General features: G+C 30.2%; 2 protein-coding genes across 4 annotated transcripts; one reads left to right on the top strand and one right to left on the bottom strand.

The window, feature by feature from the left end:
* The first annotated feature begins 12,218 nt into the window (after positions 1–12,218).
* Positions 12,219–15,971, top strand: LOC118036343 (inositol diphosphatase DSP1). 3 transcript variants are annotated; one of them, XM_035042204.2, is made up of 6 exons: positions 12,219–12,670; positions 12,759–12,852; positions 14,861–14,918; positions 15,022–15,065; positions 15,151–15,266; positions 15,384–15,971. In XM_035042204.2, exons 1-6 carry the CDS (start codon positions 12,411–12,413, stop codon positions 15,397–15,399), a joined length of 588 nt encoding a protein of 195 aa, XP_034898095.1. In that variant the 5' UTR covers positions 12,219–12,410; the 3' UTR covers positions 15,400–15,971. The 3 variants fall into 3 exon arrangements, with proteins under 3 accessions (XP_034898095.1, XP_034897936.1, XP_034898017.1); XM_035042045.2 differs by having other exon boundaries at positions 15,151–15,332; positions 15,421–15,971; XM_035042126.2 differs by having other exon boundaries at positions 15,151–15,971.
* Positions 15,972–26,113: 10,142 nt separating this feature from the next.
* LOC118036545 (1-aminocyclopropane-1-carboxylate oxidase) lies at positions 26,114–27,905 on the bottom strand. The gene is made up of 4 exons (XM_035042292.2): positions 27,730–27,905; positions 27,399–27,625; positions 26,706–27,042; positions 26,114–26,608 (listed from the first exon to the last, which is right to left on the bottom strand). Exons 1-4 carry the CDS (start codon positions 27,829–27,831, stop codon positions 26,315–26,317), a joined length of 960 nt encoding a protein of 319 aa, XP_034898183.1. The 5' UTR covers positions 27,832–27,905; the 3' UTR covers positions 26,114–26,314.
* Positions 27,906–58,237: the final 30,332 nt, after the last annotated feature.

Genomic DNA, 58,237 nt, shown 5'->3' with positions numbered 1-58,237 from the left:
GTAGTTTGTTTCTTTCTCTAAATATATGTTTGATAATTGATAAAGAGGTACCCATTAAAGATCCAGGTACGGAAATTATAATTCTTTTAACGTAACTATATTTAATAAATAATTTAAAATACAGTTAAAACACATTAGTAACTTTAATAGGGATTTAAGAATCGTGAGCTTCAAATATTCAACACGGACAGGTGTAGGTTATGCCAATGAATGCACTGTTGTATGCACGTAAAAAGAAAGAAATATAAAGATTCGGTTAACAAATTTGATTGTTGTTGAATAGTTTTGAAATCTGATACGATTTGGTAAGTTGATCTAGAATAAATCCAATCAATCCAAATTAAAAAAAAACAGAAAATTTTATTTTTATGAGATTTGATAATTTGACAAGATCTAATTAAAAATCCAGTTATAACCCGTTGACTTTTATTTTACTAAAATAACATTATTTTGATCTTTTTTAAAAAAAATTAATCTAAAACCTAAACATTGAACTAGGTTATTTATCCAACCGGGTCTAAAAATTATGATGGGGGTGATAAAATTTAGAAGGCAAATTATAAGAAATTAAATTCTACAAGTTAATTCATAGATGAAACGTGTCAGTGCTAACCTTTTTTTTTTATTATTTTGATTTACGTGGGTGTCCGGGCCAGTTTGCGCGCATCACGACTAATCCCACAGTCCACTGAACATCCTGCAAACTCAGTGAGCATGTAAGGCACCGCGGGGATAACAAACATGCAACCCTGATGCAGAGAAAAAAAAAAAAGTCCATTTCATTGCTAGACCAAGATCTCAATTGCTAATAGTGCTAACTTTTTTTTTTTTGGTAATCCGGAGTGTCCGGACCAACTTGCGCGCACCACAACTAATCTCCGGGCTTACTGAACATCCTGCAAGTCCAGTAAACATGTAAGGCACCGTGGAGATGACAGACGTACATAAGTAGGACTTGAACCCTGGTGTGGAGGAAGGGAATAAATCTCTTCAATCACTATACCACAACCCCATGTGTACTAGTAGTGATAACTTGAAAAGGTAAATGGGTGCCGACCTTTAAATATTAGCCACCCAGATTGATAAGCATTTGATCTTGAAAAGAAAACCAAAAGAGGAGACAAACGATCTTTCATTTAAAGACTTTTGATATTTGTTTGGAGGTGACAGTTTCTTGATTTGGATTCAAAATTCGACGACCATGATTTGATGGAATAATGGTGTTCAAACATATTCTTTTTTAAAAAATAAAAAACAATTAGCAGAGTAACATAAGAATTTTATAGTTTTTTTAAAAAAATCTGGTGAAGTAAAATATTTTTATTTTAAAGTGCTTTATAGGAGCAAAAATTTATACATGTTTTATTTTAAAAGTGTGATAATTTAATATATTATGTTTTAGAAGCATGATATATCATGAAAGTTAAATTCTTTTATAGATTAAAAAATTCAAATAAATATCCTACTAAATTAAAAAAAACACAAGAAATTAGTTTGTAAATGATTTCTTTGATTTGATCCGATCCAATTACATGGAATTACAGAAATAAGAAAAGAAAACCCGTAAGAATGTATCCCAAATATTTTTCGTTGGTGAGGTCTGAAATCCAAATATTGGAAGGAATTTATAGGATTATAATATATAGTTGCGTATGGCAATGGGCAAGTAAAGGGCGGCCCGTAAAGTAGTTTCCGGTGGTTGTGTGTGTAAAAAAAGAATTAGAAACATGCTCTTACAACCTCTGGTAGTGGAAGCAATAATGATGCCCTGAGCTAGATGGAGCACAAGAGCTCTGGACCAATGGTTAATTTGAAGGGTTTCTCATGATCACGCCATTAAAGCGAAAGGGTGTTTTTATAACCTTTCTGGTTTCCAAAGTTTGCATGAATTAGAGGACGAGGAACAACCTCCGGTGAGATCCGACATCATCGAATGGAGGACTTGTACATGATGACTTTATCTATGAGTGAGATGGTAGAGCCGCAATCGTCCCTTCTTTTTAGTTTAACAAAAACTCAGTTTTTAGTCCATTAAGTATAATGTCAAAGCTAGCATTGGATCGTTATATTTCTTAAGTTATGAGTAAAATATTTGGTTAAGATTTTTATAAATATAAAATATTTTAACCAAATAAAATAGATTTAATAAACATATTATATCTAAAAAATCAGGGTTTGACAATCAATCAAGTCCAAAATAACATAAGTTTAGTAAACAAGCCATACCAAAAAATCATGTCTTTGATAGTCAGCTAGGTCCAAGTCAGTGTTAGTCTAACAAGCATGCTAGATTCAAATAACTTGAAATTGTTAGTCAGCCAAATTTAAGAAAACATGAATCTGATAAATATGTCAAACTTAAAATATTTGAATTTAAGCATTATCAAGTTCTAAAGCTATGTATTTGATCCCAGACAATCCTCTAAAATAAAAATATTAAAAACATGATAAATCATCATGCTTTTCCATTTAAAATAATCATTTATATTGATGTAATGATTTCTCTATACTCATAAGTAGGGCTGAGCATTTCCGGTTCGGTCCGGTTTTGAACCAAAATAAACAACCAAACCGAATTTTTTTTTTAATTTTTTTGAACCAAACCAAACCGAAAACCGGTTCAAACTGATTAATTTCGGTTCGGTTCGGTTCGGATTTTTCCCCTTCCAAACCGGTTCAAACCGATGGTCCTCTACCAACACTAGCAATATTCCTTCCTTTGTAGATCCATCAACACAACCAAATCCAATCCACATTGTAGACCAGGTTGTCTACCACAAATCCCATTTTGTTCCAATTTCCTTCACCCCACGATGCATCATTAATGTTAAGGAAACCCATCACCAACAGTCTAACAATGGCAGGACTGTTGGTGTTCTTATTCCACCAAACACAGAGCAAAAAAAATAAAACAATAATTATCAGCATACAAGATCACTATCCCAACATAAGAATCGAATTTCTCTCAAGGTTTGGCCTTATAAAATTAGAGGGGGAAAGAGGATACAAAACTAGAGAGACAGATCAAAAGGACCAAAGAAAGGAAAAACCCAAAAATCAGAGAGGGGAAGAACAAGAAACAACAAAGGGGAGAGAGGATCGGGGCTCCATCCATCAGGATCCAACAAAAACAAACAAACACTCATCTCTCACAAAAAATCCATTGTTGATTAATCTGTGCTTTACCAAGAACTAATGCTTTCTAGGAAGAAGCCACAACAAGACAAAAGTTTCATAAAAAGTAGAGGGATGGGAGAAAAAATCAACACGGAGAGCAAAGTGAGATAATGAGAGAATGAGATATGCAGAGAAGATTTTGAGGAGGGGGCGGCTAATGGGAGATGTTACTTTAGGGTTAGGAAATATTCTATTTATAGTTGGTTTTTTTTTTAAGTGCTGGGTAGTTGAACCGGTTTGGTTCAATCGGTTTCAGACTTTAGAAACCGAAATCGAAACCGAACCGAACCAGAATTTTTTTGTGAATTTTTAATCAGTTTTTTCGGTTTTTTTTTATTCGGTTTTTTCGATTTTTTTTTCCCCGCTTTTCTCAGTTTAATTGGTTTACCAGTTTTTTTGCTCACCCCTACTCATAAGTATATACAACATCTTTTAAAGGACCTACCATACTTATTGTCTCATTAATATATATAAGAGATATTTATTTTTCATTAATATCGCTGAAAGTAGAAGACTTTTTAATTCTTCCCTTCTCTCAAAATGACAAGATCCTTTTTTTTTTTTTTTTAACGTAGACAATTAAGTCCTCTTTTTTTAATTGAGCAAAAAAGATAGAGGTTAATATAAAAATTCAATAGTTTCATTACTAGAATTTTTAAATGTACTTGCAAAATATTTCATTGGTTGATTGACACTTAGTCCACCGGGAAGACTTTTATTGACGGGCTCATAAATGGATACTTGTCATTGGAAAAACTTCCTCATTGACTCTTGTTTTGTCTATAATTTTGTTGGTGAATAATCATTGATGAATTTATAAATGGAATAAGTACACCAAACAAAAAAAATTTACCCGTTTTAATCTATCGGTATATTCTTTAGTAAATATGATATATCATTGATAAAAAATCATATATATTTTTATCGATGATTTTTTAAATATCACTAACATAATTAAGTTGTTGGTGATTAAACAATAGCAATGATATTTGCGGTAATTTTTTTTCAACTCACTGGAATATACTGATGGACTTAATCTATCGGTAAGATCATTAGTAATGTTTAAAAATATATTTTTAAGAAAATCTATTAAAAATAGAAGAAAATAATTAACAGAAATTAAATAAAATTAAGAAGCAAATATTTATTATAGATTTTAAAATTTATTAGTTTAATTACAATTTGTCTAGAATAGAGGAGCTGGGGGGAAGAGGAGGCGAGTCTTTGGCAGGACTGTGGTGCCAATAAAAGGAAACACATGTACCACCTATATATGATTTTAACTCCAATTATAATTGGCGGAGTTCGACCTTCGATATGTACTAAGTCGTTTTGTCTTAACAACAATATGGGTTGTTCAAGCATCAACTCTTTGGTTTAAAATTGCCTCAAAATCTAGAGTTTGAGTACTCATAATTAATTGTGAGCATTCAATGGTTGAGGCATTTCGAGTTATCTGCAAGTTCTCGGTAGTAGTGTTTGAGATATCGTATAACCGATTTCTATTGAGTACGCTCGATTATTCTGTTTCCAACCATAAATTCGAATTGAGTTCTAGATAGGTTGAAGGATCGTTCTTGTATCTCTTTTACAATAAGGTGTTATATGTTTTCTAAAGAAAAAGTTATCATATTAAACAAAAGCAATAACTTAAGAAAAAGAAATTGTTGAAATCCAACAAATCACAAAGTATTGAGCTCGGCTATTCACGAGATGCTGCACCCCTTTCCTATAATCACCATTTCACACATGTGTTTATACAAAAAGCTCCATCAATCTTGGTTCGTGTCCAAGAATTGTAGCCTGTAAAAGAAAACTGTTGTTTGTTAAACATATTCATATAAAACAACACTTAAAAAAATGAATTTAATAAAAAATAATCTTACCATTCCTTCGAACGTGAAACAAACAGAATGGATTTGTTGGTATGCATGGTAATGTAATCGTAAATCTGACTATTTCGATTCACCAGTAACTAAACACTTGAATGTCATATGTTGAATATATTTTGCCCACACAATCTCTTAGACATGCGGAGGTTTGAAATCCTTTCAAACTGTCATGTCCTTTTAGGTTTTTTTTTTTTTTTTTTTTGTAATTTTTTACTTTAATATTTATTTTTTTATTTTATCTTTCAACATTGGATTGCTTAGGAATCAGCCTCTGTAATTTATTGTGACTTGCTTATATAAAGTTATTACGATATCATGACCCGAGTTACTAATTTGACAGGTTAAACCTAGTCGATTTAATATATCATTGTTTCAATATTTTTTAAAAATATTATTTAATATGCATCATATTTTACGTTCATGGTTAAAATTCTTTTATTAAAGAATGTATTGATAATGCTTAGATATTATTTTTTAACATTAAAAAAACTAATCTAACCTTGGGATCAATAATCTAGTAAGTTCTATGAAGAGTAGAAGAGACATTATATGACAGAGAAATATTAAGAGACATTTAGTTGTTGCCATTCGTCCCAGAGTTTTTTTTTTTTAAAAAAAAAAAAACAGGTGACAAAAATAATTTGCAAACTAGAAAATTTGAAAAAAAAATATTGGAGTAATAGAATGAATAACTTCTGTAGTTGCGCTCCTCTAGCTTTGCAATTTAATTAGTGGCGCTGTAAAGAGTAACCAAACCCTTAATATTTTTATCAATATATTTCCCTACTAGGAGTAGGGCAACATTCACAAATTTTAATATTTTTATTTGTATTTAGAAATATTGTTGCGGTTATTTTTTAAAGTATTTTTTATATTAAAATATATCAAAATAATTTTTTTTTATTTTTTAAAAATTATTTTTGAGATCAACGCATGATCTAAAACATAAAAAAATTAATTTAGTAAAAACAATTAATTTTTTTAAAAAATATATGTACAATCATGTTTTCAAATGCTCTCTAAAAAATTATTAAGGTTGCTTTATAACCATTGCACAGCTTTCGTAATTTTTTTTTTATTAATTTTGTTTGTTTTTTTTTTTAAATAATTAGGGTGAGCCACTGGAAATAGAGCAACCTATCAATTGTTGCGTTAGTTTTAGGAGCGAAATCACCCACAGTATGTTATTTCTTCAAAAAAAAATTGAACTATACTATTTTGCAATTTTTTTCCCAACTGTATTAATTTTTTTAAAAAACCCTCTTTAACCCAAAGCTCTGAAAAGCAGACAAATAAAACTAAGACTATTTCATAACGAATTATTTTAAATCTTATTTGGTTAGGAAACACAATTATATTCTAATTTTTTAAAAAACAAAATAGAGTGAAAACTCCAAATATGTATTAAGTTTGGAAAATATATTTTCAGAAGTTCTCCACATTTTTTCATTGTTTTTCAAATAAAAAAATTTAACAATATAATCACTTTTTAACAATTTAAAAAATTCAAATTATTTTTTCATATTTTCATATTCAGTTATTGTCATAAATTTAATTTTTATTATAAATCTAATATACATATTTGTTTTTATATAGTCTTTTACGATAATTTTTAATTTAAATGAAATAAAATTAATATTCTACAACACGGATATAAATTATTAAAATGAATATTTTAAATTATATTTTAATTTTTTTGTAAAAAATAGTTTTAATCTTGATGTATCTCTTATTTTCTTTTCAATGAAAAAATTCATTTTCATTTTAAATAAATGGACATGTTTTTCAATTTTTGATTAAAAATAGTAAAAAAGAAAAATATTTTTTTATTACAAAACACACCATTAATTTTTATAATAAAATTTGAAAGTAAAATAAAATAAGTTACAATTTTTTTCAAGTTTTAGATTGGGATGTTTTCTCATTAAATAAGAGATTGGAATATGAGTGGGATGAAATTCCTAGAATGTATTTGGTATTGTAGTAGTTTTTGTGGTTGTAGTTTGAAAAAAATTGTTTTATAAAAAGTATTTTTAGTTAAAGTTAGTTTAGTATTTATGTATGTTTGGTTAAAATTGTGGTTGGAATTGAGGTTGAACAAAAAATAGTTTAATGTGTCTGAGTAAGAATGCTTTTGAAATTGAGGTTATAAAATAATTTTAAAAAAATATATAACAATATTAATGATTTTTATTTAAATATTATAGATTTAACTATTGATATTACATTATAAAATAAATAATACTTTATATAAAATATTTTTTTATTGTTCCACTAAACTCTCTACAATTTGGGATTGCAATCAAATTCTACAAACGCTATGCGTTTAAGCGCTCTCTGTCTAATTTATATAGTATCATTGAATAATATTAAACATTAATTTTTTGAATAAAACATAATTAAACAATAAAAAATATTTTTTTATTTTACTGGATTGGACCCAGTTTAATGCATTTTGAATTTTAAACCGAACACAGTCCGGTCGAAACAATGGAGCATGGTTTAGTGTTTTTCCGTGCAAGAAGCATCTCCTAGCTACTCTTTTTTTTCTCGTGTTTAAAACCTAATATTATGTGGGACCTATGAACAATAACTGATAATTTTTTAATTATTAAACAAGTTATATTTATGTTTTAAATAAAATATATACGCAACCTTTTAAATAATCATTGCCTAAAAGGCATGAGGTTGATTTAACTATTTATATAAACAATAAACTATGATAATATATTGTTTTAATCATTTGTTAACAAATTTGTTTCGTGGCTCTCTTAGCTATCATGCAATGTTGTAGAACTGGTAGCTCTGACAACATTTTCTGTTATGTGGCAATTCATTTAACTCCTAATTTTTTTTTTTAAAAAAATTTAATTTAATTTAATGGATTTCATAACCTACATACGTGTTTTACGAGTGGACGAGATATATTTAATGGATTTTCTGTTACGTGCCGAATTTGTTATGTGGCAATTCATTGACGCCATGGCTTTATATATATATATATATATATATATATATATATGATTTGTTTTATTTAGACATACTTAATTAACAAGATATAATTTCTTTATAGCTTAATTTAAAACTTGGGATATGTAAAATGTTTGTTAACATTTCTTTTAATCTTTTGTTTTTTTTATCCATTCTATCTTGAATTGTTGTTTTTTTTATTGAATTATTATTTAGTATTGAATTGATTATGAATTTATATTAATATTTTTATCATATAAAAAAATTAAAAATTTTCCACCTAAGATTTCATAATCCAGATTATAAATTTGATAAGTTGACTAGGATAAACTTAATTTGTTTCTTTTTTACCTTTGATTTTTTTTATTGAATTTACTTGGTCGACAAGGTTATTCGGAGATATCTCTCTCATGATTTATTTTAAGATCTAGGCTAAGTAAAGAATTTGATTGAGATTTTTTTAAGTTTGAATTGTTATATCGAGTTTAATAATAATTTGATTTTTTTATAAATATTTAGATGTTTAAATTTTTTTTAATCTAAACCGCAACAAAAGGACAACCCATTTGTCCTTCTTTTTTAATTCCCAATCACTTGGCTAATTAAACTAATTTGTGATAGGGCTGGATTTTTTTTATTATTTCAGGATGTTAGGGATACCAAAACTTTAATGATAAAATTCTTAGTATCATAAAAAAAAAATATCAATAAAATAAATTTATAAATACTATAAAAAAATCAATTTTAAAGCTTGCAGTGAGTCATTCATGTTATTCTAGAAACAACAACATGCTTACCTTTTAGCCTCATGTGACCATCTTCAAAATTGACTTTCTATAATGTTTATAAATTTGTCTTATCGGTATTTTTCTTGTTATACTGAAAATTTCATCTCCAGAGAGCTTCTCCGACAAGAAGGTGGTCGATAAGCCAGCCAATTGTCCCTTTTTTTTTTTTTCAATTCCCAGTCACTTGACCAATTGAACCAATTTATGGCAGGGCTCCAAGAAAAATGACTCAGCACCTGACACATCCTGCTTCATCAGAACAATTGTGTCTCCTTAGCCATTTCATCGAAAGTGTCTTCTTCATCAATATCAAGTCACCCATCTTTTCGCACATTCAGCTATTCAAATGCCCAAACAAAACACAATCATTAATTATTTAAAGCTCTTTTTTCTTTTTTCTTTTTCTTTTTTCAATTAAACATTCATGGCGACAGCCTCCATCACCTCTAATTTTTCCCTAAGAGCATGCCCGCATTTTCCGTTATGCATCGACCCAATTTTTTTTTGATCGATTTGAGAAAACCTCATCTTCTAAAATTCATAATTTATAAATTTAGATAAATAAGTAAAATCCAGATTATTCTAGATTTTTATAAAAAACACATGCTCTGACTTGAACTCAAAATTTACTATAAAGATCTCAAATTCTTTACCATCACACTATATTTTTTAAAAATAATCAACCCAAAACCATAAAAGATGATCCACCTCGTTCACCATTTGCACTAGCATTGCAGGATCATAACCTTCTTGAAGAGAAAAAAGAAAATTTGACCAAAAAGGTCTAGGAAACCAAGGAGAATTTATAAAATTAGGAGTTGTTCGGATGTTGCAATTACTGTTTTATGATATCTTGGAAATTTTTATTTTTTTGTTTTAAAATAATTTTTTTGTTATTTTAAAATTATTTTAATGTGTTGATATTAAAAATAATGTTTTAAAAAATATATATTATTTAATTCATTTTCAAACAAAAAACAAAAATAAAAAACAAAATCTATTAATATTATAAACACCTTAACACTGAAAAAGAGAGAAGCAGAAATAACGAGGAAAGGTCAGAAAGAAAGAAAGAACGGAGAGATAAATGGGCCACGTTGTTTTGTTTTAGTACACTTTTTGTGCCTTTTCTGACGTGGGATTTTTGCACAGACAAATCACCAAGAGAAAAAGTACGTGGCGCAGGGCTTTCGCATCGCATCTCCAAAACCACTTCCCTCCAAATACTTTCCCATCAGTCGCTCATTCTCTCCCCGCATATTCTTTCGAATGTACTCTTTATTTCCCTCCTCTAAATTATTATCAATTTAAATATTATCAAACACTTACTCCTATATTATTATTATTTCCATGAACTCGGATGCTCTTTGGTGTTCCTCGTTCTATTGTGCATTACTTGGACCCACCAAGCTGGTAATTTCAAGAAGTGGGACGGTAGCTGGGCTCTTTTTTTTTTTTAAATATATTTTTAATTTTAATTTATTTCTTAGTGTTTTTATATTGTTATTTTATTTTAAATTATATTTTTAACACGTGTGATGGTGGCGGTTTCACAGTCGTCTAGCGTTGTGATTTCAGCTGTCAAAGAGGAGGATGAGTAGGCTAACATTACCCTTGTCATTTTGGGGGAGAGGTGCCGACTCGAAGAGGGAGGCACGCTCTTTTGAAGCATTTTGGAACCACGCTCCGCCTATAAATTAAACCTGGGTTTTATCCACTGTATTTCACGATTTTTTTTTTACCTTTCTGTCTGCTTTTATTATATATATAACTCCCATGATTTTAAAAAATATATTTTAAAAATTTTAAGATTTATTTTTTATTTAAATTATTTTTTAAATGTTATTAAATAGTTTTAATATGCTAATATATAAACTAAAATTTTAAAAAATATATTATTTTAATTTATTTTTAATAAAAAATAACTATGATATATCACATAGCTCTGAGCAGCTTATTATATATATATATATATATATATATATATTTGAATTTGTCAGCATTTAATTAATTTAAAGTTCCCGTTGGCTTATGGATAAAGTTTTCAAATTATTTCGTTGTTGTCAATGCGTGCAACTGTCTTAAATTAGACAAATCCAATTTGACTGTTGAATATATAGACGTAAGAGATGCATCTTCTTTCATGTGAAACCATCTTCTGACTTTTATTTTTCTTTGACATTTTCACTCTTGCATATAACCGAAAATACCTAATTTTCATAGCACGGTTTGTATGATAGATGGCATTTATAATAATAGGCATTTAATGGAGAATCTTACAAGTTAATTATAAATTATTTATTGACCAATCAATTCATGCGTTTACATAACAAAAGAAAGATTGGTTCGAAATTCTTGAATTTAAAAGACAATGAAGTGTGTAAACACTAATTATTAATATTTATTCAATACAAAAAATAAATATAAAGAGAAAAAAATAAAAAAAATAAATATTTATGCTTGTTAGAGAATAATATAAATCATATCTTAGAAACTCACCTAACAGGTTAAGCTATTGAGTTGAAATGATTTTTTAACATGGTATTAGAGTCTTTATAATCAAACGATCACGAGTTCGAATCTCATCATCTTTATTTATTTGATAAAAATTAAGCACAAATTAATGTGGATCTATGCAAGTTTCAAGTTTAAAGGGCTTTCATTTGAGAGGATATGTTAGAAAATAATATAAATCATATATTGAGACCTTACTTACCAGCTTAAACTATTGAGTTGAGATAATTCTTTAATAGTGTCGAGATATTCTCATTATCTTTTATAAATTTAAATATGAGTTTTTTTTTTCATGGTTATATTTAGTGTTATTAAACTTTACCTGGCTGGTACCATATTTCAAAAAAAAGTTGAAGGTGAAGTTTACTTGATGGTTTAACTCATAACTTGTTCACAACTTGGTTTAATTTAACTTTTTTTCCCTTCAAAACGATGTAGTACAGGCAGTAACTGCATGAATGTATCAAGCTATCATTATATAAAATGTTACATGGTTCAATTATTGGCAGCTCAAGCGTGAAAAGAGCCGGAACAAGATAAACGAGCTTCTATATTTTTCTTGTTTCCCTAAAAAGTAACCAACGAAGTTTCGTTACGACACGCATACAGCACGCGTGTGTGGTGAGTGGTGACTCGTTCTTATTACGTGCTTCCTGTTGTTTCCTTCTCTTCTCTCCTTTTAATTTTTTATTATCATTCCAATATTCTATATATATTTTTTCACTCATATTATTTTTTTTTGAACTTGCCGTCTGTTAATTTTTCTTCTTTTAAATATTTCCACTTTTCTCTCTCTTTTCTTTCCGAAAAAAAAGAGGGAAAAGTCTACGAGTCGAGCTCCAAGAAAAACTCTATAAATACCCATGGTCACCTTGCTACTTTTCTTATAACTACCAGCGCCACCCATTTTTAACTTTCCTTTCGGCAAAAGCAACCTCACTGTTCTCTCTCTCTCTTCTCTCTCTCCCCTTCTTTAACTGCCAAACAACAAAAAGTTCAAAAGCAGTAGCAGTAGCGGTACAGTACCTAACAGAACATCCCTCGTGATTCTCTCTAAAAATCTTCTCACATGAAAATTGACCACAACTCCACCACCTCTGCCACCAACGGAGGTGACACTACCATCTGCAGGACTATCGAAGTGGCAGTTTTTGACCGCGGCGATCTCAGTCCACCTCCGGTGGTCGCTTCTCCTCCGGTTGTCGGAGACGAACTCAATCTTATTCCACCTCTGAACTTTGCTATGGTAGATAATGGAATCTTTAGGTCTGGTTTTCCTGATTCTGCTAACTTCTCTTTTCTCCAAACTCTCGGCCTCCGCTCTATCATGTAAGCATTTTCTTCTTACTTTTCAGTTAGTTTTTTTCTTTTCTTTCCCGTATAATATGGATTAGTGAAGCTAGGGTTTTTTTTTCAGATGTCTATGTCCTGAGCCGTATTCAGAGGCGACCATGGAGTTTCTAAAGGATGGTGGAATCAGGCTCTATAAATTTGGGATCGAAGGTTACAAGGTATTTAAGCTAGATCAATCGTCGTTTTGAATCTGATTTTTTTCAAGTAGTGGCTTTGGAGTTCACGTAATGATCTCGATCTTTCATTAATTTTTTTACTTGATAATGAAATCTAATTAGAACTAAATAGAGAATTTTATTCAATGTGGCCATGTGGGGACATGGAATATTAGGAGATTTTAGAAGAGGTTTTTTTCATGAGGTCCTGGGTTACTGCATTATTCACAACTTATTAATATATATCAGAAGCCGTTCCTTTCTCTTTCTCGTAAGGTGATTGTTCAGAGAAAGCAAACTACGGTTGTCATCTCTAACTAGGAGTTTCTTACATGTGGGTAGTCCTATCCTTTCTATTTGTACATCTATACATTTCAGAAGTAGCAGCAATTCTGTATTTGACAAAAAGGAAATCATCAAAATAAGAAAATTGAAAACAAATGAGAATCATTGTAATACAGAATCCTTTCAGGTGGTAGACATGTGAATTTATTCTTCTTGTTTTTTTCCCCGAATGATTAATTGCCACCTGCAGTTTTTCATTGAATTGTGATGACTGTATTATCTGATTTTGACAATATGCAATGCACTTGTTAAATTCGGCGGAGACCAAGTTTCTTGTTTTAGCTATAAAGGTTTTTAATTATATCCAACATTACTGATGACCTTAATTGTTTCTTATGCAAAATTATGTTTTTGTACTATCTTGTTCCTTCTAGCACTTTTTCATAATAATTTTTATATTTTGGTATTTTAAATTTTATTTTTTCAAAGCCTGAAATCTATTTTGTTACTTACTATTATTATTTTTTCCGAAACTAGTTAAATTGTGGAAGAACTTTTGAAACCTTTTTTCTTTCTATATTTTTTCCTCCTGAGACGTTGCCAAAATTTTGATTCAGTTCGTAGCATGAATATTAAGCTCTTTCTCTAAATTCTTGCAATTGAAGCATCCTAAGATTGTTGGTATTTGTGGTTGAGATGGAAATAATTAAGTAACAAGAAATACTTAAGGATCATGAATATGTTATCGTCAAATGGAAACACAAATCATGGTTATTGTTATAGAACATATCCGAATCAGGTGAATCTAAATCTAATTCCTTTAGGGAATTGTGTGTACAAATCCACAGGTCCCTTCTGGCATCTTCTGGCATGACTACAATCCAATAGTTGTCTTAGGTTATTGGCTATCAGCAGTGCATGACTACAATCCAATTTTAGTACAGTTTACCTCATTTCATGTTTGTTTATGTGTGGTTTTTGGCCATCTGCTAAAGTGCAGTATATTAGATGTCATCTGTGGGTTCGCATTTTTTACGAGATTGCTTTGCTTAATTTGAATCAGAAGTTTGATTATCAAATACACTCTACCTTCCATCTATCACTATACACCCTAGTGGTATTCAAAATGCACTCCGATCCGAATTAGCACACGGAACTACCCCCTACACGTCTCACAAATGCACATGTGCGTATAACGTTCCCGGACCCTGTGTACCATGTTCCGAACACTAACAAACATGAAACTGAATGTCTACTGGCTATGCAGTCGTGCTTCCGATAAGGGCAATGCTCGAAGCACACTATAGTCATATTACGGTAGTGGCGAGCCAGTAATCCTTATATATGACCCGGTGCAAGAACAATTGGATAAGGGCATAGTGTGTATTTGGTCCCTGTGAGATGACTTTGCACAAAAAAGGTTCCAGTTCAAAACAAACACATACTGTAATTTTGATTTGACCGACACAACACAGAATCATGTTAGAAGGCGTCCCTTGTGGGTGTGTGGCTTGTACAAAAAGTCAGAGATTGTCAATTAGTACATGGAATCAGTAGAGAAATTAGGACATGTTTGATGAAATTTGTGCATCATTTGCATGTTTGTCTCAAAGAATAAAACTGGAGGTCACCTTTTTCATGGTTACTGTTTCTTTTTATTGATTATATTGGGGGTCTTGGAAGAGGTTTTCTATGCTGCCACGTGATGTTTCAACTATGCATCCAGGAGCCATTCGTAAACATCCCAGAGGATACAATTCGTGAAGCACTGAAAGTGCTCCTTGGTAATGCAAGCACACCCAAACTATCTTGTTTCATATCTGTCTTGATTAATTGCTATTATTTGAGGGATATAAAAATATCCTTTCATGTTTGTTTCCAATGCAGATACAAGGAATCATCCAGTTTTGATTCATTGCAAACGAGGAAAGGTATGTCCTCTAGTGGTGTCTCGGAGTTCATACTTGATTCTAGGGTCATCACCTTCTGAGTTATGCTTGCTTTTCTTATATCCAGCACCGAACTGGTTGTCTTGTGGGTTGCCTGAGAAAATTGCAAAAGTGGTGTCTCTCATCCATATTCGATGAGTACCAGCGGTTTGCAGCTGCGAAGGCTAGGGTTTCGGATCAAAGGTTTATGGAGTTGTTTGATGTTTCTACCTTAAAGCATATCCCAATGTCATTTTCATGCTCGAAGAGGTAAACCACTAGCTGGACTAAATTTGTTCTTGCTTATCGTTTCTTTGTTAGTGGAAGAGAATTCTAGGTCCTGCTTTGGAATGAACAGGAAAGGTGGTGAGTTTCTGGATCCATTTCTGCGGCAAAAGGAATAACTCTTGAGGGTAGTGGGCATGTCGTACACATCCAACAACTGTCGCTGTAGATCAATCTGCATTTCTTCTTCAAGCTCTTAGTTAGCCTGTCTCAAGGTTTTAGATGACGATGAATTCTGAATATGAATAAAACAATTCCTGCTCCCCTCACCCTTAGCTGCTCCAGCCAACGATTATTTCAGGCCAGGCAGAGTGTACAATGATTTCGAGCAGCTTAGTCAAAGATGGAAAGAAAAAGATTTTCTCCGTTTAATGTATTTAAACAAATAATAGAATCATTGAAGCAATAGATTCCATTAATGGATCGTACTGTCTCTGGTGTAGTATATATATACACGGCATGCTGATGACGGGATGGATGTTAGACCTTTGTACAAACTTCCAATAAAAAGAAAAAGAAAAAAAGAAACAGGGCTAGTGCAACTTTGGGAGGAATTACAACTTGAACATCCATTTGGTGTTTTTTTCAGAAATTTCAGCGCTGAGTTATGCCATTATTCCCATCTATTACATGACTTTAAATGACCCTCATATCTCTAAACCAATCCTTAATGCTTAGTCTTGCCAATGATCTTTTTCCATATTTGCAGAGTTAACTTAAGTAACATATCATCACCTTTGTTAAACTTCATGGGTCTTCTCTTCAAGTCTGCATAGTTTTGTATTTGCTTGTCATATTTACTCAAGTTATCTTAAGCCTATTTAAACAACTCTCGCCTCTTTTTTTTTTGCAAATTTATATGCAATTAGACTCTTTCCATCAAATTTTTACATTGGTAGCTTTTTAAAAGCTTAGAATTATGCGACCAGTACTAATTTGGATGGACTTGCCTCCATGCAAAAGACTTATGGAGGTTGTAATAAAAAAAAGCATCATCCAACAACTCTAACCAATTCTTTTGCATCGTAATCACATGATGCCTCAAATATTTCTCAAATAAGGTGTTATGTTTCTCTGTTTATATATTGATTTGAGGATGATTAATAATAGAGAACTTGAGCTTAGTCCCAATCAAGTTAAACAATATTGTCTATAATATGCTTGTGAGTCGTGCACCTTGATCACTAACAATGTTTGATGGAATCTCAATGTACTTCAACATTTTTAGGTCAAACAATCCAACAGTTACCTTAACTGTGCATACTGTTGAAGTAGTAATGGACACTATATATTTAGTAAAACCAAAAAGCATAAACAAAAACTTGTATGCACCATATATCGTTACACACATATTTTTTGTTGCTCTCCCTCAACAATCCTCACTTGCTAAGAACTTGAATGCAAATCTAGTTTTGTAAAAATGGACACTTCTCTCGTCCTATCCATTAAATCTTGAATTAAATGCACCTTAAATTTATTCTTGATGGTAACCTTATTCAGTGCTTGATAATTGATACTCATCCTAAGGCTTTTATTTATCTTCTTTTGAAACAAAACAAGGGAATCATAAGGAGTTTTGGAAGGATAAATGAATTCAATAGCAATCAACTCTTCCAAATTTTTCCTCAATTTAGCCAACTATATTAGTGATATCCAGTGTGAGGTATAAAATTGTGGTATCGCTCCTTGGCACTAACTTAATTCAATGATTATTATGGAAGTTCTTTCAACAACTCCAAATAAATCACATCTTTATACTACCTAAGCACTCGTGCAATAGCACTCAACACCTCACCACACTAGTTCAATTTCTTATATGTTATTATTACAAAAAACACCCCCCCACCATTTCTTAAAGTTTTATCAATATCAAAGGCTAAAACCATGATTTTCAATTTTTTATTACTATTAGCCTCCAAAAACTTGTAACAATGAACAAAACAAGGACATACCTCATTCATAATCATGATGCCGTCAAGGTATGGCATAAAGCAACCTTTGTTTTCAATCAAGGGTTTTTGTGAAGAGAGAAATTAAAATTTAGGGTTAATTTAACCATAAACACTTAAATTAAGGAACTAAGGACTTCATTGAAACATGCTGAAAAATATTAGGGTTGAATTAAATCAGGGAAAAAATTAATCTACATATAAAAGTCCAATTTAGTTAGAATTAAAAGTTTGTAAAACCAAGAGGTAAAACCAAAAATGCACTAAATTTCTAAGACCAAATAGGATTAAAAAATAGTGTTGTTTTGTTCCAATTAAAAATCCTAATTTAAGCAATGGTTAAAACAAATGTTGTGTTTTAAATGAAATAATAAGTTTTATATGAAATAATATCGTTCCTTTAACCAGGGGATAAAAAAAATAAAAAAAAATAAAAATAGGAAACATTGTCATTTCGAAGGCCATGAACAATGCCTTTTTCATAAATGATTAATGTCAAAATATTTTGTTGTTAAAAATAAACCAATGAAATCTCTTGTTTTCAGAGATTACTATCAATTTTTTTTGTTAAAGAGTCAAAATTGATGAAATCTTATACTTTTAGGAATTAACATTAGTTTTTTCCACTAAAAATCCAAAATAGATGAAATCTCTTATTTTTAGAGATTAATGTCAAGTTTTTTTTGGTTAAGAAATTGAAATCGATGAAATATCTTATTCATTAGGGATTAACATCATTTTTCTTGGTTAAAAGAACAAATCGATAAAATCTCATAATTTTAGGGAGTAACGTCAAGTTTTTTCGTTAAAAAATCAAAATAAATGAAATCTTGTATTTTTAGTGATTAACCTCACCTTTTCTTAATAAATTTAAATAAATTATGAAGAATCTTATAAACAAATTTAAACAACGAATAACATGTGTAGAATAAATTTAGAATAAAAAATATAATGAAGATAACCTTTTTGTTTCTAAGGATGCAGTATGAGTAATACTTATCTTCCCTTAAACACAATTAAGTCATTATTTGAATATTTGAGACCATGTTTATTTTAATATTCTTAATTTTCTTAAATTACTAGGTGACGATTCATTTTCTTTCAATTTTTCTATTAATTCAGGAGGTCCAAAGGTTATGTTAGGAGCGACAATACATTATATCTTTTATGCCTTGGCATTCATTATTGTAACACCTAGTAATTTCATATTTGTTTTTTTATTTAATTTCAATGATCGAGTATGTTGAAATTCAGGTAATTAAACACACACACACGTGTTCAAATCATTTTTCTTTTTTGTTAGACTTAATTGGTAGGGATAATTTAATATTTAATCATTAACTTGTCAATACTGTCAAACTCATATACATGTTGCTTATTTACATGTTACTGTTGTTGTCAATTGGTCACCAATTAACTTGTTAATCACTTTATATGTCAATTCCTGCCATTTGGATACAATTTTGCATAACTATCTTTTAAAAAATTTAATATACACTGTACTAAATTCTAGTGGAGTTTTTCTTATACTTGAACTATACCAAGTTATCAACATTTTTATCAGTATCTCTATTCAATACTATAATCATGGTTTAATACCCAACACAATGTGGCAAGTACCTAAAATTTTTTTTTAACACCAAATAAATTTAGATTTATACGCAATAATTATTTACTATCATCTATTCTATATATTTACCACATCAATTACTAAATAGTTAATTTCTTATTTTACTCTTAACCTTATAAATTAATACAATTAGAACAATTTAAGGAAATAACAATGTCCTTTCTAGTCCAAACTAGACATTTATTCCATTACCAAATTAACTGGTTTCTCTAATTTCTCATTAACCAGGGAACTTGTCCCATTAACTATGGTAACTAGTTTCTTCAATTACCTATTAACCAAGACATTGGTCCCATTAACTAGGGTAACTAGTTTCCATACAATATCTATTCACTTGTCGTTTATCTCACATGTAAGTTCTTTTAGAGTTCTAATCACACACACACACACACACACTCATCACACACACATATTTTTTACATTAATTTATGTGGGGGGAATCTAACATAAATTACAAGTGATTTTTATTGTTTCATTGGTAACAAATCATACTTTGAATCCAGTCAATACGGTGGATAATAATTCTTGCACAACAATTCCATCGTTGTGATCAAAAGTATACATATAAGGTTTTTTCTGTCATTATGGTAAATCAAATCCCATAATGTACTTCACACTATCACATGTGTGATTGACTACAAATTACATATTAATTTCTATCTCGAAGGCATATGGCTTTCATTAAGCATAGCAACAATAATATACTATTCAATTTAATTACCGTTATAATTCTAAAAATTATAAAAGCATGTATAAATAATTAAAAAGATAAGAGAAGGTCAAATCCCTTACCATGAAAATTATGTTATATATACTCCTTAGAAATCAAGTCTCACTTTGAATGCCTCTTTTACATTTCATTAGAACATCTTAAATCAATATTCAAACCTTTTTAGTCACATTCACTAGTTCACGTAATCAAATACATTCGGAAAACAATTCATGGATATACTATTTTTTTTTTGTTTATCATTTCAATTCATTTACATTAATATCTTTTTACACTAACATTAAATGTTCAAATGCCTCCATTTTTCAATAATGATTTTTAATATTCAACTAACTTAATTTTTCATTGATGATTTTTAATGTCCGAATGACTTGATTTTTCATCAATGAATTCCACACAACAATTCAAGTTGAGTTTGACATAGTCCTTGCTATCCTGTTTAAGCCAATTCTTCCCTTTACCATATCCATAATTTTGGCCAAGTTTGGTTTTTTTTTTTTTCATTTAAAATATTTTTCTCCATTAAACATCTCACTTTACATATTTACCATCAAAGCCTTCAAATACAATCAAGTCAACTAATTTCTTACATAAAAATGATACATACACTATCTCTATAAAAAATTATAATTATTCTATTCTCATCAAAATCAACATATGATCATTCTCATAGTTTATATAACACATGATGTGTAATTAATTTAAACCATCCCTTATATAAGAAACGTATGTACTCAATCTTTCTAACATAACCACAATAATCTCACACATCATAAATCAATTTACAATAAAAACTATATATTAAATTTATCATTATATCATATGGTTTACAGAAAATCCAGAACACAAATTCTAGCATTAATTTCTCATATATAATCTTCCAAAACACATACAAAATGGTTCCACATATCATAAATAAATTTACAATGATTCTAATCACCATTGCATACTTAATTCATCATTATCACATATAATTTACATAATTTCCAGCAGCAATTATACATATCAAATCTTCTAAAATATACCTACAATGGTCCGGCACATCACAATTCAATTTATAAACATTCAACTTCATCCTTTACCTAAGCAATATACAAACTCAATATTAAATCAATTTCAAATCCAAATAAAATTAATTAAATTTTAATAATCCACCATCCATAAATTTAATTACTTGTCAAAAAACATCTTAAAAATCATCTTTTACAACTAGGGACCAAATTGCAACTTTTCAAAAATTCAGGGTCAAATCGTAATTCTTGTAAAATTGAAGGACTAAACTGAAAATATTATAAATCAATGACTAAACTAAATCTTATCATGTTTAATTCAGGGGTCAAATCATAAATTTTCAAATTTTTAGGGACTAAACTATAATTCACACAAATTAAGGACCAAAATTAAATTTGATCATTGTCAACCTTAAACCTAGTTTTGCCTAGAATTTTCCAACAAAGGTTTATTTACAACTCATATAAGATTACTTACTAACAATACATTAATTAATCAAACTCAATCTCAAATTATTATTCTTAACAATCCACCTAAATCAATTAATATAACCATTACCTATAACAATCATTAATCAATTTTAACAAAAAAAAAAACTTAAAATCTTTAGAAACCCCAACAAAATCAACATCACATTTATCACACATATCAAAACTCATTCTTACATTAACACTTAATTCCTGCATCATCCATCTCTCAACTTTTATTTTCATTTCTTCCTCTCTTTTCTATTATTCATCTTCACCTTCTCTCTCTTTCTCTTCCACTCACTTAAGGTTTTCTCTTCAAAATCTGATCTCTTTTCTGTCCCTCTCCCTCTCTCTCTGACTTTATACTAAAAGACTACAATGCCCATTAAACATTAATACTCATAATAATACACATAATAACACTACCATCTTTTTACAAGGCCTTTATAAATCCTAATTGACTTGAAAATTTAACCAAAGTTAGAATAATATGTCAAAAGCTACTTTTAAGACTTTAAACTGATCCAACTGTCAAATTGAAATATATGATCGATACCATAAAATTAGATGTTGGATAATTTTACGTCAAAAATCTAATTTTATGTACCATTTTATTTACTTGCATCATCATTATTTTTAAACTAATTCATCAATGACTCCCATATAGTACCATCATAAAAATTTGCTCAAAAGTTTCACCACTTTTGATTAAAATAGCATGATTCTAGGTGGGACTTATATCATCACTCAACGTTTTTGCACGTAAAATCATACACTATTTTTTTTCTCTTAAAATACCACTATATTATTATTATTATTATTATTCATAATGTATATAAATATTCCTTTAGACAATTATTTCATCCATTTAGGGAATTTATAAGTTTTGTTATTGTGTTGAAATTCGACGTATTGATTTATTGATTTATTTCGTTCAAATTTTAACAAATTTGTAAAAGTTTATTATCTTTATATATAACAATTTCGCTTTATAATTATCATTTCTCAATAAAAAATTTACCATTTTTAACATTGATTTACTAGTTTTTGGTCATGAGTTTACAATTACCTTCATGGTAGTGTGACTGTTACTCAACCACAAGTCAAGCTCTCTTACTAATTCGTTAAGGCCATAAAAGAATGTGTTGCACCTAAGCCTACCATAACAATAACATCTTTGTTATTTATCTTGATCCTCACATGCATTAGAGTGTGAAAGCATCGATTTTCCTTGCTTAATGCATCGATCTATATCAAATCATACTCAACAAGGTTGGGCACCATAATTGAATCCCCTCACTTAACTAATAAGCAATTTAATACATGTATTTGTTTAATATGCATGAAGACTTCCTCTTGATCACCATCATTAAACCAAGATGGCATTGAGCTTCTCCTTCTTAGGATATTCCTTATGTAACGTGGTCCACCAAAAATAAAGTTTTTGTGTTTGACTTGGCATTGTTTCTGTTTAAACCTTTTCTTTGTTAGTAATAGGTTTGGAACCACCCCCACCAAACTTCCTTTTCTTTTACTCCTTTTATCTTGCCATGGACTTTAAGGAGGTTATAACATCTCTTTCTCTATTGGTTTTCTTAAAATCCACCAACCCATCAGCAGATACAATAGAAGAGGATAAATCCTTCACCTTCTATCCTTCAACTTCACTTGTGCCTCTACTTGGAGTCCTGGTAGAAAGTTCAACAACTTAACTTCTTAAGACATGTTCTCAATATCAAATAGAGAGCTAAACTCATTATTGATATATTCTTTCATGTATCTGTCTTGCTTCAACATCTTCAAGTCTTCGTGTACAAGTCAAGGAGTATTATTAGACAAGAACTGTGTCGAAATATTATTATTCATTTCTTATGTGGTGATTCTTGCCCTTTCTAGTACCAATATATATGGTATAATAGCTTAATTGTAGGATTATAGGCTTAATTATAGTAATGATGATAACTGGATTATATATATATATATATATATCTTGTCTTTCACCACAACTTCACATCTTCTATAACTGTAGCAATCTTCCATAAGTGCACACACTACCCGAGGTATTTGCTACTGCCCTCCTCAAGATAGCAACCGTCGACTTGTTTCTGTCGCAAGATCAACTACCTCTAAGCCTCTTCGGTGTTTTCCATGGCTATGATTAGCCTACCATTTATTAAGAAATCTTCGTCCTTTGTAATAGGCCCTATCGAGCCTTCAAGATGTGTCAGGAGTCTCTCTCAAACTGTTTCCATAGTCACGGGATTACATGGCATACGAACTTGTGCCACAAAGCTTTCAAGGCTTCAAGGCAGAATTGCACTTTAATACCACCTGTAATAGGGGTGAATTTTTTACTCGAATTTCAACGCACTGCGCGTCAAACTATCCCCAACTAGATTCAACCTTTTCTCATTAATTTATTCGCTAATATGCTTGCTTAGAACTAAGTGTTTCACATCTCGATGGAGGTTTTCTACACTCTCACTCGATATAAACAAGAAGAACACAAAAGCAAATAAACAATGCTTGGGCAGTTCACCGCATATTCCTATGAACTTGGTGGTTTTTAGGACACCTCCAGCGATGTCCCCCGTCAGTCAACAAGGCCACCATGATTTGGTCAATTTTCCTTCACAACTGATCATGCTGCTTGTAACTGTTCGATAACCACCCACTAATCTATGTTGTACCTTCCTCGGTTTGCCACCCATAAATCAACTAGCCAACTGTTAGTACCACTTGACTTGGATAATCCGTCGCCCAACTCCACATTCGTTTCAACATGAACTCTTTACTCACACAAGTCATTGCATGCTGACTGTCGACTTTGCCACTGTCCGCGCGGGCTACCAGTGCTCCATGCGTCTTCCAAGAATGTGTTCGTCGGTGCACTACTGCTGCACCCAAGCCCCTAACAGAAGTACAATAATAGTATGATAGACAGCAATTCCTGAAATTGGCTTCCAACTTCTAGCTACTGGGAGACAGTAAATGATGGGAGAATCTGACAAGACGCGATGGTGATTGGAGCTTTATCAAATTGCTGAAGGAATGTGCTTACTTTACCTGTATTTGGTCTCTTTCAAATTTATAAGAAAACTGAAAATAATAACTGTGGAAGTAAAAGTAATTGATACTATACAACTTTCCTTGGATTACTCATATTCAATCAAAGATCTAAACGCTGCACTTATCCATCCAAGTTTCTTATCTTTTGTTTTCATGGACCCCAAACTCGAGTACCGCAGAAAGTGTGGATGGACAGAGATGGTAGGTAGCATGTCAATGAGTTACAGCTCACTGTCCAATTAGTAGAAGTTACAACAGCACGATCTAAATATCGAAGCAAGAAGATAGAGAGTTAATAACAATATAACGTGGACTAAACTATGCCAAGTAAAGAAAACTCGAACGTAAAAAGATGTAGTATGGTGCGCCTTAATGTCGGAGAGGCCCTTTACATATCCTAAAGCCAAATATAATGCTGACACTAAAACACGCTGATATGTTTCTGAATTTATTTTGTCTTTGAGAGTGGACCTGAGAGGATTCCAGTTATGATTAAAAGCAAAAGAGAGGCTTTGTTTGGTGCAAAGTAGTCTTTATTCTCATGGATGCATGCTAGCTTTTCCACTGGATTTCAAGTTCCTTTAACATAAAGAAGCTTTTTTGTGGGACTTAAACCGTCATCTTGCTGGGTGGTGAGCATAAATAATTATCTTAAATAATCATATTATCTTTTGTCATTAACTTATTCTATATATTACGAATAGTAGCTATGGAAAACTTCAATCATTGGACATGAACCATTGTGGACTCTAGATTTTTCCATTTCTTTTTTGGCTTAACTATACAACGGTTTGTAGTGACGGCTGCTTTCTTGGGCAAGAGGCCATGGCTGTCCCATGAAATGGTCACAAGCAATTTAGTGATGCATGTGCTGCTACTCTGCAAGATGCAGACCACAACATCGCTTGGATAAGAATTTCTACCCAACTCATAAATTAAGCAAAGATTCCCTATAATTGATAATGATTTCCCCTTGATGCAATTTGGGTTGCAGCCATCTTAATCCATACAAACGATTGATCTTTTTATACGGAATTAGTTGCTAACTGAAACATTTTAACATTCATTTTTCTGATAGATTATAGGTTTAAATTGAATAAGATGGAAACATCATTAGATATATGTTCTTTAACTACCTGAGAGTTTTGTATGGTTCAAGATGAACTCTTACAGTAACTCTTTGCCTAGGAAATGAAATGTAACGAATGGAATGAAGTTTTTATGAAAGTGGCTGTCACATGTGTTTGTGCTTGCTTTCCCTTCACCCTTCATCTTGTGCATCTCATTCGTTTTGTTTGATGGTTTATTTATAGTAACTGAATGTACCGCTAGGTTGCCTTGTTCTTGTGTTTCCTCAGGGAAGTAAACGATCAAACAACTACTTAAAAAATTGATAGAGAAAACCACTCATTTTTCATTGTAATGTTGAGTGAAATATATACAGCAGAAGAGTCTGTTTTTGGTAATTGATACATATGAACATTTACTATTATTCTGGCAGAATATTTTCTACAGTAAATGAAAAAAATTGTAATAATTGGAATGCTAAACTTTGGTGGGATTCTGGTTCTTGATTTTGGCAGAGTTTATGCAGTTAAACGATCAAACAACTACTCACAGAATTGATAGAGAAAACAACTCATTTTTCGTTGTAATGTTGAGTGAAATATATACAAAAATAGAAAAGTTTTTTTGTGTAATTAATACATATGGATATTTGCTATAATTCTAGCAGAATATTTTCTGCAGTAAATGAAAAGATTTGTAATAGTTGGAATGCTAAATTTTGGTAGGAATTTGTTGCTTGACTTTGGCAGAGTTTATGCAGATTTCTTTAATAGGAAGAACTTGGAAGGAGCTTATGGCTTTACACACGAATAGAAGGATAGCTTGAAGGAAAAGGACAGTAAAATATAAATTATTTCTGTGAAATAATGTTTATTTATAATATAGTAATCAAACGGATGTAATTTTCTATATGGAACAAATTGACACTCGGTACTACAGGAAACTGATATCTTTATGGAAGCAACATAATCTACTAGAAAGACCTTGGACGACTCTTAAGAAATAAAAATAAGACGACTCCAAATCCTCCTCGAAGAAGATTAAGCAGTTGCAATTGGACCCAGATTGACAGTGGTTTCTACAGCTTTCATGGCTTCAAATCTTGGCTCCTTGGCCTGGAATTTGAGGCCAGCATACAGCTTCATGTAGTCATCAAATACAAATTTTGGGTACACTGTTTTCGTCTCTTCTGCTTCCTTCTCCACCAAAGCTGGTGCTGGATAGATAACTGCTTCACTTCCAGGGTTATAGAAAGAAGCTACTGACATCCTAGCGCCATCCGTTTGAGCAATCACTCTGTGCTCCACACTCTTATACTTGCCATTGGTGATCACCTACATACCAGAGAATTTAGTATGGCTAGAAAATGGAAGCCAGATTTGATTCTAGCTAGGTTACAGTAGTAGTTTAGGCAGATTATAGGGTGGATACCTCGAGTTGGTCACCAAGGTTGACAACAATGGAGTGGCGCATTGGGGGCACATCAATCCACTGGCCATCCTTGAGAAGCTGGAGGCCGCTGACTTTGTCATCCTGGAATAGCAAGATGATGCCACCAGCGTCGGTGTGGGCCCTGAGACCCTTCACCAGGTCTGGTTTGGGGCATGGTGGATAATTGCTGACCTTGGTGCCAAAGGTTGGACTACCGTTTGATCCATAGAAAACCCTTTTGAGGTACCCCTTTTCTAGTCCAAGATTCTCACATAACAAGTCCAGGAGCTCCTCTGCCAGTTTCTCCAACTTCAATGCAAATTCTTTCATCACCTTCCTGCATCAATCAGTTTTTTTTTTGCGGTAAATATCAAGGTGTGTTTGTGTTATACCTAATCATGCCCCTTCAGGCCACGCGATTACTTCTGTTTTTGAGTCACAAGGTGACACGTCAGCAACTAACAATTCTGATAGCAATAATTATACTAATGATTTAGATTAACATTTACTACCAGACAAACACCTCCATTAACTACTAATCATGTCTCTTTTAGCTTCTTTTTTGAGGGGAAAAGAAAAAAAAAACTTGAAGGGACACATTCTGACCCTTCTTTATACGGAAAAAACTGCAACACTGTCGATGAAAATATTCCTTAAGATACATGTATTAAATATTTATATATATATATATACCTGTATTCATCATCGAGATCGGGGATCTCAGCAATGTTTGACTTAGGGAGATGGCGTAACTGGAAGGTGCTCTCCCAATCCAAGTCTTTGATCTCTGTTTGGACACCCTCAAGGGCTTTGCTTGCCACCATTTCCTTGAACCTTTGCTCCATGCATTTCTTGTAGTGCTCCTTTGTCATCCTCTCTACGGTGTCCAAGAACTCATGGGGTATGCCATGGTTCAGTAGCTAAAAGAGTTCAAAAGAAAACAAAAAACACCCGTTTTTAGAAGAAGAGGAATGATGGAAGGCTGGGAGATAGCATTTTTTAAGAAAAGGAGGTTTAGACATACCTCAAAGAAGCCCCAGTTCTCACAGGCATCCTTGATCTTTTCCATGGTGGCTGCTCTCTCCTCGCCGTTTAGCTTCTCCATGCTAATCACTGGGAACTCCATCTCTCTTCTACTCACTCTGCAGCTTCTCTCCAAAGTAAAAGCTTAATTAGTTCTTTCTTGCTTCTTTCGGATACCAGGTGTGGTGGTATTTATAGGGGTGCAAGGAAGATGAGTGTAGTGGGGGTGGGGCCAAAGAGATAAAAATTTAAAAACATGAAAATTACTAACGAAGGCAAATGGAAGAGTAATGTAATACATGTTTTTTTTTTGTTTTGATAATGAATGTTTGGTTTCCTTGTTCATCCATCACTCCTCTATAGTGGAATTGGACCCACTTTGGTGCCTGATCTCTATCTTTCCGATTTTGACCCAAAAAATCAACGTGCCTTCACCACCTTCCATGCTTTACTCATTATTTATTTATTTATATAACTTTTCTTTTTGCTCCCATTAAGGAAAGACATTTTCAAACATGGATGCTTTATATGTCTTGGAAATTGCCTAGCTCTTTCCCTTTAAGCACTTCTCGTATACAAATTGAAAGCAAATCTTAGCCTCTCATTTTTGTGGATTATCCCATGAATTACGTAACTCAACAAACAATCCCAATATCGCTTGGAAGATACAATTATATTTTTTATTGAAAAAGAACGCAAAATAAGAGATTTTGTTATTAGTTTATATTTATGTCCTTGGACTAATTTATAAATAAATAACAAAGGTGTAATTGTAAATTGGAGTAGAAGATTTTTCAAGCCCCCCCCCCCCCCGCTCCATCACCTCTCCAATTTAGAGCGAGATATTTTAATAAAGAGGAAGGGAATGAAGGCGAAAAAGGCTCTCCATTATTCTCAAAATCCTTTCCTAAAAACTATCGACCATGCATCCATGATGTTAGCTTGGGGCATGGATAATTTGTCCACTTACGTGTATAAATAAATTGTGAATTTAGTGCTTAAAATTAACACATATTTCATGAAGACGAGCTATTTGTTAAGTATCCAATGCTATCACGCTAAATCACTAAGAATTTATCATTAAGAATTTAAGAATTACGTCTCAAATAGGATCATTAGAGAATTATATTTGACCTTGCACTCGCAACTTTACGATCCTTTCTCAGTTTCTTGTTGGTCAGTCTCGTTACAAATCACAGCGCATGTTTTAGCCGTTTTCCTAAAATTGGAAAGCCCAAGTTGTAGTAGAACACATTAAGAAACACAAATATCGAGGATTGAATCTGAAAATAAGTTAATAGTTTTGCTTAATTAGTAGGATTCCGAAATCTATTTGAATTTTGCTTCTTATGAAACAAGGATTTCCTTTATTTAAGGTAATTTTCATCGAACCTAAACATTTATATATAAACGTCATGCTCCTTTTCCTTGTTTCAACGTCAATCACAGCTTAGTCTCACGCATCTTGTCCAAGTTGTCTTGAAAGAAGTTGTGCTGATCATCTATGAATGCATTAGTTGATGATTTCCGACCACTTGTAACTCGTCAGTTGTGTCGCTGAGAATTAGCTAGTGACCAAAACTAAACAGAAATGGACTATAGAGACTGAATTGTAAGATTGCTGTGAAATGTCCAAAATATAGTTTTATTTATAATATGAGCTTAATATATATATTACAAAGATCATTTAATTTGTTTGGGAAACAACAGGGTTTTGCCTGCCATTTCGTTACTCAATGGATCCCATGTTGTTTTGGATTTTAGAGGTATTGTTAGATATTACTTATATAGTTAAATACATGAAAAGTTATCATAATAAATATTCTATTTCTATGCGAACGAAAAATTAATACTCGTAAATTACCTAATAATCTTTAATTACATTAACAGACAACGGAGGGGGAGGGAGGGTAGCTTTCGTAGATTAAATTATTCGGGTACAAGTCCATGAAAGACTAGATAAGTTTGGTCTGCATTGTGGGGGACTCCAAAGAAACATTGAAATGTGAACACCATTATTTTATTATGTAATTCAGGCTGATATTCGAGCAATGGAGAAACAAAGATGCGAAACGTATGGAAGGCAAACAAATATAAAAATTCATCCCTATCAGTCTTCTTCTTTCCAGCCCGTTCTTTTGCTCCTTTAAGCCATTGATGTGATTGTATATATCAACTTTAAAACCCATTTTTCAAAGAAAGAAAAAAGCTCCATTAAAAAAATCTATTACAATTTGTTTTAAAATATGATTAATGAGTACATTAAAAACAGGGTTATGATGTAAGATTATTTTATTTCTAAAATGTAGTTTTATATTAATAGGTGTAAATCTTGATTTGATAATTTGATTGAGTTAAAATATGTATAGTAGATTCTAAAAGCTATGTTATCTTTAAAGGTAATATTTTACTGTTATCAGAGTTGTAAAGGCTTTCAAATCAAGTTTATAAGTTATTGTTTGAAATTTGTTATATATTCCTAATTAATTTAGGATTTTTATTTTTCATTTTGCATAGAACTCTTTTATTATTTTTTTAGGTTTGTTTAAGGTCTTTTCATAGTATATATATAAGCATCCTAAAAGATCTTTAATATTGAGTTTTGATTAGGAACAATATTGAGTTATGAAATATTGAATTAGAGTTTTTGTATATTGACCCTAATAAGCAAAATTTTGTGTTGTTTATAGTTGTTGTTTTTCTTGTGTTGTTTCTATCTGCGTCGGTTTGCATCGGAGTCCAAAGATTCCTGGTGGTTAGTTTTTATGTGCTCTTGAATAACCATGATTATAATTAAGAGATGGTAGTATAATAAGACATGCTTTTGAAAGAGGGGTTAAGGAGGTTCTCCCTCTTGTAAGAGATGTTCAAGAGTTGTTGATAGAAGGTATGCAAAGACAGATTATAAAACTAACTAATAAATTAGTGATGATAAAATCATAAAGGCAAGTTAAACAATTATCCAGTCGATTGGTATATATGGAGAAGAGAAATCTGAGGATCGCAAGAAGAGTGACCATATATTCATAGCTAGTTTTAGAGGTATGAGTACATGAGATAACTTCTTAATTGTGATGAGTATCATGGAGATTTTGGTGATCCTATCTATGGTGAAATAGATGTAGATTGATACTCTACATCAATTTATAATGTTTGTTTTTTATGATGATTATGTTGATAATAATACTATATATAATGACAATAATGATAGTGATGAAGTCATCAATATTGTCATCATTAATAAGTTGGAGGTGATTTTTTATGAAACATGCTGTAGAAGATGTGCCTCATATATGTATAAGGAGAATTCTTGAATTGGTAAGGTTAAAGTCAGTGTTCTTCAACTACAAATAAAAGTTATGAAGCAAGGTGTGCAAAAGTTTTTTTAGTGGAGAAACCAACACACATGTTATTGGTGATTGTATAGTCCTTACAACTATAAGAGTTATTACACATGGAACTCAATGTAGCGCTAAGATTAGATTCATTTCTAGGAAGGCTAAGCATGTTGCTAGCATATATGATGTTTCTAACAAAAAAGATGAGCATCTGAAGGGTTGACAACTTTTGATTGAACATTTAGAATATAACTCCTCTGCACTTGAGGAGACTGTCAGGTCCATTTATTTTTTGAGTTAAAAATTTGTTGGAAAAGGCACATTTTTGTTGCTTCTTATGTCAATTTGGTTTAGTTCATTAGCTAAACAAACTCTAAAACCATTACAATCAAAGGCTCGAAACCAAAAATATAATTTTTTTTAATGGATGTTAGTTGACTATAAATTTAATAGAGTATCAAAAAATGCCTATGATGTTTAGACAATTAAAATTTTAATTGAATTCAAACTCAATATTCTAACCTACGTTGACATTTTATTGATATCAATATTCTAGACTATCTTATAATTTATGTACTAGATAGATAGATTATGCTTTCTAGTAGATTAGATCAAATTTTTTAAAATATAAAAAAACAATGCCCAACTGCAATCAGTGTATTATAAAGAAAGAAAGAAAAATCCATCAATTAACATCACAAAAAGAAAATTAGAAAAATAACGATTGTTAATCCCTAATAATTCAAATATAGAAAGATAAAATAAAAAAAAATCAATGAATAAAAAGAAGTCTTAAAAACAAAGAACCCGCGAATCTGAGTAAGGTCGCCAAAACTCGCAAATGAGATCATGCGAATGAAATAGCTCAATAGAAAAAGATATAGGAAAACAATGTGAAGCTTAATTTTAAAAAGAATAGAATTTTGAAGGATAAAATTGAAAAAAGATTTAAAAAAATGAAAAGAAAAACAACCTAAAAAAAAACTTGGACAACTCCCCTAAACCTGCTATTTAGATCATGGGATGATGATAACTTGATTGAATGGAAAATAAAGAAGTTTATTTTTTAAACTCGTGACCTTAACTAGTGACTAAATTAGAAGCACCTCATGTAGAAAATAAATAATTTTAAAACTCGACTCGACTTAGTGGGTTGACCCGTGACATGGATGACCTAGGGCTTAGGCTGGGCCGAGTTTCAAAAGAAATTTGAGGAGAATTAACTTAGTCTAAAATGATAAAAAAAAAAAAAAAAAAACCTGGGTTGACCATTTACAAATATTATACTCCGATAGTGAAAAGGATAAACCTAATAAAAACTCGTAACTATTTTCCTTTGCTTTTTTTCAAAATGATATAATTTTAACTTTATTTTATAAAATAAAAATAAAGAGAATGAGAATGAAGACTAAATATGAAAAAAAAATCAATATTGTAGATCAAATAATAAAATTAAAAACAAATTAAAATTGATTAAAGGGCTAAAAATTAAACCTAGAAATCAAAACATTGAGGACCAAATCTGAAATGTTATAAAATAAAAAAATAAACTAGATTTATTTAATGGCTAGTATGGAATTCAAAGGGAGGGGGAGAGAGAGTGAAGGGGTGGCCGATGATCAATTGTCACTAGGACAACCAAGTGGAAGGGGGTGCTGCATAGCTTCCAACTCCATAAAAAAAGTGGAAGGGGGTGCTTCATAGCTTTCAACGTCATAACAAAAGTTGGCATTCCTCCATCGAACAGTGGCTCACATGTCTCTCAAAGATTGTGGAGCCACCTCATACATTAGCATGTGTGTAACACAAACCAATAATTTTTTTTTTCTAATTTCAAATAAAATGAGATGGAAATCTAACATTTTGAACTAAAGGGAAAATTGAAAAGAAAAGTCAAATTAACAAAAGAATCCAAAACAAAAAATTAAAATCAAGAGAATAAGAATGAGGATTGAATTTAAAAAAAAAATATCAACAATATGGATCCAGAGATGAAATTTGATAAAAAGACTAAAAATCAAACTTAAATATCAAAACATTGAGAGCCAAACCTAAAAAGTCATAAAATAAAAGGACAAACTTGATTTTTTTAATGGCTAGCATGAAATTCAAGGGGGGAGGAGAGAGAGAGAAGAGAAAATGAAAAAGATAGGATGACCATCCACCAACCATCACTATGATTACCATGCGTGTTACCTCAAGTGGAAGAGGGTTTCGTGTAACTTCCAACATTATGTCAAAAAATAACATAAAGATAACATTTCGTCACCTAACATAGATTTATATGCCTCATAGAGAGCACGGAGCCGACCTCACATGTTAGAATTTTAAGAGCCATCTACTAATTTTATCGTGCCTTAAATTCTTTTTAAGGTGACCATAATTTCCCTTATATGTTTGACAATAACATTTGCATCCCAAGAAAAAAGATGGAATTAATGTGAGTGTGTTCATAGTATTTAGGCGATACCAAGGAGTTTTTCTTAATCTTTCTTGGGAAAGGAAAGCCCTGGCCTGGCCACAGCACGCATGGAGGTCTGCGGATGAAACCATGTGGACAGTAATGAGTCCACTGTGTAAAGGAAATGCAATTTGGGCAAAACCCCACTTTGGAAAGCTTTCGACAATCCACACCCATTTGGCTATGCTGGAGATGGGACATCTGCCGACCTGCACGTCGTTTCTTTTTTTTTTTTTTTTTTTTTTTTTTTTTTTTTTTAAGGTGTACATATCCCTTCTCTTTGTTTCTTAAATCTTGTTTATTTGTTGGAAATTATTATATTTTTATAAAGTAAATTTTAGAAAAGTAAATTTTAAAAAAATAAATTATTTTTTGATGTTTGGTAGTGTAATGAAAAATAAGTTGAAAAAAACCTTTCAATATTTGGTTATGCATAGAAAATGAACGGGGAAAATAACTAATTAATATTTTTTAAAAATGTTTTTTATTAAAATAATAAGGAATAAATCTTACAAATTAAAAACTTGAATGAGAATAAAATTGAAAAAAATATAATTTCATAAATTATCTCAAATAAAATAAATAATATTCAAAATAATAGAGATCAAATCTAAAAAAAAAATAAAAGAAGAAGAAATTAAAATAATAATAATTAACATTTCATAAATTATTTCAAATAAAATAAGTAAAAATTAAAAGAATGAGGACCAAATTTGATAGATAAAAATTTCAATTAAAAAATGATAAGGAAAAAACAAATAATAATTATAAAAATGAGGATCAAAATTAATATAAAAATTAATCAGCAAATAATATGATATTTCTAAATTTTTCACAACTTTCAAAAAGTGTTTTCTGCCTAAAATAAAAGGAAAATACTTTCCTGGAAACTAAGCTAAATTTTTCTTTAACTGAAAAGTATTTTTCGTTAACCCACTTTTATAATGGCAAGCAAACATAGAAAAGTTTAAAAATTAATTTTTTAAAAACCAATTTCTAAATAATAAACACAGTCTTAAGCATATTTTAATTTTTCATGTCGAGGAGGAGGAATTCTTTTCTTACTATTTGGGATGCAAGAAAAATGTAATATATTGGATAATTTGAATCATAATTTATATGTGTGAGTATAAAAATATACACTATCTGTTTCAATGGTCACCTTCGATTTTCAAATATTAGCTATTTTTTTATGAAATCAAGAATTCGTAAAATACTCAAAAGATACCGAAAGAAAAAAGGAAAAAAGGAAAAAGAGACATTGTCGAGTATGTGGCCCATAGACAACCCTGGTCACTCTGTATGGGCATCAATGCATGCATTTATGCATCTGACTCATCCTTTGCTTTAAAAGCATGTCCTTTTGAGCATGCATCCTTGTTCATGATTATACTCCTTCATATGGATAAACATCTGCAGGTAAAATCCATCGCGCACAATACATTCATATCGAGATGGTAGCGTCTAACTTGCATTATTGTCACTCATGGTCATGGTTGGAAATTAAATTACATCCTTAGGAATAAATTGGATGAGTAGCATACAAAATTAAAACAATTGACGAATTGATATAAGATAAACAAAATTTATGAAAGAATGGTATCTAGTAAATATCGTGTTTTCTGAAATGTGGTATGGTCAAACTATATTATTTCTGACTTAGAGCCCGTTTAATAAAACACAGCGCGCGACTGTTTGGTTAAACAAAAATAAGGTATACTGTTTACTGGGACCCACCTTTTTTTTCGTTGAAAACGCAGCATTTGAAAAGTAAGAATTCGTTGTTTTTTTTTCTATTCACATTAATTGCACTGTTCAATGAACAGTGCAATTAACATGAACAGTGCACTGTGATGCACTGTTCATGTGAACAGTGCAAGAGAATTGCACTATTCACTTTTAAATAGTAAACAATGCGATTCCCTTTCACTGTTCACTTGCACTGCGTGGGCACCTTTTCTCTTTTTTTTTTTTTTTTTAAAGTGTGTTAATTTTTTTAACATTTTTTTTTAAAAAAAAACTAGTTTAGAATGAATTTTATACATAATAATATTTTATCTAACTTTATTACACACTAAAAAATTATGAAAATTATAGTTCTTGTCGGATGTATTTTGTACGTAATGGAATTATAGATGGTTTCATGGAATAATAAAAAATATTTTATATAAAGTATGATTTATTTTATGATGTAATAGCAATAGTTAAATCCACAATATTTAAATTAAAAATCATCAATATTAATATATATTTTTTAAAATTATTTTATAACCTCAATTTCAAAAGCATTCTTAACCAAACACATTAAACTACTTTTTGTTCAACCTCAATTTCAATCACAGTTTTAACCAAACATCTATTTTTTCAAATCAACCTCAACTAAAAGTACTTTTTATAAAACAACTTTTTTCAAACCACAACCACAACAGCTACCGCAATACCAAACACACTCTAATCGATTGTGTTTTATAATAATCAGTGAAACCAATTCTAAGATTAATAAGAAAAATCTCAAATCTGTTAAAATTAGAAAACTTTAACAAGATTTTTGATATCTAAATATTTAACGATCTATGCAGTGACGCAGTGGTTATTATAAGGAAAACTGTTTTCGAAAATTCTTGTAAAAATTTGAGCACGATCCAACCATTGGATCAAAGTTTATGATCATTTTGAGTTGTTATTCTGATTTGGCGTGACTAGATATTCTCTTGAATCTAAACATGTTTTATTAATCCATAAATGTATCTGTTAGGTCATCTATATAATCTATTTGGAACAAATTCTTATTTGGCTATAGTAAAGTCACATCTAAAGAACCACTCATTACTTTATAAATAATAATTTATTGAGATTTTAAAAGAATTTATTTTTTAATCTACAAGTTGAATAAAGATACATATTTTAACTTATAAGACATATTTAAAAGAAAAACTTCATATAATTATAATTTTTGTATCATATAGTTGACCAATTAATATAATTAAATTTAATAAGTTGAATCATAATTACATAGTTTGATCATTTTGTATTTTAGAGACATGACATGGTATGGTATTGACTATATATTTTTTAAAATCAACGTTATTCTGTGAAATGTTTTTGTTGACCGAGCTAATTAAAAAAAAAATCCCACCTTTAAAGCATTTACCTAGAAATTTTATTAAAAGTAGAACTTCAAAGCTAATGATTATACCGTGTGGAATACAATTCTTTAGGTAGAGGTATTAAATTGGCGAGGAATCGTACATGCGTACACGGAAAATTTGCCGTGGATACGATGATAACCCCACTTTTCTAGAGTTGCATAGAGGTATGGGAAGTGAAATTAAGTTTGTCTTTTAGCTTAACTTTTTTTTAAATTGATGTATTCCGTAATGTTATTGAAAATGTGAAAGGGTAGCTGATTGTTATTATAAATGGGTTCTAAAGGGTTTTTGAAAGTGAATTTCAATTTTTTATTTTTGGTTAAAATTTAAAATTTTATTTTTATTTGAAATGATTAATTTTTAATATTTTTAAATTATTTTGATGTATTGATTTCAAAAATAAATTTTTAATAATAATAAAAAAATACTTTAAAAAATAATCTTCAGTATACTTCTAAACACGTTATAATTCGTATATTCCCATATTGTAATCCATCTTTCATTGACCAAAACAAAAACTTCACTTAAAATTCACGTGTAAAAAGAAACATAGAACTTTCTTAGATAGAAGTTCTAGCAGTAATTTGACTTCCAGTTCCATTTGGACCCCTTGCTAGCTAGCTGGGGCTAACCGGTCAAATTCTGAGCACTAATTGTATACGGTGGAGGAGCAGCATCCTTGTCAAATTTATTTCCCGATGCCAAACTATACTGGTGGCTATAAATTCAGTCAAACTATACTGTTGTCAAACTATACTGGTGGTTATAAATTTAGTCAAACTATACTGGTGGCTATCTTCTGATTCCTTAACTTATAATTAGTAGCTTATTAATTAATTTCTTTGGTCACAATTAGGCATTTAAATATAAGTTTTGATGATGATATTCTAAAATCTAATATATATAAATAAAAAATTATTTAATATTTAAAATAATAATTAATTAATATGTTCACGTACTTGAACTTCTTCTTTTTAATCTAAGAAACACCTAGCTTATAATATAAATTTTAAATACCTGTAAAAATAGTTCTAATTAAAGGGACTCAAAGACCCTCTGATAATAAATTAATCATTATTATCCAAAAATATTCACATACAAAAATATACATTCCTTCCCATTATGATATTAATTTTAATCTAAGGAACACCAAGCTTACAATATAAATTTTAAATACCTGTAAAAATAGTTCTAATTAAAGGGACTCAAAGACCCCTCTGATAATAAAATTAATATCTTTATAAGAAATATATATATATATAAATAATTTAAAATATCATTAAATTTCATGAACAAAAATTTTTGTTCTTGAGTTTTAAGTTTGCTAATACTCTGAAATCTAAATATTTTTATCTTAAGAGATAAAATAATTATGAACATTTTACCTAGATGATTCAATGGATGTTTATACCCTTTGAATCTTGTTATTTCCATAAAACAAAAAAGTCGGGATGTCCTTTGCTTTTGGTGATATTAATGGGGGGTAAATATATTTTATATAACATTAATGAAATTGTAAGTATGGTGGATCTATGTAGATCTTATATACACTTATAAGTATAGGAAAATTATTATCTTAATATGAACAATTATTCTAGATGGAGAGGTATGACAATTTATTATGTCTTTAACACTTATTTTGTAGAAGATTGTTTAGGATCAAGCATAAATCCTTAGAATTTGGTAATGTCTAAGTTTTTACCCACGTTATCTTGGACTTGACTGACTACCAAGTTCCAATGCCTTGGACTCGGTAGACTGTACAGGTCAAGTGTTTTGGGTTTGACATGTTTGTCGAGATCCATGTTATCTTGAACTCGGCTGACTACCAAGTCTAAGTACCTTGGGTCTTACATGTTGGTTAGACTCACGTTACCTTGGACTTAGTTGACTATTAAATCTAAGTACCTTAGGTTTGGTATGTTTCCCAAGCCCACGCCATCTTGAACTTGGTTGATTGTCAAGTCTAAGTATATTAGGTCTCGCATGTTTGCCAAACTCATTGATTTAAAAAGATTTTTATTTATAAAAATCTTAATAAAAAGTTAATTCATCAAGTTTTATACTTTTAAAAAAATATACAATAAGCTAGTTTTTTTTAATTTTTTTAAAATAATTGATGGGTTTCTATACTGGCAGCCATTGATGAATACTTTTAGTGATGGTAGGGTGACCTAATACAAGAAAAGAGAAAAAAAAAAAAAAACTTTGTTTTGTTCTATAAAAACAAACATATTATTTCAAAAACAAATGTAAAAATTGATCTTCTCTTATAACTATTGAGGATTTTAGACGAGGAGCCCTCAATCAAGGTATTTAGACACTTTTCTTACCTTGATTAGTAGCGTTGAAGAAGGGGCCTTCAATCTCTTTACTCTTTACTTTCATCAATAGACAGAATGGACCTATGAAATATATCAATTTAGGGTTGTACCCACTATTGAAGGATATCCCTAGCGGGTGTAAATGAAAAGCTTTTATTGGGCCTAGAGGATGAGAGGGTTTGTAATAGGTTGTCCAACCTCCATACTGAATATGACATCAATTATATGGCTAAAGGGCTATATGGTATTTTAGGTAATTTTCATTTCATATATTTGTTTTTTGATTTCAAAATCTTTCATTCCCTTATTGTTTCCTCATACGAGGTATGTACATATGACTGCTTCATCCAAATATAGTGGGTCTATCCGATCAATGCCTAGTTACGTCACTACGTCTTCTCCCAGTAACGAATCCTCTTCCAAAGAAAATCAACTATTAGAGAGAAGATAAAGGGTTAGGTCTTCTATACAAATGAATATCGAGGAGATTTCCATAATCTAATCCAAGTTAAGGATGTCTTCAAAGACACCTCTGTACCTGACCTTCTTGCTAAAAAGATTGCTTAAAAGACAGCAAGGAAGCCTTGCTTTTTTAGAGAAGAAAAGGGTCATGAAGGAGGTCATTGAGTAATATCAAGTTGACAAGTCTAAAATACACAGACTTAGAGAAGAAAATGTTGCTCAAGATGTTGAGATAAACTCTTTTAGAATTGTATATTCCTGGCTATAGGGCATATGGAAACTTAGACGCATACGTTGAAATCAACTAAACAACAGCTGGTCGAGGTCTGCAACCATATTGACCTCTTGAAGAGAGAGATGACTGACTTAGAGAAAGAGGTAGCAGAGCTTAAGGGTTAAGAGATACCCTAAGAGAGGAGCTAAAGATAACTAGGGAAGGGCTTTAGAAATCTTGTGCAAGAATGGAAAAAGTAAAGAATTTTTCCTATGCTTTTTGGTTTGAATATGGGGAGTCCATATCTTTAACGAACAAAATATGAGACAAGCTTTTCTTGGCCATGTCAAACTTGTATTTCTTTAACTTATCTAGATGAATACAAGTTGACTTTATTGAGAGTTTTCCATATGGCCAAATCCTGAACTTTGCTAATGTTTTTCCTATTAAAGCTGCCTTAACCAAAACTAGAGTCTTTTTGGCCTAGGAACTTGGCATGAAGATGTAGGTTCCCGAGTTCTTCAAGCCTTAAATTTGGTCATAAAGCCTATGTTGTATTTTTGGAATTATTAAAATTTATGATACATTACTTGAATATGATTCAATATTTATATTATTATTGTACTTAAATGTGTTAACAAGTTGTGTTATACAGATATAAACAGGTCTAACACCAAGTATTAAAAAGAGTACATCTCTCAGACTTAGAAAAATTTCTTATGAACCAACATCCAATAAGAACTATATTGAAACAATCACCACATTAATATCATAGGTGTTCATTGTAGTTGAGATTATTATTCTTAGGGAAATTACTAAGCAACCCTTTAATGAATGTATTAAGGGTAGAATACATAACATCTCATGGGGAGTGGTGTATATAGCACTAGGGAGACCATGCCTCCCTTGGAGAGTGCCCATATAAAAAACACATACTATCTCCTAGCTGATACAAATATAGCATTAAAGAGATCACGTCTCCCTTAAAGAGTGCCCACATGGAGAACACATACCCTGAGTGGTATTTATTAGGGCTACATAATGATAAAGAAATGGAAAATATTCATTTACAAAAATATACATTCCTATCCATTATGATACATTTTTAGATGGTTTAAATGCTAGGTATGAGGAAGATTCTTCCCTTTTATATCTTCTAATTTTAAAGGAGTTATCCTATTTTGAAGCTAGTTTGCTCGCCCCTACTCTCTCTATTGCCTGTTGCCTCTAATTTTCAAAGTATCGAGTGTCTAAATTTAAATTTTCTATTCTTGACCTTTACGTTGTGATATTGAGTATTTTTGAGCCTATTGATCTCATTCCTAACTGCAGCTATCAAACATGATTCTTTTAGGATGTCAAGATTGGTCTTAAGACCTTGTTCAATGCCTTTTAAGGTATAGTTAATTACTCAATGACTTGGACACGCAATTTCAGCTAAGATCACAATTTTTGTCCTATATGTGAGAAGAAATAGGATTTCACCGGTTGATATTTTTTGAGTTGTTCTGTAGGACCATAAAACTCCACTCAACAATTATGTTCACTTTGACTTGGTTGATTTTATCTTTTTCTTAAGTCTATTAAGTAGAACCCTACAAGTTAACTCAACTTGATTATTTGTCTAAGGGTGTGATATTAAGGAGAAATAGTGATTTATATAAAGCCTCTAACAATGTTCTCTCATTTTATAATTATCAAACTACGTTCCATTATCAGTGATCAAAACTCTAGGGAGCCAAAAATAACATATGATATTCTTAAAAAAAAAAAAATAAAGCACTTTGTTGGTAGTTATCTCTACTAGAGCTGTTACTTCAACTCACTTGGTAAAATAGTCCATGACTACTATGAAAAATTGTCTCTTACCTATGGCCTTAGTGAATGGACCTAAAATACCCATTCCTCATTGTGAAAATGGCCAATAAGAAGCATAACTGTCATTTTTACAAATGGCTGTCAAGTAAGGTTGTAGCGAATTGACCATGGTTTTCTTTATTTTGCTTTAGATGAGAATATTTCTTTAGAAATTAACAAAGATAGCCCTTAGCTATAAGTCTTTTAATTTCTTTTTTCAAGACATAACAATCCTTTATATCATGTCCTTTGTCTTAGGAGGAAACTTCATGAGCAAAGGATATTTGAAAAACTCTTTACCTTGGATGGATGCAAGGACTTCAGTGAGGGAGACGTTTAATGGAGAAGCACATGCTTCAAGATAACTCAGACATTCTTTGAGTGGTTTCTTCTAGTTCTTATTAAGATTGTCGTCTCTTCTGAGAGAATGGTCTCGTTTAGGCGAATGACCTCTTTTAGAGGAGCTTTCTAATTGTTTATCCTTGGTAAAACGAGGAGGATCATGGCATAGCATACTCGTCTTATCTACTCAAATGTGACTTTATATGGCTTGTTTTACCTTCAGTAACGTTCTATCTGGTAGAGCGTACAATTCTCTCCACAAGGTTTTTTCTCTTACTGTACTGATAAAGGCTTTAGAAGCTGTCTGTTCAATCAATTCTTTGACCTTAAGCATTTCCTCATTAAATATTTTATGGTATGTTCTGGTAGACTAATTCTCTATTTAGGTGATTCCAAAGAGTTCATTGAAACTTTTTTTGGCTGAAATACTTATACTAAAGTGTTATGCTAGCTTGACATAGAGGTCATTAAAGTTGGCGATTGTAATTAGTTCCATATTGTTGTACCATGCTCTTACTACACCTTTGGGAGTCATCAGAAGGATTTTCCACATAGTATGGTTGTCTTGAATGATGAACTCCAGAATACTATGTATATTTTTTATATGTTACCTAAGGTCTGTAAGCCCGTCACAATTGTTTAGGGTTATTTTGGTGGGGATATAATCTATAGGTATGCGTGTGTTCAATATATGTCTGGAAATAAAGGAATCTATGATTTGATGATAAATGTAGACATCTTCATGGATGAGTTCTTCTTTTAGTTGTTTACCACTATTATACCTATTAGGCTTAGGGGAACTTGATGTTTATGGTGTAGGATGACATGATAAGTGAACCGCCTCTTTCTTATGTTGTCCAGATGGATGCTTAGAATAACCACTTTACGCCCGAGTAGCATAAGGGCGTGTATGCTTTTGGCATGGCTTAAAGACCTCTGAGGTTAAGGGTCATCTACTGGATTATTTTGCTTGCATCTTTCTAGATAATGTAGTCGTCTACGGACACTAGGTGGGGCATGTTGTTATGGAAGTGAATGTAAATATGCAATAACTTGCTAAAGAGGAGCTGAAATTCGAGGTGGTGGGCTTTCTCTAGCTTATTGATTCCCCAACACTACCTAGATGAGGAGTTGTATTTGTTCCATTAATTGCTGAAGAATTGGTTGTGCGGGGATTGAAGTATCTACCGCAACAGGGAGACTAGTTACTCATCTTATTCCAGAAGTGTCAATGATTATCTATCATTGATAATGATAATAAGGGAAAAATAGTTATATAATAAAGCTATATACAACTTTTTGTAAAAATTTTCACAGACAACGTTATTGACGATATCTCTAAATCTAATATTATAAATAAAAGGTTATTTAGTGTTTGTGATAATGGTTAATTAATCACATAGTTGGATTTCTTTTTCTTCTTAATCTAAGGAACTCTAAGCTTACAATAGAAGTTTTGAGTACCTGCAAAAAAGTCTTAATTGGAGGGACTCAAAGACCCTCTGATGATAAAGTTAGTATCTTTATAAGAAAGGTATTAAATAACTTTAAAAAGCCTTGAATTCTTGAAACAAAGATGTTTTTTCTTAAGTTTTAAGTTTGTTAATGTTATGAAATCTAAGTACTCTTATCTTAAGAAATAAGAAGTTGTGAACCCTTTACCTGGATGATTCATGGGGTATTTACACTCTTTAAACCTTGTTATTTCCATAAAGAAAAAGTCAGAAAGTCCTATGCTTTCAACGATATTAATGAGAGGCAAATATCTCTTATATATCGTTAATGAGATAGTAAGTATATACACCGATAAGTATAGGGAAATCATTACCTTAATATGAACAGAGTTATTCTATATGGAGAGGTATCATGTCTTTAACACTTATATTGTAGAGGATTGTTAGGATCAAGCACAAAGCCTTAAAATTTGGTAATGTCTAATTTTTTTGGATCTAGTATGTTTGCCAAACTCATATTATCTTAGACTCAGCGCACTACCAAATCCAAGTGCCTTAGGTCTAGAATGTTTGCCCGACCCATATTACCTTAGACTCGACAGATTATCAAAATCGAAGTACCTTGGGTCTTGCATGTGAGCCAGCCCTATACCACCTTGAACTTGATTGATTATCAAGTTCAAATATCTTGAGTTTAACATGTTTGTCAGACCTATTTGATTTTTTAAAAAATATATATTTATAAAAATCTTGACAAAAAATTAACTTATCAAGTTTTATACCTTTTAAAAAATGCAAAACATGCTATCTTTTTAATAATGGAATTTTATACTTCAATCATTGATGAGTACTTTTGGTGATGACATGGTGAGCTAATATAAGGGGAAAAAGAAGAAGAAGAAGAAGAAATAATCATTATTTAAAAACAAACATATTATTTAAAAAATGCAAAAAATGATCTTCTCTTGTAATCATGTAAAAGAAATAATTTCTTACAAAGACAACACGACCGAATAAATTCTAAACGCCACTAAAAAGAAAAAAAGGCTTTATCACAAAGGTATGGTTGCATCCTCATTTTCTTTTATGGATTACGTGGTTTGCACTTACTTTGACCACAAATTAGAAGGAAAATATAGTGTTCTTACCTTGCAACTTCTCCGGTCGCATCTATCATTGTTGGTATTGCGTATCCAGTCGGTCAGATTAGGACAATCAAATATTTGAATGGATTTTCTTTTTGTCTGTCAATGTCTCGAATTGAATTTACTTGGAACATTTTATCACGATATTTACTATTTAGACGCGCATGGTTGAGAAGTGGGGCCATAAAACTTACTATCTATCTATTAGCAGAGTTTTTAAAAAATTTTTATTTTTTAATATTAACATATTAAATATATATATATATATATAATTTAATTTTCAATAAAAATTTAATTTAAAAAAACAATTTCAACCAAATTTTTAAATTAAAAAAAATTCAAACACTCCATAAGATTGTTGAATTGAATATACTTATCATATTTTATCATGATTTTTTGAGGTTAAGAATATATAATAAGAGTGCTCATATTACATATGCATGTACTAAAAAAATATTCATTGTCAAGGCATTCAAAACTGGGACAAATTAGGATTCAACATTGGGGACCAAATTAAGAGCTTCAGCCTTCAAGGAAAATACAGATGAAGATTAATGTGATAGTTATTTACAGAGGATTTGATTATGGTTGTTTTTTAAAATGTTTTTTATGCTGAAATATATTAAAATGATATTTTTTTTATTTTTTAAAAATTATTTTTAAGATTAGCATATCAAAACGATCCAAAATATATATAAAAAAAAAAATTTAACAAAAAAATTAAAAAAAAAATAATAAAACACGGTTTCATCAGGTTCTGAAGCGCCCTGCTAGTGATGTATCCTTCCCTACTTGATAGAGAAGCAAAGTGGAGGCTATGGATGCATTATTCACATTCGGGACCATATTTCGATTATGATCGTTCATAACCACTTTTTTTTTTTTTCCTCGTATTATTGTGTGACTACTGAAATTTGAAAAGGAAATTAAAACATTCTTTTTCCTTCTTCCTTTTTTTTTATTTTTTATTTTTGGATCGGAGATGGACCCGAAATATTAACGCATATCCATTTCAAGTCCCTACTGACACCGCCATACCAATCGGGAAGGGACATGGAATTTAACCAGTGCATCTATGGAGCAGTAAAAGTTGGGTGAATTCTAGCTAGGAATTTCCTGGATGTATCATGTGCAAGTCCTTCGTCTCCCTTCTAGGCAAGTTAGATCGGAGAACGTGTTTTCCATGCAAGCGAAAGGTTTATGCGTGCTGATGGGTTTTGAAAACCACCACACTATTCACGATCATATATATATATATATATATATATATATATTGACCAATTTTACTATTTCCAGCAAATATTCTTCGAGTCTTTTTCGTAGAAGACCTCGCTCGTCACGGCTTCTGGCAAGGACCAAGAACATGAATTATTGCTTATTCTTTACCAGCAATGTTTGGACCTGGATAGCTGGAGACGACGAGCATATGCTATTATGGTCCCGAGTCTTGACTTGGTTTATTGTAATACTATATACTCGGTTTGCGCTAGATTCTAAGCTAGGTTAAATTTTTTATAACATAAAAAAAAATACTCAAGTGAAGATATGATTTTTAAAGGAGTGGCTCGCGCAATATTATAAGCCGAGTTGAATCTCTTTTAATATATAAAAAAAAAATATTCAAGTGAAGATATTATTTTTAAAGGAGGAAGAAAAATTTAGGTCTCGGGTTATTAATTCAAATGAATTTGATAAGTTTAGTTAATTTAATATCATGATTATTCAAAATAAAAAAACAATGCTAATCGAAAAAATCAATGGTTGCCAATATTAGCTCGCGCTACACGATAAATTGAGTAAATTTCTCCTAACATAAAAAAAAAAAAAAAAATGCTCAAGTGAAGATATTATTTTTAAAGGAGTGGCTCGCACTACACTATGAACCGAGTTAAATTTCTTTTAATATAAAAAAAAAAATTTCAAGAGAAGAAATTATTTTTAAAGGAGGAAGAAAAATTTAGAACCCGGGTCATTGATTTGAATGAGTTCAATAAGCTTAGTTAATTTAATATCATGATTATTAAAAAAAGCCAACAAAAAAAAAAACAATGCTAATAAAAAAATTCAATGGTTGCCAATATTATGAAAATATAACAATTCAATATTCTTAAAATATCTAAACGATCACATTTGATTAAAAAAAAAGAATAAATTAAATGAGCATGAACAACGTCATAAAGAGAAAAAACCAAAAAAAAAAAAAACAAAAGCTCAATTACCAGCATATCAAACATTAAATGATGAATTGAAAAAAAATAATTTTAAAAAAGAATAAAAAGCCATAACTCGAGTTAGCATGCTAAATTTGCGACTTGGTTATGAGGTTGAGATAACCCTGTATATAAGAAATTGAATATAACAATGTAGGTTAACTCGAAAAATAATGAAATGTGAAAATGAAAAAGAAAAAAAAACTATTAAAAAAACATTAAAAAAAAAACTCAACTCAACCTGACTTAGCTCACTAACACGCCACCTAGGATATAAGACCAGAATAACTATATATATATATGTGTGTGTGTGTGTGTGTGTGTGTAAAGCAACAAAAAACAAGAAGTTGAAGGCCTAGTAACCTAATATCAAAGGATAAAATTGAAAAAAATTAAATTTTAAAAATAATCTTAAAAAAGATCAAAGTAAAATCGGCCTAATTTTCAAAACTCATGACCCGAATCATGAGATCGAGTTACCTCATAGAATGCAAACCCAAAAAAATCATGAAGCAAAATTCTTAATCATCCAAAATGTTTTTTAAAAAATAAATAACGATCAAAAAAATGAGGACCAAATCTGGTATTAAACTAAATGAAATAAAATAATGAGAGAAAAAAAATGAAAAATTAAATAAATCAAGATAAGGATATAAAATTTTAAAAATAGCAATAAAAAAATAATGACCAAATATGAAGGATGAAAATCAATTAAAGGATGATGAAACTAAAAACAATTCTAATTTTGTAAATTATCTCAAATAAAATAAATAGTAATAAAATGAACATGGATGAAATTTGAAGGAAAAACAAATTGAAGAACTGCTTTGAAAAATTACAAGGGTAGGTGAGGAACTCGAGTAGGAAAGAAAAGAAGAGAAAAATAAGAAGAAAATATCATCAACACTAAACCAATGGTCTATTGGCCACCCACTCCACCCTGAGATAAAGGATTGTCAAGACAATTCAAATTATGCACTAAAAGTCATTGTTATGCTACCGGAAGACGCTTCATACACCACCTGAATGACTAAGGCCTCTCCCACCCTAACCATTTTTCTTTTTAAATAATATTTATATAAAATATCAAATTGCCTCTATTTCAACTTGATTATAACTAAAAAATAAGTTGAAAATACAAAACAAAATCCCTTACACACGAGCTTAATATTTATTTTATTATAAAGATAAGTCTATCATTTCACTGTGTTTTTATCTTAAAAAAAAAAGGGCTGAATAAGCCCCTAGATACTAATTTATTCCTTTTTCTACATTTAAAACTAATTAAGTAATTTTATTGTTCTAAAAAAAAAGAAAAAACTTATTCGTCCCAATTATTTTAGTAATGATCAATGAGTTACGGGAAAAAAACCTTACTACCCAATCAATAAGGCCATTAGTTTTTATAGAGAAGAAAAAAATATTATTATATTATTCTAATTCATAGTGTTTTGTCTCTTCATCTAAAATGAAAACCTTATCTTTTTTAGGTTTTCATTAAACTTTATGTAATGCTTTAATTCTAATTCTTTAGCTAATTCCAATTTCAAGGACCATAATAATTTTAAACTCAATTGCTTATAAAAAAAATCATAAATTAAGTATCATTTTTGTTTTATATTCTTAAGAATTAAATTTAAAAACATAAACACTTTTTTGTTTTTATTTTTTTAAGAAACGCAAATAAAAAAACCATAACCATTTATCAAAGATTTTCAAAAGAAAAAAGAGTGATTTTTAAAAATTATGTTAGTTGTTGTTGGATTTCTTTTATATATAATAATAATCAAGATTATATATACCATTTAAAAGTTCAAAGATTTGACAAAAAACTCCATGTTTAAGAAATTATTACAAAAAAAAAAAAATATTGTATAGTCAAAATGCTTTTGATTATTATTTGAAAAACATAATTAAATTTTGAACTTTAAATGAAATTGCAAAAAGAATATAAGAAAATGAGACATGATTATATTTTAGAACATGAACCATATTAATTACACCATTTAATTTTTAGTCAATTTTGTTTTGAGTTTCCTTTTTAATATTCGTTTTCTAATCTTTAAAACATCTTAATTTAACTTTTTTTTAAAAAAAAATTAATGAGTATTTTGTTTATAGTAGAGCATTTTTGTTATTATTATTTTTTTTAATTTTTGAATGATACTTATAATTTCATAATATCTTAGAAAGAATATATTGTATTTGACCAAGATACATGATATATTTCATGTATTAATGTTAAGAAAAGCTTAAATAGATCCAATTCGGATGCTACCTCAAATTTTGATAAAAATTAAAGAAGATTTAACTATGGAAGTAAAATCTTTTAGAGTACTAGACCTAAGTGAAAATGATACTCAGGAACAAGAAGATTTTCATGGTCAAGGTGCTATGGAGGAATTCTCAAATAGAAGAAAAAACTTGGGAGAAGGAGGTGGAAAAGAAGAGCAAATACCTAGGGTTATTTTTAGATGCCAATAAGAATTTGAATTTGGAGGACAAAATTTTGTAGGAGGGAAGAATATAAATTCTGAGTAAATTTCATGTGAAATAGTTAATTTTTTTGGTAAAATAATAAACAACAACAACAATAATAATTGATTGAATGTAAATTTGTATTTAAGAAGTTTAATGATGGACAAGGATAAAATTAAAAAATTTAGAAATTGGGAAAAAAAAAACTTATATAGAAATGGGAGAGAATAAATGGGCTTAATTGTTCAAACAAGAAAAAGAGGTCCTTAAGTAAAATAAAGGGAAAATTTGTTAATATTTAAGCGTGAATAGTGTTGAAAATTTGGTCGGCCATTCTAGGGTTTGAGAGGGGGGAAGATTGAGTGAAAAATCCACCAAAACACACTTTAAAATTCATTAAAAAAGATAGATAAAGTGATTATAGTGTGCTAGGAGGGGATTTGAGCAAGGGAATTGCAAAGAAATAAAGGAATTTCTTCATTAAGGGGCATGACATTGATAAAGGGAAATGGGGGGAGGAAGAAAAGAATTTTTAGGGTGATTTCAAAGCTTTCAATCCTTTATTTTTTTGAGTTGGAAGGTGAAAAATCCTCTTCTCCTGATAAATTAATTTATTTTTGGTGTATGATGATTTATTGCTTGTGTTAGTAGTGATTGTGATGTGAGTTATGATTTCGGTGTGTTACTTTATAAAGTTGTGATGAATTAATGTCTAAATAGATGAAATAATAGTGGGTCATGTTCTCATTTGTGAAATAGAAGAGAAAAATTTTTAATCCCTTTTTCTTATGGGGTTTTGGAAAAAAAAAACATTAGAAAGATAAAAATTGATGGTAATTTTATTAGGATGTGAGTTATAACGATATCCAAGGATTTGAAAAAAAGAAGTTGAATTGATGTTGTTGAATGGAGAATATAAACACCCTATTTTTTTTGGTTATTTTATGACATAATGTTGGGAATTAATTCAAATTATCAGTGTTATGTGAAATTGGGATAGGTGAAATAAGTAAAGAATGGACAATTATATTGGAAAAGAAATTAAAGAAATAAAAAAAATTCCATATTTCAGTCAAATATTGAAATGTAAAATCTAATTATTGAAATTTTTTATTGTTTGATTATATGTCATTGTTTTGATTTAAGAAAGGAATCCATTAATTAATTGGTGATGTAGTGAATAAATTGATGATGTGATGAACCTGCAAGAGTGGGTAAGGTTACATGATCCATTTAGTAGACATGTTCAGCTAGTGGGAAGTAAGCATTAGGTAGGTGCTTAACACCTTGAATCTTTAGTTCTGAAATTTAATTATATCCTTGCTAAATATAATTTTTAAGTGTCATGTTGTCTATTTCCTTATATTAAATTGTTTGTATCATGAGTAATTGGTGTTATGTTGAAATTGTCAATAACTTAGGATGGACTATTTATAGGGGAGACTCTGTCAATTTGTTTTTGACAAAATGAATATCCATATGATCTTCAATTACAAATGTAAAATTGTTTAAAATTTAGGGTCGTTACACGAAGGTTATGTAAAAATATGTGCTAGTTGATGTTTTATACTTACAAACTCAATTCATAAAGAGTCTTTGCTTTTAAGAAAAAGTTGTAAACACATCTTATTATATTTTAAATCATATTATCTTGAGAATGAAGTTTAAAAAGACTCCTTATGAGCTTTCGAGAGGTAAAAAAAACCTAACATCTTGAATTTCAAAGTTTGTTCATGCAAAATAACGAGGAATTTAGGCTTTATTCATGCTAATGACATTTGAGATTTTATCTTTGTTTGTATACATTATTGGAATTAAGTTTGGCATATTTAAGTGATAAAATGTATACCCTTTAGCATAAAAAATATATTTTGCTGTAAAATTCACTACAAGTATAGATCTGGGATGAACCAATCGATTGGTTCATCATACCAATTCAACCGACCGATTGAAGTAAAGAAACAGAGTATTTACTATTATGTGAGCAATAATATTTTGAGGTTTTAGTTAGGTTTAATTTTTGAGTCAATAAGTTGGAAAAAAAAGGTATATTTGGGGTCATAAAACATATCTAAAAAAAAATACAAAAAAATATGAGTTTTATGTAAACGGGTCAACTGATTTATACAACTGGATCAATTGGCCGACTGGTTGAGACATAACACATATAACTTGGTTGTTGCCTAAAATTTCATACTTTGACCCCTCTATCTATTTGTTTTCGAACTTAATTTTTACATGAAAATGATCTTTTTTAATTGTATAAGATGGATCAAAAGATAAAATTTAAAAATTTCAAGGTTGAGGTCAAATTGGTTAATTGGTTTAACTATCTTAATGCAACCAATTGACTGATTTCTCAACAATATAAATACTTTTGTCATTTTCCAGAGACAAATCCCCTAAATTAAAGAGCCTTAACCTTAAACAAAAACCCCACTTTCAAATCACTTTAGTTTTACCAAACCAAGTTCAATTAAAGTATATTTTTTGAAGATTCAAGCTAGATGACACCTAAAAAATATATTAGAGATGTTGAATCAAGGAGAAGATGGGTAAATGAGCCTAATTTTTCTCAAAATGATAATGTAGAGAAGTTTATGAATTTGTTTGCAAATCAATCTATTGTGGTTGAAAAAGGTTTAGAAAGTAAAGTAATTTTACGATATATACAATATTTGATTATATGGGTTGGCATAATTTGTTTCATTTGAAGAAACTCATATATCATAAGTTTGTTAGAATGCTATTTGCAAACATGCATATCAATTGAAGTCTAGGATAATTAGTCATTTGTAAACTAAAAGTATTGAATTTAACTGTGAGACTTTAGGTAATATTTTAGATATAAACACTGAATGGTATAGATTAATCAAGGTTAAAATTATACCCATAATAAGTAATTTTGTGTATGATAAAGTTATGGCACAACATATTGGTTAATTAGACTTTGCACCAAGTGATAAGATTAAAAGCTAGGACTTACTTTTAAAGTCCAGGCTTATTCATCGAATCATTGCACATAATATATTGCCAAAGAAGGGCATTATAATGAGGTAAAATATAGGATATATACTTAATTGATTGCATATTTAAAGGTTGTCAAATTAACTTGCCTTATATTATGATTAAAAAAAAAAAACTTGATTTGCCCTATAGTTAATGTCCCACTAACAGTTTTAAGTACTTTGAGGTTTTGCTCAATGATACAAACAGGAACCCGTACTCAAACGCAATGGAAATAGACTTTAAAACCCTTAACAAGATGAAATACGTACTAACTTAAAACAATGATTGGGTTCCTAAAAACCAAGTTGGTGTTCATTTTAAAGAAAATCATGATTAGTGAGAAGAACAAAATATGCACTAACTTCAGCTTCCTTATGATAAAAAGGCTTTATCACAAAGGTATGGTTGCATCCTCGATTTCTTTTATGGATTACGTGGTTTGCACTTACTTTGACCACAAATTAGAAGGAAAATATAGTGTTCTTACCTTGCAACTTCTCTGGTCGCATCTATCATCGTTGGTATTGTGTATCCAGTCGGTCAGATTAGGACAGTCAAACATTTGAATGGATTTTCTTTTTGTCTGTCAATGTCTCGAATTGAATTTACTTGGAACATTTTATCACGATTTTACTGTTTAGACGCGCATGGTTGAGAAGTGGGGCCATAAAACTTACTATCTATCTATTAGCAGAGTTTTTAAAATATTTTTTATTTTAAAAAAATTATTTTTAATATTAACATATTAAATATATATATATATATATATAATTTAATTTTCAATAAAAATTTAATTTAAAAAAAACAATTTCAACCAAATTTTTAAATTAAAAAAAATTCAAACACTCCATAAGATTGTTGAATTGAATATACTTATCATATTTTATCATGATTTTTTGAGGTTAAGAATATATAATAAGAGTGCTCATATTACATATGCATGTTCTAAAAAAATATTCATTGTCAAGGCATTCAAAACTGGGGACAAGTTAGGATTCAACATTGGGGACCAAATTAAGAGCTTCAGCCTTCAAGGAAAATACAGATGAAGATTAATTTGATAGTTATTTAAAGAGGATTCGATTATGGTTGTTTTTTAAAATGTTTTTCATACTGAAATATATTAAAATGATATTTTTTTTATTTTTTAAAAATTATTTTTAAGATTAGCATATCAAAACGATCCAATATATATATATATATATATATATATATATATATATATAATTTAACAAAAAAAATTAAAAAAAAATAATAAAACACGGTTTCATCAGGTTCTGAAACGCCCTGCTAGTGATGTATCCTTCCCTACTTGATAGAGAAGCAAAGTGGAGGCTATGGATGCATTATTCACATTCGGGACCATATTTCGATTATGATCGTTCATAACCACTTTTTTTTTTTTTCCTCGTATTATTGTGTGACTACTGAAATTTGAAAAGGAAATTAAAACATTCTTTTTCCTTCTTCCTTTTTTTTTTTTTTTTTTTATTTTTGGATCGGAGATGGACCCGAAATATTAACGCATATCCATTTCAAGTCCCTACTGACACCGCCATACCAATCGGGAAGGGACATGGAATTTAACCAGTGCATCTATGGAGCAGTAAAAGTTGGGTGAATTCTAGCTAGGAATTTCCTGGATGTATCATGTGCAAGTCCTTCGTCTCCCTTCTAGGCAAGTTAGATCGGAGAACGTGTTTTCCATGCAAGCAAAGGTTCATGCGTGCTGATGGGTTTTGAAAACCTACCACACTATTCACGATCATATATATATATATATATATATATATATATATATATATTGACCAATTTTACTATTTCCAGCAAATATTCTTCGAGTCTTTTTCGTAGAAGACCCCGCTCGTCACGGCTTCTGGCAAGGACCAAGAACATGAATTATTGCTTATTCTTTACCAGCAATGTTTGGACCTGGATAGCTGGAGACGACGTGCGTGAACCGTTCCATCGACTATGATAGCCTGTCTTGTCTTCTTCTCATGGATGTTTCTAAGAATAGTCAATTATATATACAAAGTCCAAGAAAACCTAATTCCTGAAAACCCACGTTAAATATCGGCTTCACAGCCTCTATACAATTCCAAGTCCTGATTGGAAATCCCTGATCATCATTAAGAGAGTTGATGATCTGTTAATCGATTTTTAAATGATCTTTTCCTCTAGAAGTCTCAAAACTAATCAGCAGTAGCTTACTCCTTTTAAACGCTGCATTATAATTTCCAGTGGAAGGGGAACAAAAGACATCCCCAATGAACTGAGCCAATGGGATTCCGAAGATTTGCTGACAGTTGTGAGTCTGGCGATTTGGATCAACTGAAAAAGGCAAAAAAACTGATGGGATTGCTGGATTAAATTGGTGTGTACCATAAGCCCACATGAGGAACTTGGATCGTGAAATGGAAGGCTAACCCATTGAAGGAGATTGAGTTGAGCCCGTTTATACTTAGCCCAATCAAATTGGATCAAGCACTTCCACTCAGATCAATGATGCTTTTCTTTTTCTTTTTCTTTTTTTAAGATGAATGAAGAATGGCAATTTGGCAAGTGATTGTTTCCATCGAGCATATGCTATTACGGTCCCGACTCTTGACTTGGTTTATTGTAATACTATATACTCGGTTCGCGGTAGATTCTGAGCTGGGTTAAATTTTTTCTAACATAAAAAAAATACTCAAGTGAAGATATTATTTTTAAAGGACTGGCTCGCGCAATATTATAAGCCGAGTTGAATTTCTTTTAATATAAAAAAAGAATGTTCAAGTGAAGATATTATTTTTAAAGGAGGAAGAAAAATTTAGATCCCGGGTCATTGATTCAAATGAGTTCGATAAGTTTAGTTAATTTAATATCATGATTATTAAAAAAAACAATGCTAATCAAAAAAATCAATGGTTGCCAATATTAGCTATTAAAAATCATTTACAATGTTCGAAAAATAATGAAATGTGAAAATGTAAAAAAACATATTAAAAAAACATAAAAAAAAACTCAACTCAACCTGACTTTGCTCACTAACACGCCATTTAGGATATAAGACCAAAAATAACTCCATAAAAAAAAAAAAAAAAAAAGCAACAAAAACAAGAAGTTGAAGGCCTGGTAACCTAATATCGAAAGATGAAATTGAAAAAAAAATCAAATTTTAAAAATAACCTTAAAAAAGACTAAAGTGAAATCGGGCTAATTTTTAAAACTCATGACCTGGATCATGAGATCAAGTTACTTCATAGAATGCAAAGCCAAAAAAATAATGAAGCAAAATTCTTAATCATCCAAATTTTAAAATAAATAAATAACAATCAAAATAATAAGGACCAAATCTGATATTAAACTAAATGAAATAAAATAATGAGAGAAAAAAAATTAAAAAATAGCAATAAAAAAATGATGACCAAATATGAAGGATGGAAAAAAAAAATTAAAGGACGATGAAAACTGAAAAACAATTCTAATTTTGTAAATTATCTCAAATAAAATAAATAGTAATAAAATGAACATGGATGAAATTTGAAGTAAAAACAAAATGACGAACTGCTTTGAAAAATTACAAGGGCAAGCGAGGAACTCAATTGGGAAAGAAAAGAAGGGAAAAGTAAGAAGAAAAGATCATCAACGCTAAACCGATGGTTTGTTGGACACCTGCTACACCCTGAGATAAAGGACCATCAAGACAATTCAAATGACGCCTAAAAAGCCATCCTTATGCCGCTGGAAGACGCTTCATACACCACCTGAATGACCAATGCCTCTCTCACCTCAACCATTTTTATTTTTAAATAATATTTATATAAAATATCAAATTGCCTCTATTTCACTCTTTATTATAACTAAAAAATAAGTCGAAAATACAAAAACAAATCCTTTATATACGAAGATAAATCTATCATTTCACTGTGTTTTATTTTTTAAGGGCTTAATAAGCCCCTAGATACTAAGTTATTCCTTTTTCTACATTTAAAACTAATTAAGTAATTTTATTATAATAAAAAAAAACAAAAAAAAAAACTTATTTGTCCCAATTATTTTAGTAATGATCAATGAGTTAGGGGAAAAAAACCTTACTACCCCATCAATAAAGCCATTAATTTTTATAAAGAAGAACAAAAATATTATTATATTGTTTTAATTGATAGTGTTTTTGTGTCTTTATCTAAAATGAAAACTTTATCTTTTTTTAGGTTTTTATTAAACTTTATGTAATGTTTGTACTCTAATTCTTTAGCTAATTTCAAGGACCATAATAATTTTAAACTCAATTGCTTATAAAAATTCATAAATTAAGTATCATTTTTGTTTTATACTCTAAATAATTAAGTTTAAAAACATAAATAATTTTTTGTTTTTATTTTTTTAAGAGACGCAAATAAAAAAACCATAACTCTTTATCAAAGATTTTCAAAATCAAACAAAGTGATTTTAATAAATTATGTTAGTTGTTGGATTTCTTTTATATATATAATAATCAAGATTATATATACCATTCAAAAGTTCAAAGATTTGACAAAAAAAAAACTTCTCTATGTTTAAGAAATTATTACAAAAACATTTTTGTATAGCCAAAATGCTCTTAATTATTATTTGAAAAACATAATTAAATTTAGAACTTTAAATGAAACTACAGAAAGAATATAAGAAAATGAGAAAATGAGACATGATTATATTTTAGAACATGAACCATATTAATTACACCATTCAATTTTAGTCAATTTTGTTATGAGTTTCCTTTTTAATATTCCTTTTCTATTCTTTAAAATATCTTAATTTATCTATTTTTTTTTCTAAAAAACTAATTATGAGTATTTTGTTTACAGTAGAGCATTTTTTGTTATTTTTATTTTTATTTTTTAAATGATACTTATAATTTCATAATATCTTAGAAAGAATATATTGTATTTGACCAAGATACATGATATATTTCATGTATCAATGTTAGGAAAAGCTGAAATAGATTCAATTCGGGTGCTACCCTAAATTCCAGTAAAAATTAAAGAAGATTTAACTATGAAGATAAAACCTATGAGATACTAGATATAAGAAGAAAAAACTTGGGAGAAAGAGGTGGAAAAAAAGAGCAAATATCTAGGGTTATTTTTTAGATGCCAATAAGAATTTAAATTAGGAGGATAAAATTTTTGTAGGAGGGAAAAATATAAATTCTAAGTAAATTTCATGTGAACTAGTTAAATTTTTAGTAAAATAACAACAACAACAACAACAATAACAATAATAATTCATTGAATATAAATTTTATTTAAGAAGTTTAATGATGGACAAGGATAAAATTAAAAAAAGTTAGAAATGGAGAAAAACATTATATGAAAATGGGAGATAATAAATGGGTTTAATTGTTCAAACAAGAAAAATACATCCTTAAGTAAAATAAAAGGGAAAATTGTTAAAATTTAAGCATGAATAGTGTTGAAAATTTGGTCAGCCATTCTAGGGTCTGAGAGGGGGGAGATTGAGTGAAAATTCCACCAAAACACACCTTAAAATTCATTAAAAAAAATAGATAAAGTGATTATAGTGTGTTAGGAGGGGATTTGAGCAAGGGAATTGCAAAGAAATAAAAGAATTTCTTCATCAAGGGGCATGACATTGATAAAGGGAAATGGTGGGGGGGAGGAAGAAAAGAATTTTTAGGATGATTTCAAAGCTTTCAATCCTTTATTTTTTTTTAGCTGGAAGGTGACAAATCCTCTTCTTCTAATTAAATTAATGTATTTTTGGTGTATGGTGATTTATTGCTTGTGTTAGTAGTGATTGTGATGTGAGTTGTGATTTTGGTGTGTGTTACTTCATAAAGTTGTGATGAATTAATATCTAAATAGATGAAATAATTGTGGGTCATGTTTCCATTTGTGAAATATAAAAGAAAAACAATTTAATTTCTTTTTTCTTGTGGGGTTTTGAAAGAAAACAAAAACATTGGGAAGATAAAAATTGAATACTAATTGATGTTAATTTTATTAGGATGTGAGTTATAAGGATATCTAAGGATTTGATAAAAAAAGAAGAAGAAGAAGAAGAAGTTGAATTGATGTT

Source organism: Populus alba, chromosome 14, assembly GCF_005239225.2.
Source record: "Populus alba chromosome 14, ASM523922v2, whole genome shotgun sequence".
Taxonomy (NCBI): Eukaryota; Viridiplantae; Streptophyta; class Magnoliopsida; order Malpighiales; family Salicaceae; genus Populus; species Populus alba.
This window is presented reverse-complemented; position numbering and strand designations above follow the sequence as displayed.

What these genes read in the sequence shown, in the direction of transcription:
- LOC118036545 (XM_035042292.2), bottom strand. Translation starts at nt 27,831, where the DNA reads ATGGAGTTCCCAGTGATTAGCATGGAGAAGCTAAACGGCGAGGAGAGA. An exon ending in AGAACTGGGGCTTCTTTGAG is followed by an intron (nt 27,626 to 27,729) that starts GTATGTCTAAAC and finishes GAACTCTTTTAG; the next exon opens with CTACTGAACCATGGCATACC. An exon ending in ACCTTGGTGACCAACTCGAG is followed by an intron (nt 26,609 to 26,705) that starts GTATCCACCCTA and finishes TCTGGTATGTAG; the next exon opens with GTGATCACCAATGGCAAGTA.
- LOC118036343 (XM_035042045.2), top strand. Translation starts at nt 12,411, where the DNA reads ATGAAAATTGACCACAACTCCACCACCTCTGCCACCAACGGAGGTGAC. An exon ending in CTCGGCCTCCGCTCTATCAT is followed by an intron (nt 12,671 to 12,758) that starts GTAAGCATTTTC and finishes TTTTTTTTTCAG; the next exon opens with ATGTCTATGTCCTGAGCCGT. An exon ending in TTCATTGCAAACGAGGAAAG is followed by an intron (nt 15,066 to 15,150) that starts GTATGTCCTCTA and finishes TCTTATATCCAG; the next exon opens with CACCGAACTGGTTGTCTTGT.